At 48.4% G+C, this 72,089-nt stretch overlaps 3 pseudogenes; 2 read left to right on the plus strand and 1 right to left on the minus strand.

Moving 5' to 3' along the window:
- The first annotated feature begins 22,991 nt into the window (after nucleotides 1-22,991).
- LOC125519136 (myricetin 3-O-rhamnoside 1,2-glucosyltransferase UGT709G2-like) lies at nucleotides 22,992-45,766 on the plus strand (annotated as a pseudogene).
- Nucleotides 45,767-47,772: 2,006 nt separating this feature from the next.
- LOC125524069 (putative non-specific lipid-transfer protein 2 pseudogene) lies at nucleotides 47,773-50,304 on the minus strand (annotated as a pseudogene).
- A 5,109-nt stretch (nucleotides 50,305-55,413) lies between these two features.
- On the plus strand, nucleotides 55,414-56,901 carry LOC147960654 (uncharacterized; annotated as a pseudogene).
- The last annotated feature ends 15,188 nt before the right edge of the window (nucleotides 56,902-72,089 follow it).

A 72,089-nucleotide genomic window follows, 5' to 3' on the forward strand; every position in this document is an offset into this window, starting at 1 on the left:
AGTCCAATTTGTACTGGCCATGGGGGGGAGGCTAGCCTCCCTGGTGGCCCTCCTCTCCTTTCCACTAGGGCCCATGAAGGCCCATGAACTTCCCGGGGGGGTGTCCGGTAACCCCCAGTACTCCGAAACTTATCCGAAACAACCCAAACCATTCCGGCGTCCGAATGTCACCTTCTAATATATGAATCTTTATGTCTTGAACATTTCGAGACTCCTTGTCATGTCCGTGATATCATCCGGGACTCCAAAGAAACTTCGGTTCATCAAAACACGAAACTCATAATACAAATCATCATTGAACGTTAAGCGTGCGGAACCTACGGGTTCGAGAACTATGTAGACATGACCGAGACATATCTTCGGTCAATAACCAATAGCGGAACCTGGATGGTCATATTGGTTCCTAAATATTCTACGAAGAGCTTTATCGGTCAAACCGCATAACAACATACGTTGTTCCCTTTGTCATCGGTATCTTACTTGCCCGAGATTCGATCGTCGGTATCATCATACCTAGTTCAATCTCGTCACCGGCAAGTCTCTTCACTCGTTTCGTAATGCATCATCCCGTGGCTAACTCATTATACACATTGCTTGCAAGGCGCATAGTGATGTGCATTACCGAGAGGGCCCAGAGATACCTCTCCGATACACGGAGTAACAAATCCTAATCTCGATCTATGCCAACTCAACAAACACCATCGGAGACACCTGTAGAGGATCTTTATAATCACCCAGTTACGGACGTTTGATAGCACACAAGATTTTCCTCCGGTATTCGGGAGTTGCATAAACTCATAGTCTGAGGAACATGTATAAGTTATGAAGAAAGCAATAGCAGAAAAACTAAACGATCAGTATGCTAAGCTAACAGATGGGCCTTGTCCATCACATCATTCTCTAATGATGTGATCTAGTTCATCAAATGACAACACATGTCTATGGCTAGGATACTTAACCATCTTTGATTAACGAGCTAGTCAAGTAGAGGCATACTAGGGACACTCTGCTTGTCTATGTATCCACACATGTACTAAGTTTCCGGTTAATACAATTCTAGCATGAATAATAAATATTTATCATGATATAAGGAAATATAAATAACAACGTTATTATTGCCTCCAGGGAATATTTCCTTCAGTCTCCCACTTGCACTAGAGTCAATAATCTAGATTACATAGTTACGATTCTAACACCCATGGAGTCTTAGTGCTGATCATGTTTTTCTCGTGAGAGAGGCCTAGTCAACGGGCCTGCAACATTCAGATCCGTATGTATCTTGCAAATCTCTATGTCTCCCTCCTTGACTTGATCGCGGATGGAATAGAAGCGCCTCTTGATGTGCTTGGTTCTCTTGTGAAATCTAGATTCCTTTGCCAAGACAATTGCACCAGTATTGTCACAAAAGATTTTCATTGAACCCGATGCACTAGGTATTACACCTAGATCGGATATGAACTCCTTCATCCAGACTCCTTCATTTGCTGCTTCTGAAGCAACTATGTACTCCGCTTCACATGTAGATCCCGCCACGACGCTCTGCTTGGAACTGCACCAACTGACAGCTCCACCATTCAATATAAATATGTATCTGGTTTGTGATTTAGAGTCATCCAGATCAGTGTCAAAGCTTGCATCAACGTTACCGTTTACGACGAGCTCTTTGTCACCTCCATAAACGAGAAAAATATCCTTAGTCCTTTTCAAGTATTTCAGGATGTTCTTGACCGTTGTCCAGTGATCCACTCCTGGATTACTTTGGTACCTCCCTGCTAAACTAATAGCAAGGCACACATTAGGTTTGGTACACAGCATTGCATACATGATAGAACCTATGGCTAAGGCATAGGGAATGACTTTCATTTTCTCTCTATCTTCTACAGTGGTCGGGCATTGACTCTGACTCAACTTCACACCTTGTAACACAGGCAAGAACCCTTTCTTTGACTGATCCATTTTGAACTTCTTCAAAACTTTATCAAGGTATGTGCTTTGTGAAAGTCCAATTAAGCATCTTGATCTATCTCTATAGATCTTGATGCCCAATATATAAGCAGCTTCACCGAGGACTTTCATTGAAAAATTCTTATTCAAGTATCCTTTTATGCCATTCAGAAATTCAATATCATTTCCGATCAAAAATATGTCATCCACATATAATATCAGAAATGCTACAGAGCTCCCACTCACTTTCTTGTGAATACAGGCTTCTCCAAAAGTCTGTATAAAACCATATGCTTTGATCACACTATCAAAACATATATTCCAACTCCGAGAGGCTTGCACAAGTCCATAAATGGATCGCTCGAGCTTGCACACTTTGTTAGTACCTTTTGGATCGAAAAAACCTTCTGGTTGCATCATATACAACTCTTCTTTAAGATATCCATTAAGGAATGCAGTTTTGACATCCATTTGCCAAATTTCATAATCATAAAATGCAGCAATTGCTAACATGATTCAGACAAACTTAAGCATCGCTACGGGTGAGAAGGTCTCATCATAGTCAACTCCTTGAACTTGTCGAAAACCTTTCGCAACAAGTCGAGCTTTGTAGACAGTAACATTACTGTCAGCGTCGGTCTTCTTCTTGAAGATCCATTTATTCTCTATTGTTTGCAGATCAACGGGCAAGTCAACCAAAGTCCATACTTTGTTCCTATACATGGATCCCATCTCAGATTTCATGGCCTCAAGCCATTTTGTGGAATCTGGGCTCATCATCGCTTCCTCATAGTTCGTAGGCTCGTCATGGTCAAGTAACATGACCTCCGGAACATGATTACCATACCACTCTGGTGCGGATCTTACTCTGGTAGACCTACGAGTTTTGGTAGTAACTTGATCAGAAGTTTCATGATCATCATCATTAGCTTCCTCATTAGTTGGTGTAGGAATCACTGAAACTGATTTCTATGATGAACTACCTTCCAATAAGGGAGAAGGCACACTTACCTCATCAAGTTCTACTTTCCTCCCACTCACTTCTTTTGAGAGAAACTCCTTCTCTAGAAAGGATCCATTCTTAGCAACGAATATCTTGCCTTCGGATCTGTGATAGAAGGTGTACCCAACAGTCTCCTTTGGGTATCCTATGAAGACACATTTCTCTGATTTGGGTTCGATCTTATCAGGTTGAAGCTTTTTCACATAAGCATCGCAGCCGCACACTTTAAGAAATGACAAACTTGGGTTTCTTGCCAAACCACAGTTCATATGGTGTCATCTCAATGGATTTTGATGGTGCCCTATTTAAAATGAATGCAGCCATCTCTAAAGCATAACCCCAAAACGATAGCGGTAAATCAGTAAGAGGCATCATAGATCGAACCATATCTAATAAAGTGCGATTACGATGTTCAGACATACCATTACGTTGTGGTGTTCCAGGTGGCGTGAGTTGCGAAACTCTTCCACATTGTTTCAAATGAAGACCAAAATCATAACTCAAATATTCACCTCCGCGATCAGATCATAGAAACTTAATTTTCTTGTCATGATGATTTTCCACTTCACTCTAAAATTCTTTGACCTTTTCAAATGTTTCAGACTTATGTTTCATTAAGTAGATATACCCATATCTGCTCAAACCATCTGTGGAAGGTCAGAAAATAATGATATCTGCCGCGAGCATCAACACTCATCGGACCACATACATCAGTATCTATTATTTCCAGTAAGTCTGTTGCTCGCTCCATTGTTCCGGAGAACGGAGTCTTAGTCATCTTGTCCATGAGGCATGGTTCGCAAGCATCAAGTGATTCATAATCAAGTGATTCCAAAAGCCCATCAGCATGGAATTTCTTTATGCGCTTTACACCAATATGACAGTCAGGGGTTGCTGATCCCTCGGACACGTATGGGACATGGCGGACCGGGTCCCTTGTGGTTCGGCGGGGGGCGGAGATCGCGCAAAGAGTAGATCGAGGCGAAGCACACGAGGGAGACGATCGATTTACCCAGGTTCAGGCCGCACGGATGCGTAAAACCCTACTCCTGCTTTGTGGTTGTATTGGTTTCTTGCTCGGGAGCGACAAGTGCTACAGTACACTCGAGCAGCTGGTGAGACCGAGCGTGAGAATGGGCCTCCCCCTCCCCCGTTGTGCATGGGCCTCCTTTTATACGTCAAAGGGGTCACCGACAGGTGGCAACATGGATGAGGGTAAAAACGGAAAGGGGGTGGTAGTTGGCTCCACCGCCCCACTACAGTGGTATCATACCTAACCCTGACGGCAGGGGACAAGGGCCTTAAATGCTTGTCTGTGTTGTCTAGACGGCGTGGAAAGGGACCGCTAGGGACGCCACCGCCTGCCACGATGGAAATCTTGTCAGCGCCGTTCACCAACGTGTACCTCTAGCTGCACAGCCTTCCGCCACGTGCGCCTGGAAGGGCCCCAGAGCGACACATGGTGGATGCGCTGGAGCGCAGGCACAAGATGGGGGCAACCATGGCAAGAGCCTTGCCGCGGTTGTTGCCTTGTCGCACCCGGGAGCTTGTGGCTCACCGGGCCTTGATTAGCCTTCCCGGCAAGCTCCTCTTGCCGGGGTCTTGTCTCCTTCCCGGCAAGCTCCTCTTGCCGGGGTCTTGTTTCGTCGTGTCCGGGAGCTTGTCGCTCACCGGGTCTTGCCGGGACGCGTAGCGCGTCGCAGCAAGCTTCTTGAGATGCCTTGGTTGGTCTTCGCTTGCCGGGGCCTTGCGCCTTGGTTTGAGTACTTTGTTCTTGAATGGCTCCAAAGGAAACACGGAGGACCTTGGCGGTCACCCGGCAAGCCTTGCCGCGGGGTTCTGCGACTGCCTGTGCACAAGTTCGGGATACTAAGGTACCCCTACTTTAGTACACCGACAGGAGCCCCCGGGCCTGGGCCATACACGGTGCCGAGCGCTGTTGGGCCAGGCCCAAAACAGGGCATGGGCACACGCGGCCTAGGTTACGCCGTATCTTACTCCGCATCCACCGCGCCCTCCCCGAACGGCACGCGTCAAAAGCGGCGTCGTGCGTGACGTGGGCGGCGTGCGCGGAGCTAAGCCCTGCGCGCATGCGTCACATCGTGGTAAAGGGGACGGTTCGCCCCCCCCCTATAGACGGAGGGAGGCGCGGAGGCGTGGCTCATTTATTGGGCGGGGCCGATGCGCGGTTTTCGAGGCGTCCATTCCCCACGATCACGGGGTGGGGAGAGGTCGCCCCATCCGTCGCCTCGGTTCTGCACGCCCACCACGCGGCTCCCATGCGCTTGGGGTCGCGGACGGTGGAGGCGGGAAACTGGGCCGTTGCGGGTCGAGGCAGCGGGTCGGCCCCAGCTCCTTGCCCTTCCCGTGTCTTGATTCGCCGAGCGGGGCGGCCGGGCCCCCACCTCGCTACTTTATAACGAGCGGGAGGGGAGGACGGAAGCCCGCATTCTCTCATCTCCTCCTTCCTTCAGCTTCTGATCCCCTTTCTCTCATTCGCCATGGAGAAAGGGAACCCTGGTCCTTCATCGGTGGCGGCGAGGGTCGCCGCCAGACAGCGCATCCCTCCCTCTCCCGCGCCCGTGGTGGCAGAGCCAGCCATAAGGGGAAGAAGGAGGGGGCGAGGTCGCGGACGAGGTCGAGGACGAGGTCGAGGCGCTCGGGGAAGAGGTGGACGGGGCGGCGCGCCGGCTTCGCCTCCGCCGGCGGTCCACATTGGGGACAACCCTTGCGAGTTCTTCATCAGGCTGCGTCGGGCGCCTCGTCGTCGCCTCCGCCTCCCGGCTCCGTTTGCGAGCACGATGGAGTTGGACCCGCCCGAGACACTGAGACTGCACATGAGGGGCTACGGGATCAGCGGCACGCGAGTCCGCGTTGAATTCCCCGCCCCTAATGTGATGTATCTTTGTCGAGGGTGGAAAACATTCGCCCGCATCCACAGCTTGATGGAGGGGTTCACCCTCCATTTTAAGTTGATGGAGGGCGATCTCCTCTCCGTCAAGGTCTTCGAGTGCTTCGGCACTCGGACAAAGTGCTGCGTGGACAGCTCCTCCGATAGTGAAGGCTCCTCCTCGAGCAAGAGTGACGAGGAGGAGAGCGACAGCGACGATGAGGGTAGCGGGCGGCAGGATGACGGGCTTGACTAGGTGTCGGGCGCCGCTCCGTGCGGCACCGGCGACCCCATCATCCGTGTCGCCGGCTCCCTGAACTCCCCGGGGTCGTCTCCTTGGGCGGCTGGCGTAGGGAGGCTGCGGAAGAGGAAGAGGGCTGGCGGCAAGGCCGTCAGGTCGGAGTACGAGGGCGTGGTGCCCTCGACAGCGTGCTGACGTCCTGCCGCCTCGTCTTCGAGCCCTGCTTCCGGTGCCGCCATCACCGTCCAGCCTTCGGACGGCCCCCGGGATGTTCTCTTGGTGTCTTCTGGCGCCTGTAGCTCGCCTAGGCGCCTTTTTTGCCCTTTTCGCCTCCTTGACCTACCTCCTGAAGAGAGGGACAGGAAAGGGATTACGGGCATCTTATCTTTTTAATTTGTAAGCCTTCGGGCCTTAGCTGCATTTAAAACTTGTAATCCCCTCTTTCATGTTTTTCATCCTCTATGGACTGTACCTGAGTGGAATATTTTTTTAATCAAAAGGGGATGCTTGCCGGGTCATTTGTCTCGCGGGTAGAACCCACGTCAAGGAGCAAATCCTTGGTATCTTTCAGATAGACATTTCTTCTCCCGGCAACAGGCCCTGCCGTTTTCCCACGTCGCTCGACCTTTCTCACGCTTTTGACGGAGGCAGGGACGAGACGGGTGCGGCCCTCTCGTTTCATCCCTTTGCTGCCGCGACTACGACCAAACCCGGCCCCAGGAACGAGCCCCAGGGCCTAGAGTTAAGGGAGCATGGTAGTTTTCGGGAAGAAACGAGGTTTCGTATTCCCTAGTCCATAAGAGAATGCATGATGAGGGGTGAAAGACTTATCTGAGATTGCAGCCCCCGGCAACTCTGGCTTGCCGTGGGTGAATCTTGGCGCTTGCAGCCCCCGGCAACACTGGCTTGCCGGGGTCCAGATGCCGGTACGTCCTTCTTCTCCTTTTCGTCCTCAAGCGGTCCGGCCAGGATACGCGAGCCCTGCGAACCAAGGGAAGCGAAAGAAAGGCAAAGGGACGCACACCCGACCTCTAAGCTAGGGGTTAGCCGTTGTTAGGCACTATCAACCCTAACCAAGGACGAGACTCGACCTAGCATGCATGCTATAACCCCGGGGTGCCAGCGCTTCATTTACTTGTGCTCAGGGTCTGCGCCTGGCTTTGTACAAAGGATTACATGCAACAGCGGCAAGACTTGTACAAAAGGGTGGTTGCCGGACAGGGTCCGACAACCGCGCCTTACGGGTAAAACTTATGAAGATGCTCGATGTTCCAGGAGTTGCTCACCGGAATGCCATCTTCGGTCTCAAGGCAGACAGCGCCAGGCCTAGTGACTCGTTTCACCCGGTAAGGGCCTTCCCACTTCGGCGTCAACTTGTTGGAATTCTTGGCGGACTGAACGCGCCGAAGAACAAGGTCGCCTTCCTCGAGGCTTCTGGCTTTAACTTTGCGGCTATGGTAGCGGCGCAAAGCTTGCTGGTAGCGAGCAGCTCGTACAGCAGCCTGAAGACGATCTTCCTCAAGGAGCAGCGCGTCATCTTCACGCAGCCGCTCTTGCTCAAGCTCATCATAAGCGAGCACTCGAGGTGACCCGTATACGAGTTCCGTGGGGATAACTGCCTCCGCTCCATAGACTAGAGCGAAGGGTGTCTGGCCAGTGGCTCGATTTGGCGTTGTCCTGATCGACCAAAGAACCACCGGCAGCTCCTCGATCCAGTTGCGTCCGCACTTGTGCAGCCTGTCGAAGGTTCTAGTCTTGAGCCCGCGCAGCACTTCAGCATTCGCTCTCTCCGCTTGACCGTTGCTTCTCGGGTGAGCAACAGAAGCGAAGCAGATCTTTGCGCCAAGATCTTGGACGTACTGCATGAAGGCGCGGCTCGTAAATTGCGTGCCGTTGTCGGTAATTATCCTGTTAGGGACTCCGAAATGGCAAACAATCGACCTGAAGAACTTGACCGCGGACTGCGCCGTCACCTTCCTCACTGGTTCCACTTCCGGCCACTTTGTGAACTTGTCGATTGCAACGTACAAGTACTCAAAGCCCCCGACAGCTCAGGGGAAGGGGCCGAGGATATCGAGCCCCCAGACCAAAAATGGCCAGGATAAAGGGTTCGTCTGGAGAGCTTGAGCTGGCTGGTGTATCTGCTTGGAATGGAACTGGCACGCTTCACACTTGGTTACTTGTGCAGTTGCATCCTGGAGGGCTGTCGGCCAAAAGAACCCTTGCCAGAACGCTTTGCCGACAAGTGCTCTTGCGCCAATGTGGTGACCACATATGCCTCCATGTATCTCTGCCAACAGCTTTCGTCCATCTTCCCGGGGAATACACTTCAATTTCACACCGTTGAGTCTTCTTCTGTACAGTGTGCTGTCGACAAACTGGTACAGACTCGACTGCCGGGCTACTCTTTCCGCTTCTTCTGGCCCTTCGGGAAGTTCTCCTGTCTGAAGGAAACGGACGATCTGCTGCGCTCATGTTGGAGCCAGTGGCTCGACATCAAGGACTAAAGGCACATCTGCTGCTGCGGGAACGTCCGCTTCTACGGCAAGAGCCTGTGACTCTGCCGGAGCTTGACGCTCCCCGACAAGCTTGCCGGAGCAAAACTTGTCGGGAGTGTCTGCTTCAACAGAACAAACCCTGGGGTTTGCCGGAGTAGACTGCTCCTCAGCACTCTTGGTGTCGATCCTGGGGACCTTCTTGGCGGCGGCTTCGGGGAGCTCTGCCGGAAGATAGTCACCAGAAATCAACTTCCTCTTCTTACTCTGTCCAGTTGATGGAGTCACGGACGGTTGAGTCAGCTTGAGCACAAAAATCCCTGGTTCCACAGGTAACTTAAGTGCGGCGCACTTTGACAGGCCATCGGCAATGTCGTTCCCAGCTCTTGGAACATGCTCCATCTGCAGGCCGTCAAAGTGCTCTTCTAGCTTTCTCACTTCGTCGACGTAGGCTTCCATCAACGGACTCTGATAATATTTGTTCACTTGGCGGACGACAAGCTATGAGTCACCCCTGACAATTAACTTCTTAATCCCAAGGTCTGCCGTGATCCTGAGACCGGCAAGCAAGCCTTCATACTCTGCAGTATTGTTCGTTGCTTGCTCCCTGGGGAAGTGCATCTGGACTACGTACTTGAGGCGCTCTCCGGTGGGTGCGACAAGCAGCACGCCGGCACCGGCGCCTTGCAGCGAGAAGGCACCATCAAAGTACATCAGCCACTCTTTTCTTGCCTCCTTGACGGGGATGCTCCTTTCCGGAATTTCTTCATCTGGCGTTGGCGTCCATTCTGCTATGAATTCTGCCAATGCTCCACTTTGGATAATTGAAGTGCTTTCAAACTTGAGGCCAAAGCTTGACAGTTCCAGTGCCCACTCAACAACCCTGCCTGTCGCTTCTGGATTCTGCAGTATCCTCTTCAGCGGAAAGCGAGTGACAACAATAATTTCATGTGCTTGGAAGTAATGGCGCAGCTTTCTCGAGGCCATGAGAAGGCCGAAAAGCAATTTCTGCACACCAGAGTACCTCGACCTAGCCCCCTGCGGGAGGGAACTGACAAAGTAAACTGGGCGCTGCACCATTTTCTTCGGTACACCCTCATGCATCTGCGCAGGTCTATCGTTGTCGGGACCGGAGCTTGTCGGGGGAGCCCCCTGCTTGTCGCTGGATGCGCTTGCCGGGGTTGCTGGCTCATCATCTGCCTCCCTCTCCGCAACTAATGCAGCACTAACCACTTGATTGGTTGCCGCTATATACAGCAGCAACTTCTCTTGCGGCTTAGGTGCGACAAGTGTTGGAGTGGAGGACAGGTATCTCTTCAAGTCCTGCAGCGCAGCCTCCGCTTCCGGAGTCCATTGCATTGGACCTGCCTTTTTCAATATTTTGAAAAACGGCAGAGCGCGCTCAGCAGACCTAGAGATAAACCTGCTGAGAGCAGCCACGCAACCGGCAAGTCTTCGCACATCCTTGACGCGCTTCGGTGCTTCAATTTGCTCGATGGCCTTGATCTTGTCGGGATTGGCTTCAATTCCCCGCTGAGATACGAAAAACCCGAGAAGCTTGCCGGAAGGGACTCCAAACACGCACTTCTCAGGATTCAGCTTGAGGTTGATCTTGCGCAGATTTGCAAAAGTTTCATCTAAATCCTGAATCAGAGTCGCCCTGTCCTCGCTCTTGACTACTATATCATCCATATAGGCTTCCACATTTCTGTGTATTTGGGGCTCAAAAGCAACATGGACTACTCTTGCAAAAGTTGAACCAGCATTCTTTAAACCGAAAGGCATCCGTACGAAACAGTACATGCCACATGGAGTAATGAATGCGGTTTTCTCCTCATCTTCTTCTGCCATGAAGATCTGATGATATCCTGAGTACGCGTCAAGAAATGAAAGCAAATCACATCCGGCTATGGAGTCAACAATCTGGTCGATGCGCGGCAAGGGAAATGGGTCTTTGGGGCAAGCTTTATTAACGTCAGTGAAGTCAATACAAAGCCTCCATTTCCCGTTTGCCTTGCGCACGACTACAGGATTGGCCAACCACGTAGGATGGAGCACTCCTCTGACAAGGCCTGCTGCTTCCAACTTCTTGATTTCTTCTGCGATGAACTCTTGGCGCTCCACTGCCTGCTTCCTGACTCTCTGCTTGACGGGCCGCGCATGAGGGCAAACAGCAAGGTGGTGCTCAATTACTTTCCTGGGAACACCGGGGATGTCAGACGGTTGCCATGCAAACACGTCGACGTTCGCCCGCAGGAAAGCAACGAGCGCTTTCCTATTTGGGGTCAAGCGTGGCACTGATGGTGAAGGTACCATCAGTGCCGTCCTCCTTGGCGGACACCTTCTTGGTCTCTGGCGGAGCTGCCATTGCCTTTTTATACTTGCCGGTGGAGCTCGATGGTGCGCCCTCGACGGTAGCGCAGCACTTCGGAGAGGTGCGCTTGCCGGAGTGGGCACCAGAGCTCTTGCCGGCGGAGCTCGATGGTGCATCCTCGACGGCAGCGCAGCACTCGGGAGAGGTGCGCTTGCCGGAGTGGGCACCAGAGCTCTTGCCGGGCTTGGTCCTCTTGTTCTCCCCGGGAGCTTCAGCGGCATGTGTGTCACAGTCTGCTGCAGCTGTTGCTTCCCGGTAGATCTTGTCGGCGCAGATAAGGGCATCCTTCTTGTCTCCAGGAACAGAGATGACGCTTATCGGGCCTGGCATCTTGAGCAAGTTGTATGCATAATGAGAGGCTGCCATGAACTTGGCCAGCGCTGGACGGCCGAGTATGCCATTGTAGGGCAATGGGAGATCGGCAATGTCGAAAGTGACCCTCTCAGTTCTGAAGTTCATTTCGCTGCCGAATGTTACCGGCAACGCGACTTTCCCCTTTGGCTTGCTCCTTCCCGGGTTGATTCCTTGGAATGTGCCGGTCTCCTCGAGCTCGCTGTCGGGGATCTGGAGTTTCCGGAGCACAGCGGAGGAGATCAGGTTCAAGCCGGCCCCGCCATCCACTAACATCTTAGTGACTTTGAGGTTGCGTATTGTTGGCGAGACCAACAACGGCAAACACCCGACCGCAGTTGTGCGATTAGGGTGGTCCTCAATATCAAAGATGATAGGGGTATTGGACCATTTCAGAAGCTTGCACGCTTCGACAGGTGGTTCTGCCGCATTGACTTCGTGCGCCCACTGTTTAAGTTGGCGGTGTGAAATATGCAGAGAAGCACCGCCGTCAACGCACAAAACTTCCGTGGCTTTCTGGAACTCCTGCTCGCTGGCCTCCACACCATCCATGTCTTCGTCGCTGTCGTCGTCGTCGTCTTCATCCTTGTCACGGCTGCGGGGAGGTCTGTCCCCTTGCCGCTGCTTGTCCTTGCCGCGGCGTCCTCCCTGGCCCGCGTGCTCTTGCCGGCCTCCCCACCGCCTCCTTGGGCTCTCTCCTTGTCGCACCGCTCGTACTCAGCTTTTTGTTGCTGGACGAGCCGCTCGACTTGCTTGCAGCTCTGGAGGTCATGGCCCCTGGTGCGGTGGATCTTGCAGTACTGCTTTCCGGAGCCGTCCTGCCTGTCGGTGGCCGCCACAGCTTGGCAGTTGGTGCATGCGGCAACCTCCTTGCCGGAGCCACCAACTTTGGCTTGCTTGGCGCCACCTTCGCTGCCGGACTGCTCGACGACCAGTACCTCTTCGCCCTTCTTCTTCCTATTGCGCCTTCGGTTTTTCTTTGCCGGGGCAGCATCTTCGCTGTCAGATCCTCCTGCCCCAGTATTCTCTCCGGGGAGTTTCCTCCCTTCTTCAGCGCGTGCACACCGGTCGGCCAGGGCGTATAGCTCACTAACGTCTCTGATCCTGCTCATCGCCATCTCCTCCCGCATCCTACGATTACGCACGTTCTGATGGAACGCGCTGATAACCACGGCAGGGTGGATGTCTGGGATGTTGCGCTGCACGCGGCTGAATCTCTGGATATACTTGCGCAGGGGCTCTCCTTCCTTCTGAGCGAGCAGGTGGAGATCACTCTCTTGGCCATGGGGTTTGTAGCCGCCCGTAAAGGCGCCGACAAACTGGTGGCACAAGTCTGCCCAAGAGGATATGGAGTTGTCCGGCAAGTGCATGAGCCAGGACCTGACTTCGGGCTTGAGCACCAGCGGGAAGTAGTTGGCGAGGACCTTGTCATCTCGCCCCCCGGCAGCTTGCACTGCAATGGTGTAGATGCTGAGGAACTCTGACGGGTGCGACTTGCCGTCGTACTTCTCCGGTACATCTGGCTTGAAGTTCTTCTGGCTGGGCCACTGGACTTGCCGCAGCTCACGGGTAAACGCAGGGCAACCTACCGCGTACGGCAAGCTGCCTGGTTCCCTTGGCGCATGCATATCAACAGAAGGCCCAGCGCGCTGGTCGGATTGACGCCGCGCTTCTCTTCGGCGCTCGATGCGGGTACGAGCGTCTTCCTGTTGCCGTTCGTGGAGAACTTGGCGCTGATCGCGACGAGCTCGCGGATCTGACGACGCGGTGGAGCCGCTGTCGTGGTAGATCCGGCGAATCGGCGATCTTGGTCTTCGAGGCGGGGAGTGTACAGTGGTCGCACCCTCCCCGGCCTTACCTCCATCGGCTCGCGCCTGGCTGACTTGCCGCGGCTGCGATGTACTCGGCTGCCGCGGATTGTCGCCGTTGGCGAAGCCGATGAGACTCTGAATGGTGGCCCTCCAGTCGTCGATCTTGTCCGCCGCTGGAGGGTAATCTAGGAGCACTTGGGCCCGTGCCAACGCTTCTGCCGGAGTGGCGGGCGGCGGTGGCGAATGGTGCGAGGAACGGGATATGCCCGGACTTCTAACCACGTTAGAAGGAGCAGTATCCCGTCCAAGCGACCGTGCCGCGCTCGCGCCGGCATGCTGGCGTGCATGCCGGTCTTGTGCACTCCGGGATCCGCCGGCTTGATCTTGGTCCAGCAGACGTATGGTACAGTGGGTACCATGACGCTGCTGGTCCCGCGCCTCCTGGGACGGGCGCGGTGCGTGTACGGACGCCGAGGTCTTGGAGTGCGCCCGGTCGTTGTGGGAGCCGACCGCACCGCCGATGTGTAGCGCAGTCTTGTCCTTGGACCTGGTAGCACCATGAGCCCCCTCGTCGGCCGTTCTTCCGCCGGCGTCTACCCCACCTGCCATTCGCTCCGACAGCGGTGGGTTCGGCGCGGACAGAGCAGCCGCCTCCGAAGCCTTCTTATTCGGCGGCATGTCGATGAAGATGATGGAGATCTAGCTCATGCGAACGCCGGATCTGGTTCACACAGCCTCAACGCGCAGCTCCTACCTGGCGCGCCAAAGATGTCGGGGGTTGCTAATCCCTCGGACACCTATGGGACACGGCGGACCGGGTCCCTTGTGGTTCGGCGGGGGGCGGAGATCGCGCAAAGAGCAGATCGAGGCGAAGCACACGAGGGAGACGATCGATTTACCCAGGTTCGGGCCGCATGGATGCGTAAAACCCTACTCCTGCTTTGTGGTTGTATTGGTTTCTTGCTCGGGAGCGACGAGTGCTACAGTACACTCGAGTAGCTGGTGAGACCGAGCGTGAGAATGGGCCTCCCCCTCCCCTGTTGCGCATGGGCCTCCTTTTATACGTCAAAGGGGTCACCGACAGGTGGCAACATGGATGAGGGTAAAAATGGAAAAGGGGTGGTAGTTGGCTCCACCGCCCACTACAGTGGTATCATACCTAACCCTGACGGCAGGGGACAAGGGCCTTAAATGCCTGTCTGTGTCGTCTAGACGGCGTGGAAAGGGACCGCTAGGGACGCCACCGCCTGCCACGATGGAAATCTTGTCAGCGTCGTTCGCCAATGTGTACCTCTAGCTGCACAGCCTTCCGCCACGTGCGCCTGGAAGGGCCCCAGAGTGACACGTGGTGGATGCGCTGGAGCGCAGGCATAAGATGGGGGTCAACCGCGGCAAGCGCCTCGCCGCGGTTGTTGCCTTGTCGCGCCCGGGAGCTTGTGGCTCACCGGGCCTTGATTAGCCTTCCCGGCAAGCTCCTCTTGCCGGGGTCTTCTCTCCTTCCCGGCAAGCTCCTGTTGCCGGGGTCTTGTCTCCTTCCCAGAAAGCTCCTCTTGCCGGGGTCTTGTTTCCTTCCCGGCAAGCTCCTCTTGCCGGGGTCTTGTTTCGTCGTGTCCAGGAGCTTGTCGCTCACCGGGTCTTGCCGGGACGCGCAGCGCGTCGCAGCAAGCTTCTTGAGATGCCTTGGTTGGTCTTCCCGGCAAGCTCCTCTTGCCGGGGCCTTGTGCCTTGGTTTGAGTACTTTGTTCTTGAATGGCTCCAAAGGAAACACGGAGGACCTTGGCGCTCACCCGGCAAGCCTTGCCGCGGGGTTCTGCGACTGCCCGTGCACAAGTTCGGGATACTAAGGTACCCCTACTTTAGTACACCGACAATGACCTAAACGGCAATGACAAAAATAAGTTGCATTATCATTATTGAACTTATATCTTTTGGCTTCAATACTATGAATATGTGTATCACCACTATCGAGATTCAATAAAAATAGACCACTCATCAAGGGTGCATGATCATAAAAGATATAACTCTTATAAATAGAACATCCATTATTCTCCGATTTAAATGAATGACAGACTCGCATCAAACAAGATCCAGATATAATGTTCATGCTTAACGCTGGCATCAAATAACAATTATTCAGGTCTAATACTAATACCGAAGGTAGATGTAGAGGTAGCGTGCCGACGGCGATCACATCGACTTTGGAACCATTTCCCACGCGCATCGTCACCTCGTCCTTAGCCAATCTTCATTTAATCCGTAGCCCCTGTTTCGAGTTGCAAATATGAGCAACAGAACCAGTATCAACTACCCAGGCGCTACTGCGAGCATTAGTAAGGTACACATCAATAACATGTATATCAAATATACCTTTCACTTTTCCATCCTTCTTCTCCGCCAAATACTTGGGCAGTTCCGTTTCCAGTGATCAGTCCCATTGCAGTAGAAGCACTCAGTCTCAGGCTTAGGTCCAAACTTGGGTTTCTTCACTTGAGCAGCAACTGGCTTGTTGTTCTTCTTGAAGTTCCCCTTCTTCCCATTACCCTTTTTCTTGAAACTGGTGGTCTTGTTGACCATCAACACTTGATGCTCCTTCTTGATTTCTACCTCCGCAGCCTTTAGCATTCGAAGAGCTCAGGAATCGTCTTATCCATCCCTTGCATATTATAGTTCATCGCGAAGCTCTTGTAGCTTGGTGGCAGTGAATGAAGAACTCTGTCAATGACACTATAATCAGGAAGATTAACTCCCAGTTGATTCAAGTGGTTTTGGTACCTAGACATTCTGAGTATATGTTCACTGACAAAACTATTCTCCTCCATTTTGCAGCTATAGAATTTATTGTTGACTTCATATCTCTCAATCCGGGCATTTTCTTGAAATATTAAGTTCAACTCCTGGAACATCTCATATGCTCCATGACGTTGAACACGTAGTTGAAGTCCCGATTCTAAGTCGTAAAGCATGGCACACTGAACTATCGAGTACTCATTAGCTTTGCTCTGCCAGACGTTCATAACATTTGGTGTTGCTCCTGCAGCGGGCATTGCACCTGGCGGTGCTTCCAGGATGTAATTCTTCTGTGCAGCAATGAGGATAATCCTCAAGTTACGGACCCAGTCTGTGTAGTTGCTACCATCATCTTTCAACTTAGCTTTCTCTAGGAACACATTAAAATTCGAAGGAATAGTAGCATGGGTCATTTATCTACAACAACAGACATGCAAAATACTATCAGGTAATAATTTCATGATAAATTTAAGTTCAATTAATCATATTACTTAAGAACTCCCACTTAGATAGATATCTCTCTAGTCATCTAAATGAGACCCATATCAACTAAACCATGTCTGATCATCACGTAAGATGGAGAAGTTTTCAATGGTGAATATCACTATGTTAATCATATCTACTATATGATTCACGCTCGATCTTTCGGTCTTAGTGTTCCGAGGCCATATCTACATATGCTAGGCTCGTCAAGTTTAACTTGAGTATTCTGCTTGTGCAAAACTGGCTTGCACCCATTGTATGTGAACTAGAGCTTATCACACCCGATCATCACGTGGTGTCTCGGCACGACAAACTGTAGCAACGGTGCATACTTAGGGAGAACACTTGTACCTTGAAATTTAGTGAGAGATCATCTTATAATGCTACCGCCGTACTAAGCAAAATAAGATGCATAAAGGATAAACATCAAATGTAATCAAAATAAGTGATATGATATGGCCATCATCATCTTGTGCCTTTCATCTCTATCTCTAAAGCACTGTCATGATCACCATTGTCACCAGCTTGACACCTTGATCTCCATTATAGAATCATTGTCGTCTCGCCAACTATTGCTTCTACGACTATTGCTACCGCTTAGTGATAAAGTAAAGGAATTACATGGCGATTGCATTTCATACAAGAAAGCGACAACCATATGGCTCCTGCCAGTTGCTGATAACTTTTACAAAACATGACCATCTCATACAACAATTTATATATCGTCACGTATTGACCATATCACATCACAACATGCCCTGCAAAAACAAGTTAAACGTCCTCTACTTTGTTGTTGCAAGTTTTACGTGGCTGCTACGGGCTTCTAGCAAGAACCGTTCTTACCTACGCATCAAAACTACAATGATTGTTCGTCAAGTGTGCTGTTTTAACCTTCAACAAGGACCGGGCGTAGTCAAACTCGATTCAACTAAAGCTGGAGAAACAGACACCCACTAGCCACCTGTGTGCGAAGCACGTCGGTAGAACCACTCTCATGAACACGGTCATGTAATGTCGGTCTCGGCCGCTTCATCCAACAATACCGCCAAATCAAAGTAAGACATGCTGGTAAGCAGTATGACTATTATCGCCCACAACTCATTGTGTTCTACTCGTGCATATAACATCTACGCATAGACCTGGCTCGGATGCCACTGTTGGGGAGCATGGTATTTTAAAAAAATTCCTACAATCACACAGGATCTATCTAGGAGATGCATAGCAACGAGAGGGGAGAGTGTGTCTACATACCCTCGTAGAGCGAAAGCGGAAGCATTTAGTAACGTGGTTGATGTAGTCGAACGTCTTCGCGATCCAACCGATCCAAGTATCGAACATACGGCACCTCCGCGTTCAGCACGCGTTCAGCTTGATGACGTCCCTCAAGCTCTTGATCCAGTTGAGACCGAGGGAGAGTTTCGTCAGCACGACGGCGTGGTGATGGTGATGATGAAGTTATCGGTGCAGGGCTTCGCCTAAGCACTACGACGATATAACCGAGGTGTGTAACTTTGGAGGGGGGAGCGCACACGGCTAAGATAAACTTGTGTGTCCTTTGGGGTACCCCCCCCCTCCCATGTATATAAAGGGGGAGGAGGAGGAAGTTGTCCTAGAGGGGGCACGCGCCATGGGGAGTCCAACTAGGGTTCACAATCCTAGTTCAAGTCCCCTTCCATCCAAGATAGGGAGAAGGAGGGAAGGAGGAAGAGGGGACAAGGAAAGAGGGGGCACCGCCCCCTTGAAAGAAATATGCCCTAGAGGAAATCAAAAAGTTGTTATTTATATTTCCTTATATCATGATAAATTTTTATTATTCATGCTAGAATTGTATTAACTGGAAACTTAGTACATGTGTGAATACATAGACAAAACAGAGTGTCCCTAGTATGCCTCTACTTGACAAGCTCGTTAACCAAAGATGGTTAAGTTTCCTAACCATAGACATGTGTTGTCATTTGATGAACGGGATCACATCATTAGAGAATGATGTGATGGACAAGACCCATCTGTTAGCTTAGCATAAATGATCGTTTAGTTTTATTGCTATTGCTTTCATCATGAGCTATACATGTTCCTCTGACTATGAGATTATGCAACTCCCGAATACCGGAAGAACACCTTGTGTGCTATCAAACGTCACAACATAACTGGGTGATTATAAAGATGCTCTACAGGTGTCTCCGATGGTGTTTGTTGAGTTGGCATAGATCAAGATTAGGATTTGTCACTCCGATTATCGGAGAGGTATCTCTGGGCCCTCTCGGTAATAATGATCACTATAAGCCTTGCAAGCAATGTGACTAATGAGTTAGTTGCAGGATGATGCATTACGGAACGATTAAAGAGACTTGCCGGTAACGAGATTGAACTAGGTATTAAGATATCGACGATCGAATCTCGGGCAAGTAACATACCGATGACAAAGGGAACAACATATGTTGTTATGCGGTTTGACCGATAAAGATCTTCGTAGAATATGTAGGAACCAATATGAGCATCCATGTTCCGCTATTGGTTATTGACTAAAGATGAGTCTCGGTCATGTCTACATAGTTCTCGAACCCGTAGGGTCCGCACGCTTAACGTTTGGTGTGGTATTATGAGTTTATGTGTTTTGATGTACCGAAGGTAGTTCGGATTCCCCGATGTGATCACGGGCATGACGACGAGTCTTGAAATGGCCGAGACATAAAGATCGATATATTGGAAGCCTATGTTTGGACATCAAAATGGTTCCGGGTGAGTTCGGGCATTTACCGGAGTACCGGGGGGTTACCGGAACCCCCGGGGAGTATATGGGCCTTAGTGGAATAGAGGAGAGGAAGGGAAAGGTGGAGAGAGCCCCCCTAGCCAAATCCGAATTGGGTGGGGGGCCGGGCCCCCTTCCTTCTCTCCTATTCCAACTAGGGAAAGGGGGAATCCTACTCCCGGTGGGGGTAGGACTCCCCGTAGGGCGCGCCATAGAGAGGGCCGGCCCTCCCCTCCTCCACTCCTTTATATACGGGGGAGGGGGCACCCCATAGACACACAAGTTGATCTCTTAGCCATGTGCGGTGCCCCCCTCCACAGATTTCCACCTTGGTTATATCGTTGTAGTGCTTAGGCGAAGCCCTGCGTTGGTAACTTCATCATCACCGTCATCACGCCATCGTGTTGAAGAAGCTCTGCCCCGACACTCAGCTGGATCTAGAGTTCTTGGGACGTCACTGAGCCGAACGTGTGCAGATCGTGGAGGTGCCGTACCTTCGGTGCTAGAATCAGTCAGATCGTGAAGACATACGACTACATCAACCACGTTGTCATAGCGCTTCCGCTTTCGGTCTACAAGGGTACGTGGACAACACTCTTCCCCTCTCATTGCTATGCATCACCTACATGGATCTTGCGTGTGCGTAGGAATTTTTTTAAATTACTGTGTTCCCCAACACCCCTCCATAGTCCAATTCGGACTGGCCATGGGGGGGGCAGCCTCCCTTGTGGCCCTCTTCTCCTTTCCACTAGGGCCCATGAAGGCCCATGAACTTCTCGAGGGGGGTCCGGTAACCCTCGGTACTCCGAAACTTATCCGAAACGACCCGAACCATTCCGGTGTCTGAATGCAACCTTCCAATATATGAATCTTTATGTCTCGAACATTTCGAGACTCCTCGTCATGTCCGTGATCTCATCCGAGACTCCGAACAAACTTAGGTTCATCAAAACTCGAAACTCATAATACAAATCATCATTGAACATTAAGTGTGTGGACCCTACGGGATTGAGAACTATGTAGACATGACCGAGACATATCTCCGGTCAATAACCAATAGTGGAACCTGGATGGTCATATTGGTTCCTACATATTCTACGAAGATCTTTATCGGTCAAACCGCATAACAACATACGTTGTTCTCTTTGTCATCGGTATGTTACTTGCCCGAGATTTGATCATCGGTATCATCAAACATAGTTCAATCTCTTCACCGGCAAGTCTCTTTACTCGTTCCGTAATGTATCATCCCGTGGCTAATTCATTAGACACATTGCTTGCAAGGCTCATAGTGATGTGCATTACCGAGAGGTCCCAGAGATACCTCTCTGATACACGAAGTGACAAATCCTAATCTCGATCTATGCTAACTCAACAAACATCATCGGAGACACCTGTACAACATCTTTATAATCACCCAGTTACTTGTGACATTTTATAGCACACAAGATGTTCCTCCGGTATTCAAGAGTTGCATAATCTCATAGTCTGAGGAACATGTATAAGTTATGAAGAAGGCAATAGCAGAAAAACTAAATGATCAATATGTTAAGCTAACAGATGGGTCTTATCCATCACATCATTCTCTAATGATGTGATCCCATTCATCCAATGACAACACATGTCTATGGCTAGGAAACTTAACCATCTTTGATTAACGAGCTAGTCAAGTAGAGGCATACTAGGGACACTCTGTTTGTCTATGTATCCACACATGTACTAAGTTTCCAGTTAATACAATTCTAGCATGAATAATAAACATCTATCATGATATAAGGAAATATAAATAAGAACTTTATTATTGCCTCTAGGGCATATTTCCTTCACATAGTTCACCATGCAAGGCAACTACAGATGAAAACATTGACCAACTGCAGTTGGTTGGGCATGGCAACTGTAGTTGTTAAAACATGGCATATGTAGATGTTCACTCATGGAAACTGTAGTTGTTCACACATGGCAACCACATTTGTTCAGTCATGGCAACCACATTTGTTCAATCATGGCAACTGCAGTTGTTCAATCATGGCAACTGCGTGCAATCACGTATGCAACTATGAGTCATACGTTTAATTTGACACACGCTGTTGTCCACGTATGGCAAATACAACTAACCAGGCTTGGCAGGTGCACTTTCCATCATTTATTTGATTTCTATCAGCTACAAACGTCAATGTCATCTTTTCTTTTCATTTCTCATCACACCACTTAAACACTAATGTCATCTAGTTTCCTTTTCTGATACACTGTCCGCAAGATCATTTCATACGTCTCACATGCGTATGACATTGATTGCAGGTATCCGGTTGCCACGTGCTGCATGATGGTCCTGTGTTTTTTCAAAATACACGTAAGTCTTGCCATACTTGCAAGTTTTTTTGGGCACATCAACATGCTATTTTTCCGTTACCTTGATTTTCTACTTGAAGTTGGTCTCATGTATATCTATCACCGATAGCCACCTATGCTGCAACTTGCCACGGTATCCCTGCCTGTTTGGTTGTGTCATAAGAACCTGCGAACAATGTCATTGTAGTACATAAGTAGAATGCTATTTTCAAGTCCACAAACATGTCAACTGTCCTTTTTTGATCATGCACCATACCTATGCTCGCGTACTGCTCTAGTAGTGGCAGTAATGGTTCTGCCAAAATGAGTTGATCATACTCTATTACATCCCAAGGGGGCGCTTGAGGCCTTCCGGAAAACCAAGGATCAGTCACGTCTTCATGATTCATTTTTCTGCTTCTCCCACTGTGTTTTCAATCACTGCATGAATAAGAACGCATTATTATTTGAACTCCATTTTGTTGTCTCCACATAAAAGGAAACACGGCAATCTTATCACATTTCTGGCATAAACAACTATTACAGCATGGCAAGTAGGAAACATCGTAGCCGTGCATTTTGTTGTTCATAGGGCATGCATATTCAGTCTCATTCTACAATCTGGATGGTAACTACCATGTTTGAACTGGCGGCAACCGACAACATAACATGATGGCAGATAACAACATAACATGGTGGCAACTAACAAAATAGCTAGGTGGCAACTAGTTTTTTCCTCCATTTGTACCCTCCAACTTACTCTGTTATGCCCTGCTTCCCAATTGTTTTCAATATTTTCCACTATTGTTCTTTTTCGCCTGACTCTTAGTTGATCCTAAACATACTTTTCGAGCACCTACTCGCAGCAACGGCAACCTAAAAGCTTAGATTAGATCTAGGATAGAACATGGCAACTTTGTGTTCATTGGAAGGCAGAGGAGAATAAACAATGAACGACCGGAATTCATGTGAGTTGTAGATCCATGCCACACAAATCTAGTACGTCTGTGGTGTGTTTTTCCATGACACTGCAGATCCAGTCGCCATCTACGTGGGAAATCTAGAAGTAAAATTATTGGGGCGGGGGGAGGGGGAGAAGATAGGAGAACGACTAGATGACCTTTTCTGTGAGCTCCTTGCTGTGTTTTCCGTCGATGGGGAGGAGGGTGGGGGGGCGCTAGCGATCTGATCTGGTTGCCATGGAAACTAGAGAAGAAAGACGATGGAGGTAGGGGAAGGTTTACTGATCCGGAGGTTGGAGACGACGAACGGTGTCTACTGTGGTTCGCAGGAGGAGTGGGATGATGGTGAGAGAGGATGTGTGGGCCGCGGGGTTGCTCGCGCGGACGTGTGGGCGATCGCACCGCACACGGGATGTGCGGGCTGTGGCTGGGTGCGCCCGGACGTCCTCGTGCGGGCGGGACTGTGTCGATGCCACACGGGACGTGCGACACATACCCTCTAAATGCCACACATGTGGTGGATATCGGCGTCCTAAATCTGAGAGTTGGACGATCTGCTAATTTGTCGTAGTAATGGACACCGAGGTGCACGTTCTCGTGTTCCCTTGGCCACGACAGGGACACATCAACCCCATGCTCCATTTCGCCACCGCCCTCGTCGATGCCGGCGTCCAAGTCACCTTCCTCCACACAGAGCACAACCTGCGCCGTCTTGGCCAGGTGCCTCCGCCAGTCCTACGCTTGCTTTCCCTCCCCGACGGACTTCCTGATGACCACCCCCGCAGCTTCTTGTAGCTCATGGAATCCATGTGTGATACTGGCAGCGCCGTGTATGTGCCCTGATCTTGTTGCTTCTTTCTGTCGCCAATGCACCGGTGACATGTGTTGTCGCTGATGGCAACATGCCTTTCGCCATCAACATCGCTGACGACCTCGGCATCCCGGCGCTCGCCTTCACCGGGAACAACCCGTGCAGCTACCTGGCGCTCCTGTCTATGATGAAGCTCATCGAGCTCGGCGAGACCGCCTTCCCCGTTGATGACCTAGTGTGTGGCGTTCCGGGGATGGAGGGTATCCTCCCGCGATGATCTTCCTAGCTTGTGGGCTCCACTGCGTTGATCAAGGGCATGGAGACCCCATGGTGCTCAAGCTTGCCGAGGTCACTGCCCGTACCTGCAAGGCACGCGCGCTCATTATCAACACCGCCGCATCCATGGAGAGGCAAGCGCTCGCCCACATCGCATCGCGCACAAGCGACGTCTTTGCCGTAGGTCCACTGCATGCTAGGTCGAGGTTCACCGCAAGCGCGAGCCTAGGGCGGGAGGACGACGGGTGCATGTCCTGGCTGGACGGCCATGAGGATCGGTCCATCGTGTACGTGAGCCTGGGGAGCATCGCCGTGATCACGCACCAGCAGTTCACCGAGTTCCTCTCCGGCCTAGCAGCCACGGGGTACGCCTTCCTCTGGGTGCTCCGGCCAGGCATGGTCCAGATGACCAGCTCCGCGCTCCTCCGAGAAGCCGTCGGGGCAGCAAAAGGAGGCAAGGGGTGCGTCGTCGAGTGGGCTCCTCAGCGGGACGTGTTGCGTCACCGGGTAGTGTGCTGCTTCCTAACAGACGCCGGATGGAACTCGACGCTGGAGGGCGCTCCGTCGAGGGCGTGATGGCCCTTCTTCCTCCACCAGCAGATCAACAGCCGCTTAGTGGGCGCCGTGTGGAGGACGGGGCTGGACATGAAGGACGACTGTCATAGAGGAGTCGTGGAGAGGACGATGACACTACCAGAATAACCTTATATGCCTACGGCCTTATCTATGTCGACGGCTGCCGTAGGCATAGATGGAGCTATGCCGACGGCCTAGCGAATGCCAGGCCGTCGGCATAGCTCCATCTATGCCTACGGCAGCCGTAGGCATAGTAAGGCTGTCGGCATACACCGATCTATGCCTACGGCAGTCGTAGGCATAGTAAGGATGTCGGCATACACCGATCTATGCCGACGGCAGCCGTAGGCATAGTTAGGCCGTCGGCATACATCGATCTATGCCTACGATAGCCGTAGGCATAGTTAGGCCGTCGGCATAGAGGTGTCCCTAGTGGCCCGAGGACAGACGGCGGGCTGACGCCGTCAAATCTATGCCGACGGCCCTGACGGCGGCCGTCGGCATAAATATCATATGTTTTCTTTACTAGGAGCCGCCACGTGGCAAAGCTATGCCGACGGCAAAGCCGTAGGCATAGTTTTCCATCTATGCCTACGGCAAGGCCGTAGGCATAGCCCAGCCACGTGGCACCTCCTGGTAGCCCCGAGAACTATGCCTACGGCATGGCCATAGGCATAGATATCATCTGTTTTTTTAATTTTTTTTTTAATTTTTTAAGTTATATTTGAATAATTAAAATATAACTTATCTAGACTTAAACATACACAAATTATACATCGACTTGGGTAGAATTTTCCATAGTTTATGAATATCCAGTTTTCTTTTGTTTTTGAGTATGTTAGAAATGTGACCTCATGTACTTTTGCATATAGGTCCTTATACTTTGTTAAAAGCATAAGTAATTGATACTTGGATCGATTTTGACAAATTTTATATGGTTTTTTATCACAATATTGAAAGGATTCTGTTGCTATACTATGTTTCAAATTTGAACAAACTTAAATCATGTTTGCTTCAAATTTATAGAAAACACCCTTTTGTTTTGAATTTTTTGTATATTTGTTATTCCTTGGCCAATCGAGACAAATTTTATATCTACATCCATCAGATTGTTTCAAGGATTGTGGTGGCAGGCGCAAACACCCGGCAGCCAGCTCCAGAGTGTGACCCCTTCATGGATGGCAATGCCGTCGGCACTTGGAGGTGGAAAACGGCCACGCTGGGTCGACACGGAGGGAATCTTATGGTGGGTCTGCCCCAAACCTTGTTCTCAAGTGTTCCTATGGGCTGACTTATCACAACCAGGTGAAAACGTCTATTGTTCAAATCCCGTCTGGTGAAAGTCAAAGGCGTAGATCTCCGGATCAACTGTTCTAGGGTTAGGCCGGTCGGGGCCTTCGGGGGGTGGCAATGCCACCAGAGCATCGCGTCGGGTCCTCATACATGTCTTAAGGTGTGGTGTCATGTATTAAGAGGCAATACGCGGCTCCGGTGTGAGGCCCCCCAGGGACATCAATGAAATCGAAGTAATCCCTCTGCGGTTTTGGCGTAGCATGAAATTTTTCTGAACACTCAGAGTGTGATCAATTCATGAAATTTTTACACAGTGCAGACACATGTGATATAATAGGCGTGGCAATTTCTTATAGTTTTTAAAGATGCAAGAGTGTGTGAAAAAATCCCCCACTACAGATTGTTCTTCGTGTGTCTACGAGTGTGGCCAGGGGCCTTCAGGGGCTAGCTATGCCACCAAATCTTGCGTTGTGTCCTCTTACATGTCTGGAAGTATGGTGTCAGGTGCAAACACCCGTCATGCGACTCCGGAGTGTGACCCCCTTCACGAGGGGGGTCCAATGGTGGGATGGGCCCAGACCTTGTTCTGAAATGTTCCTATGGGCTAACCTATCACAACCAGGTGGAAAAGTTCGTTGGTTAGGAAACATAACCATCATTGATTCAACGAGCTAGTCAAGTAGAGGCAAACAAGTGACACTCTGTTTGTCTATGTATTCACACATGTACTAAGTTTCCGGTTAATACAATTCTAGCATGAATAATAAACATTTATCATGATATAAGGAAATAAATAATAACTTTATTATTGCCTCTAGGGCATATTTCCTTCACAACACACTTCCTTCACAAAACCGGACACGTTCTCTCTCGATAACCAGATACTACCTTGGAGATGGTGCAGTTTACAAGCAACCTCCGGTCAGGCTTTGGCGAAATACGTTAAAACTTTCACCGCCCCCTACAAGGGCCATATGATGACACCGTGCCAGGTCCCGAGGATTTCAGGCATCGTATGACTTTTGGTTGATTTTAACGGCTGGATCTAGCATGCCGCCGAGGTACATTCACCTATCGGTGGTGGGGCATGCCCCTCCTTCAGTTGCACTAGGCCTACACATACCACAAAGATATCATATATGTTTTGAAAAACCACTTTTGGACATCATTTCAGGTGGTCGTCGTGCAGATCTGCAATTCCCGCATTGAAACCCTATGGATGCAGTAAATGTCTCAAATATTGCAGGCGGGCCCGGAAAATGCCATGTACTGACACGTGTCATGCAATGGCCCCCTTTGAGAGGACGAGAAGTTTCGGGGTCAACGAAGCAACGGGCAACACACTTCCTTCACAAATTGGACACGTTCTCTCTCGATAGTCGGATACTACATCGGAGATGGTGCAGTTTACAAGCGAGCTCCGGTCAGGCTTCTAAGAAACGCGCTAAAAATTTCATCCCACCCTACAAGGTCCATATGACGACACCGTGCCAGGTCCCGAGGATTTCCAGCATCGTATGACTTTTGGTCAATTTTAACGGCTGGATCCAGCATGCCGCCGAGGTACATCCCCCCCCTCCGTTCCCCCGGTGGTGGGGCCTGTCCCTCCTTTGGTGTCGTCGTTCGATGGTGAGGGACGTCGCACGTGTCGTCATCGATGGTGACGGGGAAAGCCGAAGAGATGTTCTGTGCGACTGTCCGTAGGTCCCCGTCCAGACTCATAGTTGTCATAACGAACGCACCATTCCCTAATGCATTCCCTTCCCACCTCACCAGCCCATCTCCTCCTCGCCGCTCTCCTCTCCCCTCACGGATCGTCGACGGTCGGTGCAAGAGAGTAGAAAAAATTAGAAGAAAAAAAAAGGGAAAACACAATTGTATGAGCTTCCTTTCTATTGGTGGAAACGTTTGTGCCCCGGATCGATGACGTGGCGCATATCCAACCATCTATCCATCTAGCTGTCCACCCCACAACCATCCATCCATCCATCTAGAGAAAAGGAGAAAAAAGAAAAAGAGAAAGAGCCCACCCAACCCCTACCTCGCTCTCTCCCCACAAACCTCTCTGTCTCTCGCGACTCCTCTCTCCCCCACGAGTCTCTCTCCCTCGCCGACGCCACCACCCACGCCGACCAGTTCCGGCGAGCTCCGGCGGCGCGCAGCACACCCCGAGCTCCCCTAGGTCTGCTCCACCTCCCCCTCCGTCCAGAATCCGCGCTCCCGCCCTCCACCGTCCCCGTGGCTAGCTAGGGTTTCGGCCGCCACCCCTAACATCGCCGGGATCAGCCACATCCGGCGACGGCGAGGCCAGAGCTCGACGGATCCGTTACCGGCATGCCGCAGGTACGGCCTTCCCCACTTTCCTCGCCTGGATCCACCCTCCCCACCTCACCTTCTCCTTTCCTTCCCTTGCTGCAGGTCACCTTGGCACGGTCTGGATGACGACTACTGCATGAGGGCACCGTCCTTCCTACTCGAGGAAGCGGAGGACGAGGGGCGCACCTAGCTGTCGGCCCTATCCTTCTTGAGGAGGCAGGGGCTGCCTAGCTCAAGCACGACCATGACGACCCACGTCGGCAGGTAGCACCTCCATCTCCTTCGCCTCCTTCCTCTGCTCACTACTACTGCTGCTAAGTAGAGGAATATGTGATGCAAATCCTCTTGTGTGAAGGAATTCTAGAGGGATTTGTATGAACAAGTCCTTTATTTATTTATTTGTCTAGTTAGTACCAAACAGAGAGAGAAGATGAGTTTAGAATCCTGGTTCTTTAGTTAGATAGTACCAATAGGGATTGGTTATTTTTCTGCTACAACTCGAATGGACATGAGGAGTGAGGTGTGAGTAGAAGGTGATGAAAGTCGACGCAACACTGATCCAAACCCACTCCTTGCCGACGCAACCTAGCTGTGGTTCTCTTAAGTCACAAAGCTAGATATATCCTTCAACGGTAGCTAGTTTGATCTATCCTGATGGACAAGCTAACATACATAGCAATAGTTGCTTTTTTATCATTCCCCCACTGGCCAAAGCACAACGTACACACATAGAGAGAGGAAATATCTAGTTAGCTTTTTTTAGTTTGTCCTCTAATTAGCAGAAACTACTCATTCTTACTCCCCGCAAGGGGCTGGCAGTATCACCCTTGATCTATATTTTTTGGGTGGTTAGTCAAAGAGCACGTGATTAATAGATTATAGGAAATGCAGGTTACTTTGTTGTTTCCCCAAGATCTATTCTGATGAACATGCATATGCATCACACTAATCTGCTTCATCATAATTATTGAATCCAAGCATGTAAGTCGCCGTAGCATTTGTCCAACAAATTGTATTTGATTCATTGTTCTAATAGATGGATGTTATTTCTCTTTCATTTTTCAGATATATCACTCGAGCTTTCCGGCATGCTCGGTAACTGTTTATACAATGCAAAACCTGCAAAATTGGAAGTATAGTAACACATATTTTGTTGCCAGTACAATACATGAGTATTGAATCTCTGTGGGCTTCTTTTCCTTTGTTTATCAGGGTTACTAATGCTCACCTCATGCCTCTCTGCTTGGTGGCACAGTGCCCTGTTTTTAGTGAACTCACTATATTCCAGGTATGTACCTTTGGATCTTCCAAAAACAATCAACATTTTATCTGCGCTATTTTCTTTCACATTTACCATTTTGTTCATATCTGTAGATCTATTTATATATATTCTTTTTTTGTTTCTGCCAACCCACATATGCATCAATTTGAATGAACTTAAATTTGATCCTTTGTTTGGTATTACCTACATATAAATTGATTATCCATCTCTTCTTTGATGCACAGGTAGGTACCGCTGATATACTTGAGCCTTGATCTTAATTTTTCTTCATTGGTAATACTATCATCTCTCAAGAAGTCCTTTATAGATATATGTAGTACAATGGGTCATTATTTATTTGTTGTCCTGATGTCGAGATCTGTTTTCTTTATTATAACAAGTTGCAAAATTAGTAGTGGGAAGTAAACTTTTGTTAACTTGTTGGCTGAACCAATGGAACTACTGTTATATTTGATTTGTTGCTCAACTAGTGTTGCAATGATGGAACCGATGATTATGCATGATGCATCCATCCATTCTATCGGAGAGGCTGTGTTTTTTTTCTTCTTGTGCTAAGATTGATAGCATCACATATCCTATTATTTTGTTTCTCCAGTAGAGCCTTGTGAGTTGATGTGTCTGCCACCGTCCTCGAATGGTTGTGCAATAATAATGGTCCTAGCTAATTACTAGTATGTGTTGTTGCTAAAACAACTTGCTCCTTGTTTGATTTCGAGGATGATGTTGCTACTAAAGTAGCAACAACCACGCTTTGGTTCCCCAAAATTCATATGGCACTTGCATCTCTACATACACACACATATGAATATGCACCTCGGTTTGGTTCAGTTTGCATGTTTACATTTGCTTTAACTTTGACTGAAACTATCTTGGTGACACTTGCATCAATGGTGTGTTCTGCCCTTGTAGATGTCCTTGGAGAAGATGGCCATTGGAGTGTAGGGGAGGAACAACCTTGTCTTGCTCGAGGAGGAGGAGGACCACCCAATCTCGACGACGGCACGGCAACAGGTAGCACTCGCCTCCCTCCCAAGGTGAAGGTCTGATCCGCCTGTTTAGATGGTCTCCTCTTGTCTTATGCATGTGAGGGGAGAAGAAAGCCATTGGACTGAATTATATTTGCATGTGAGGGGAGAGATCCTTTTGGTAGATGTTGGGGATATTACTACTGGACGTAAACCGGCCAGGGGTAGCCGGATTAACCTTATGAAGATTAGAAGCCCATGAAGACGTAAGAATGATGGCGCTTTATGAAGGCCCAAGGCCCAGAGGCGAGTTAAGGCCTGTAGATGTAAACCGACCTTGTTATGTAACTTGCATTGTAAGATAGGAAGGATAGAGACCGGACCGGACAAGTTTATGATCCGGCTTCGGGACTCTGTAAACCGGCGGGCGTCAACCTATGTATATCAAGGGACGACCCGATAGCGGTTTAGGGACAACAGACAACAACTCGAGAGCCAGAAAAGCGGATTCGCTCCCTGGCCTTCGAAACCCCAGCAATACCAATCACAACTAGACGTAGGCTTTTACCTTCATCGAAGGGGCCGAACTAGTATAACTCCTCGTGTCCCCTTGTCCGGTTTAACCCCTTTAAGCTAACCCGTTGCGATGGCTCCATGACTAAGTTCTTTCACAAGGACATCTGTTGTGACAAACCCACGACAGTTGGCGCCCACCGTGGGGCTATCGCACGATGGTTTTGAGTTCTTGAAGGGCAGCTTTGATGGACTCAAGGGATACGCTGTGTGCCGGATGATGAAGAGTCGTCACGGCAAGCTCTACATCGACAACGCAGGATGGGGTCCCGAGGTCGGTTCAATCGAATATGGGTACCGGGTCCCCTTTGGTGGGATTCATGTCTTCATCGACAAGTTTGGCGAACCGGCCATTGAGCCGGACATCTGCACCGACATCATCGAGATGGCTCAGCGTGCGAGCCCTTCGCCGGTTCGACCTGTGGCAAGGCATGTCTTCGTAGGCGTCATCCATGGGGTGGAATACGAGGACGGACCGGCGTCCAATGGAGAAACCATTGTCTGCTCCAACGACGAGTCTTCTGGAGAGACCGAATCGCTCTATCAGTTGCAGGATGTCCGGATTAGCGGAGGATCCAAGGGCAACAGTATTCCGGACTCCCCTGATCTGCCAAACCGGGCCGCTATCTTCATGGCCGGTACACAGTCGGCGCCTCATTCGTCAGCTGGCACAACAATACTCTCTGGTTCAACAATGGCCACGCCGGCAGGGGCAGGAAGCTCTGCGCCGCCTCCGGCTCAAGTCCTGTCTGACTTGTTCGACACTTTGGCAACATTGATGGCCGCAGAGGTGGATGCAGCAGTCTGGTATCAGCACAACGCGGAGATTGCAAAGGTGAAGGATCAGATAGCTCAGGCTAAAGAGGACCTAGCGGCAGAGAACGCTAGGATGGCTATAGAACGGGCCGAGTTGGAAGCTCAGGCCTATCGGATTAGGCTGGATCAGAACGCTTCCGAAGAAGTCATGAGAAGAAGGTACCGATCGCATCTCCCGTCGGGTTACGAGCCATGAAATCTCTTCAATACGCCAGGAGCAGGAACTAGTAACCAGCCAATATTAAATCGGACGGAGGTACCAGGAACATGAGCATCGGTTCAACCGCGCATGATGGACCCGCCTCGTCAAAACAACAGTGTGCCACAGTATGTACCAACACCTCCCGGGCATTACTCCAACCCGTTGGACAACATTGTGGCCGCCGCTTCACGCTTGGCAGCCCTCCCAACCGATGGTGAATCACCAGTTGCGACTGAGGCACGTCGGGCCAGAGATCTCCTTCAAACAGCGCTAAAGCAGCAGCAGGCATATTCGCACAGTCGTGAGAGGATTCATTCCACTCCCCGTCCAAGCTGGAGCTATAACAGACATGTTGAGGATGAACTGGCCGTGTCAAGCAGTGCACGTCGCCGTAATTCGCCGCGAGGACACAACCCGGCAGGGGGAGGTGCTAATGCATAGGATTTAGTGGATCATGGTCGCGCGCGTCGAGAGGCCGAGTTAGCAGCTCGGCATGGAGCTCGTCAACATACTCCGGTTCACCCTACCGCTTCTATAGAGCCAGGTGTGGTATTCAGTTCCTTAGGGGTGCCGTGTCTCACCCCCGCTTTGAGTAATGTGAGATTGCCCAAGGACTTCAAGGGACCTCGTAAGGTACCAAATTACACCGCCGATTTACAACCAGAGGCGTGGGTTGAAAGCTACGAGATGGCAATGGAGATGTTTGATGTGGATGAGGCAGTGTGTGCTAAATACTTCACCATGATGTTGGAAGGAACAGCTCGTACTTGGTTGAAGAGCTTACCAACTAACTCTGTCGGATCATGAGCCGAATTGAAGCACTGGTTTATCCAGAACTTCAAAGATACTTGTAAGCAGCCCATGTCAATCGTGGATTTGGCCACTTGTGTCCAAGAGGAGGGGGAGTCCACAACCCATTGGTTCAAGCGGGTCTCAGCGATTTTGCATTCATCGGATCGTATCAATGCAGATACCGCAGTGCTAATGTTGGAGGGCAATTGCCGTTTTCTGCCGCTCAAACAGAAGTTAGGAAGGCTCAAACGTCACTGCAATGATATGTCAACGCTTATGGCCGCTTTGGTTAAGTACGCCGATTCAGATAATACCAAAGACCCTGACTCAAAGGAGGACAAACCGGGGAAAGGGAAAAAGAACGGCAACACGAAGGGTCAGCAGCATAATCCGGCAGGCCATGGGAACAGTGGTAAGCGCAAAGCCGACAACAACTTGGACTTTGTCGCTAACACCAATGCTCAGGAGCATAGCCAGCGCCGTAAGGGCAAGCAGCCCTAGAGGGGCGGAGGTTCAGGCCCCAATTTGGAGCGCCTGTTAAATCAACCCTGTCCAAATCATGGATCAAAGGAGAAGCCAGCGTCACATCTTTGGAAGGATTGTTATATCATGCGAGATTTCAAGAACTCCAATATGTTCCAGTACGATAATGGCCCGCCCGGCGGTTCAGGAGGTGGTTTCCATGGGCCGGGTTACGGAGGTGGCAGTTCTGGTTCAGGATTTCAGGGCAATCAAACCGGACACATCAATCAAGGGCACCAAGGCAACCAGGGTGGTTACAACCATCAGGGGAACCAGCAGTAGCAGCAGTCGGGTTACTAGAGCAATCCTAAGCAGCTAAATAGTGGGCAATATCATGTCTTCACCACCAGCTTGTGTAAGCGTGATCAGAAGCTTCACAAGAGGGCAGTAAACTCTGTTGAACCGGCGGTGCCTCAGTATTTGCGCTGGTTTGAGCAACCCATTTTGTGGAGTAGAGAGGATCACCCACCCCGGGTAGACAATCCGGGTCACTTGGCCTTAGTGGTGGCCCCTCAAGTTGGGGGATACAAGTTCACTAAGGTGCTCATGGACGGGGGAAGTAGTATCAGCATTCTATATTATGATACATTCCGCCGTATGGGGTTGATAGATAAGAATCTTAAACCGTCAAATACCGTTTTTCATGGTGTGGTGCCTGGCAAGTCTGCATATCCAGTGGGCAAGATAGCCTTAGAGGTGGCTTTTGGAGATGATTATGATTCAAGGTCAGAAACATTGACTTTTGAGGTGGTGAAAATCAAAAGTCCGTACCACGCTTTGTTTGGGCGGCCGGCTTATGCTAAATTCATGGCGAGGCCGTGTTATGTTTATCTACAGCTTAAAATGTCAGGTCATAAGGGGACTATCATAGTACACGGGAGCAGAAATATCGCTTTGGAGTGTGAGGAAGGTGATGCGGCTTATGCTGAGTGGGTTTGTGCCACGGGGAGTTGAAGTTCTATAAGGAGCAAGTTGATCCGGCAGATATGACCTCTTTGAAAAGCCAACTACGGAACATGATCCGGTGTTGAAATTCAAATCGGCCACAGAGACTAAGATGATTGATTTTGTTCCTGGCGATTCATCCAAGCAGTTCAGCATCAGTGCTAACCTGGATCCCAAATAGGAAAGCGCGCTCATCGAGTTCATCCGTAAGAACCGGGACATCTTTGTATGGAAACCTTCTGGCGTGATAGGTGTACCGAGGGAACTCGCTGAGCACACACTTAACATTTACCCTAAGTTTAAACCGGTCCGGCAGTTTCTTCGCCGCTTCAATGAAGAAAGGCGCAAGGCTATTGGTGAGGAGGTAGCTCGGTTGTTGGCTGCAGGGTTTATCGTGAAAGTCTTTCACCCAGAGTGCTTGGCTAATCCGGTGCTGGTTCTTAAGAAAAACGGTACTTGGCGTATGTGTGTGGATTACACAGATTTGAACAAGGCTTGCCCTGCAGACCCCTTTGCCCTCCCTCGTATCGATCAAATCATTGATGCTACGGCAGGTTGTGACCATTTGTGTTTTCTGGATGCTTATTCTGGTTATCATCAGATCAAAATGGCAGTTAAGGACCAGGAGACGACAGCTTTCATAACTCCCTTTGGAGCCTTCTGTTATGTCTCCATGCCCTTTGGACTCAAGAGCGCCCAGGCGACTTATCAGCGTTGTGTTCAGAATTGCCTTCATAAGCAGATTGGGCGCAATGTTGATGCATATGTGGATGATATTGTGATAAAGTCCAGGAAGGAGGAAACATTGATAGATGATTTGAGAGAAACTTTTGACAACCTCCGGGTTTACAAGATGATGCTCAATCTGGGGAAGTGTGTCTTTGGTGTCCCGGCGGGCAAGCTCTTGGGTTTTCTGGTGTCAAACAGAGGCATTGAGGCCAATCCGGAAAAAATTTCAGCAATTACATCTTTGGCTAAACCGGCGTGTATCAACGACGTTCAACGTTTGGCCGGCCGGATTACGGCTTTGAGCCGGTTTATCAGTCGTCTTGGGGAGAAGGCTATCCCTTTATATCAAATGCTCAAGAAAACAGATAATTTCGTCTGGAGTGAGGCAGCCGATAAAGCATTTGAGATCTGAAGAGGCAGTTAGCTGAACCACATGTGCTTGCAGCATCGATCGATAAGGAGTCGTTATTGCTATATATGCTGCTAATGCCCGAGCTGTTAGCGTGGCTATTGTGGTGGAGCGCAAGGAAGCTGGCAAGAAATATCCGGTTCAACGACCGGTTTATTATATCAGTGAGGTGCTCATTGAGTCAAAGCAGAGGTATCCACATTGGCAGAAGCTGGTGTATGGAGTGTTTATGGCAAGCCGGAAGCTTAAACACTATTTTCAGGGTCATCCTATCACAGTGGTAAGTTCGGCCCCTCTAGGAGATATCATTCAAAACAGAGAAGCAACGGGCTGGATTGCCAAATGGGCTATTGAGCTTGGACCTCACGGGCTCAAATACATACCTCGCACAGCGATCAAATCCCAAGCACTCGTGGACTTCATCAATGATTGGACGGAGTTGCAGGCACCAGAGGAAAAACCAGATAACACGTACTGGACTATTCACTTTGATGGATCCAGACAGTTGGAGGGCTCGGGGCTGGAGTCATACTAACTTCCCCATGAGGTGACACGTTTTGTTATGTCCTCCATTTAATGTTCCCTTGTACTAACAATGCAGCTGAATATGAGGCCTTACTCCATGGTCTTCAGATGGCTAAAGAGATGAACTTAAGCCGAGTTAAGTGCTTTGGGGATTCAAATTTGGTAGCCCAAAAGGTGTTTGGCACTTGGGATTCTAAAGACCCACTCATGGCTGCATATCGACGAGAGGTGGACACAGTGGCTGGTCACTTCAAGGGTTATCAGGTGGACCATATAGACCGGCGAAAAAATGAAGCGGCGGACGCTTTAAGCCACCTTGGTTCTCAGCGTAAACTGGTCCCACCAAATATCTTTCTTGACGTGCTGCATAATCCGTTGGTCAAAGTACCAACAGAGGAGGACTTGGCTATTCCTGACCCGGAGACTCAATTTGTGGCAGCTTTGCATGTCATACCTGATTGGACAATCACATACCTAGATTACATGAACCGGGGCGAGTTACCAGAGGATGAAACTTCGGCCCGGCAGATAATTCGGCGTTCCAAATCAATGACCATACTCAACAGAGAGTTACATCGTTAGAGCGTATCAGGGGCGATTCAGCATTGTGTTTCTCCTCAAGAGGGTTGTGAAATTTTGCGAGAAATCCATGAAGGGGATTGCGGTCACCATGTTGGTTCAAAGTCTTCGGTGGCTAAAGCTTTTCGCCACGGTTTCTATTGGTTAACAACTCATGCTGATGCTGAGGATTTAGTCAAACGATGTGACGGTTGTCAAAAATTTGCATGCCGTGCTCATATTCCGGCTCAGGAGCTGAGGATGATTCCAATAACATGGACGTTTGTGACTTGGGGGCTTGATATGGTTGGACCCTTTAAGCGCTCCAAGGACAAAAAGACCCACTTATTAGTGGCAGTTGATAAATTCACCAAATGGGTGGAAGCAGAACCAGTCAGTAAGTGTGATGCGGCCACGGCGGTTCAATTAATCAAAAAGGTGATATTCCGGTTTGGCTTTCCACACAGTATTATAACTGATAATGGTACTAATCTGTCAAAGGGAGAGATGGAGGAATTTTGCCAACATGAGCACATCCGGCTTGATATAGCATCGGTGGCTCACCCCCAATCTAATGGTCAAGCGAAGAGGGCAAATCAAGAAATTTTGAGAGGTATTAAACCCCGGCTTATGGTTCCTTTGAAGAGGACACCGGGTTGTTGGGTGGAGGAATTACCTTCTGTGTTATGGAGCATCAACACCACACCTAACAGATCGACGGGTTACACACCTTTCTTCATGGTTTATGGAGCGGAGGCGGTTCTTCCTAGTGACATCCGTCACGACTTGCCCCGGGTGGCAGCTTATGTTGAAGCGGATAATGAGACAACACGTCAGGATTCTCTGGACCTGTTAGATGAGGAGCGTGATCTTGCAGCAGCACATTCGGCGATTTATCAACAGGATCTCCGACGTTATCACAGCCGCCGGGTTAAGACCAGAACGTTTCAAGAGGGCGATTTGGTGCTCCGACTCATCCAGGATCAAACTGATATGCACAAATTATCCCCACCTTCGGAAGGACCTTTTGTGGTCAGCAAGAATCTGCACAACGGGTCATACTACCTCATTGATGTTCAAGAGCACAAAGACTCACGTAAATCGGAGGAGGAGACCAAGCGGCCGTGGAACATAGCTCTTCTTCGGCCTTACTATACTTGAGCCATAGGCTCTTCATATGTACATATTTATGACGATGTATATATTATATAATAAACCGGAGCCTCCATTAAAGCAGGGTCTCTGTTCTTTTTACATCATGTGTGTGCTTGCAAAAGTTTCTACTGACAAAGCGGAGTTTTTTTGTTAAAATGGTCTCTGCAACCGCACGGATATAAAGAAAATCACTGGGGGCTTGGTCATATCTGAACCATAGCTACACCTCTTGATCGGTTTGAAACCACAAAGGGATATCACTAGGGGGCTTGGTTGTTATCACACCATAGCTGCACCTCTTGATAGGTGTTAAGCCAAAAAGGAAATTATGTGGGGCAAAAGAGAGTATTGCACAAAGCACAAACTCAAACATAGGCACCCACTGAGCACAGATCACAAAGTTACTTGGGGGCTCTTTGTGCAAAAGCAACAAAGAGTTTGGAAGGACCCTTGTAATTGGCTATCAAGCCATGGCTTGGAAGCCTGGTGTATTCACCTAAAACCCCAGGTTAACCTACCTTCATCAAGTAAGCCACTCCTATCCAGGTAATCCTGGTATGACCCGCCGAATGTTTGACAAGTCAATCTTATATAGACCCTGAACTTGTCAAAGTTAAAATGACGATTGGTTAATTGGAGGCCCATCTTAAAAGGCTTTGTTAAATGGTTTAACTCAGAGGCCTGGCAGCCCATGAAAAGCCTCGATTTGGAGCCTGGCAGCTCGTAAAAAGCCTTGCATATTTATTTTTTGAATCCTATTTGCTAAGTTTTTTTACTTTATTGAGGGTCATAATAAACCGGTGTCTCTGGCCCGGCTTGACTTTCAACTACACGTTGTCAGTACATGATCAGTTACAAGCCGGCGTTCCTTGCCCCGGTCTAGTTTGGCTAAATCGCCAGTGCTATAAAGAAAACCCGGTGATCATTATATCCCAGTACGGTTTATTATCATAATCCGGCAAAATAAGGACGAAGTTATCAACACACCGATTGGTGATTGACACCTTTACCATACAAGCTGTTGGTCAACCAACAAGGTATGTTGCACATATTACTTTTTATACAAAAACTTTGATCATTCATCTAAGAATTGCATATTTGTTGAGCATCATAACCCGTCTAGTGGTAAACCGCTAGGATACTTTCAAATTCTTGTATCGAGGAACACATCTCATCATGGGCAATGCATAAATAGATCCCAAAAAGTGGAACAAATTTTCACGAAGTGTCACAAAACATGCTTGATGGCATGACAGATAAAAGAGTTTTTTCTATCCTATTACAAGCAGCTTCCAAGCGGCCACAAGTGCATAATTGTTTTTTGGCATTGGCATACAAATATCTGGTAAACCGGCTGCCGGTTTAAGACGCTTCGTCTGGATGGTTTGACGGTTGAGGATCAGTTGGTGCGATCACTTCTTCTTCAACCCTCCCCGGACGCTGGAAATCAACCGCCGACCAATCGACTCCAGTTAATGCTTGAAACACGGCCTCTTCATGGATAAGGCTAGAGGGGTTAATATCACGATCAAAGGTATGCTTACGGATTGGAGGCACAAGTTCTTCGACTTCATGGATTTCGGAGGCTGTCTCTTCCCTTCAGTGTCATAAGCCGGCTGGAAATGAGACAAGTCTGTGTCCTCTGCCAATTTGCTAGCTATTGGCCGCATTTCTTTGGTCAGCCTTTGGAGGTCCTCATTGTCGAAGTTTGAACCGTCCTCCTTTACACCTGGGTATCCTTTAATGATGTCCTCCGCTTCAAGGTCTGGAATCCATGCCTTGGCTCAGATTAGTGCGGTTAATGCGCTTGCTCTTGCAACTGCCTTCTTCAGTTCGATAATCCGGGCTGGTAACAAGGCCAGCTTCTCAAGAGTTTCCTTTAGCAATGATGGTGCTGGTTTATTGTAAGCCGCAGTGCAAATAGCCCACTGGGACCCAGAGTACAACTGTTCAATCAAAGTATACGCCACTTTAAGCTTCATCCGCATATCTGTGCCCAGATGAGCAATACGAGTGCCTGTGACGGTTTAAAATCAGTGTTCTGATCAATGATAAGATTCAATGAATTGGATAAACTACACAAGGAGATACTTACCAAAGACAGCGGAAGTCATGGCGTTGATTTGCCGTTTCAAACCAGCTAGTTCATCTACAACTGGTTTCAGGGCTGCTTCGGCATCCTCAGTTTTTTTGGTTAAACCGGCTTTCTCGGTTTCCCAGTTAGCACGATCTTTGTTAAAAGACTCTTTCAGCTTTTCCATCGCTGACTGGGCTTTGGTCAACTCCTCTTTAGCTTTCGTAGCTTCTGCTTGTTGGGACTTCACATTCTCTTGCAAATCAGCGGTCCGGGCATCTCTATTGCTTAGTTCGGCCTACAACAATGAAGAAATGTCAAACAACAGGATATATATTTTCTAAAGTACAAAGCGTATAACATATGCACTTCGTACTTGGGGGGCAATGCATATTTGCTCTGATTCACTACATCTTTTATAAAGTCTCCAGAACAATGCAAGCATTATCCTTGACACTTGGGGGCTAATGTATATCTGTTCAAAATGGACGCATGGATTAAAACCCGGATTACCTTGCAAAGCTAAACCGGCCTTTGGGGGTTACACTGAGGAAAGCTATATCATTACATTGGTAACGTATCGGCCTTGGTTTTCACTAAGGACCTAACATTTTGAGGGTCAGTGGGAGGGACTTAAAGTATTACAAAGACCCGGTTCATGTTTAGCATCATAAAACGGCCCTTGGGGGCTACTTGGGCTGGCATATCAACTTTGGAATCAAGAAATAAAGGGAGATAAAAATACCTCATAGCGTTCCTTCATCAAATTCACTAAACCGGCTTCATAGTCACGGTTTGAGTGCAGACGGTTTAAGAAACCGGAGTGAAGCTCTTCAGCGTTGAGATGGGCATAACTTGATAAGTCAGTACTCCATTTGCCCTTTTCCCTAGCAGCACGCTCTTCTTTGGCACTATGTTGGGCCAAGACTACGGGATGGCCAGGAGAGCTGTGGCCCATACCAGTAACGATAACATCATCTCCTTGGCCTTCAGTGGTTTTTGCGGGTGATGACGGAGTTTCAGTATCTCTCATCGGACTAGCCCAGTTTGGAGCTGCCGGTTCAGTGTCAGGCATGGCAGGGTCAACTTCTGGTGGTTCATCAGTATTCCGATCTTGAAGGGGCAGTTCATCAGAGGCGGCTTCAGGATGAGGACCCTCCGGTTCACGAGTTTGGTCCAGTTCACCTCTCTGCTCTTCTTCAAAAATTGCCTGGTCTTCTGATGGATTGTTGACCCGAGATTTCTTGATGGGTCTGGCTTTGGCTCTGCAAATAAATTAAAAGAGGGTTAGCATCTTATTCAAGATTTGTAACGCATTGGAAGAAGGAGTTTGAAAACTTACCCAGCCACAGTTTTTAGAGGAGGGAGTTGGGTTGTTGTTGACTCGCCAGAGGATGAGGGAGGTGTCACCTAATAATTTGAATCGGACGGATTAAGAGGTTGTCTGAAATAACCTTCCTTGGGATAAGAATGGTCAGAAGTGGAAGAGACATCAGACCGGCGCTTCCGAGCCGGGGTATCAGGTAAACCGGCCGAAGTGACCTGTTGGCCACTATGCCGGGTTGTCCGACGAGCTTCATGCTGCTGTGTCTTCAAAATAAATGCTGGGTCCAAGTAAGCAAGAGGATGAGAAAAGCTTACTTTTCGGACTGCTTGACGGGTTTTTTGTGTTGGCATAGAGTCTGAACCGGAGGAAAGGGTAATTAACTCTACATCATCAGCTTGGCTGCCTTATATGTCCTCCTGATAAAGATCATTGTTAATGAGGTGCATGAAAAGGGAGCCAAGTGAGTCAAGTTCTACCTCAACTTCCGGATCATCAGCATCGTCATCAAGTTCCATGTTGATCCGGTCAGCCGTTTTCCGCTTTGGGGTCTGCTTGACGACTTTGGTTTTGGGACGAGATGGTTTGACCGCTTTATCCCCGGTTGTCTTTATTGCTTTATCTACGGATTTCCTTTTCCAGAAGGGATCATCACCCTATTCATACATAAACAGAAGAAGGATTACAAGTTGAACAAGTTAAAGATATCAAAGATGAAAAGGAAGTATAGTGCTTATAGCAGGCGGTTTGTTCTTGGTATAGAAGGGGTTTAAGCCGGTTTGACTACAGACTGATTCCGATTCATTCAAAATTTTCTTTACGCTTTTAGTGACCTCTTCATCGGTTACCTGAATGTTGATATGGCGTTGAGGGTGTTAAACATCACCGGTGTACTCACACATTAAACCGGGGCGCCGGCTTAGCGGCAAGATGCTCCAAGATATCCAACAGCGCATGAAATCAATGCCTGTTAAACCGTTGGCCATAAAAGCCCGGAGTTTGGCGAGTTGAGGGGCATACTTGGCCCGTTCTACAGAACTTAAGCGTTGCGGCATTGGATGGGTGTTGGAAAGCCGGTGATCACGATAGCCTAGAAGGGGATTTTCATCTTCAGGAGAAGTATCTCTGCAGTAAAACCAAGTCTGGTTCCATTCCTTAGGATGGCTATGCAGTTTGGCATGAGGGAATTCAACTTCCTTCCGCTTTTGAATAGAAACACCACCAAGTTCAGTGTTGGGACCATTTACAAATTTTGTGCATCGGTTCAGATGAAAGAAGTCCCAGAAGAGTTCAGCAATCGGTTCTTCTTGTAAATACACTTCACAGAAGACCTGGAAGTTGCATAGATTGGACACCGAGTTGGGTCCGATATCTTGAGGATGGAGTTGGAAACTGGCAACCACATCTCGGTAGAAATTTGACCCTGGCGGTTTGAAACCACGGCCTATGTGGTTGACAAAGACCACAACCTCGCCCTGCCTTGGGGTTGGAGGATTTTCTGTTCCTGGAACTCGCCATCGAATTTCAGTTTTCTTAGGCAAGGTGCCAATGTTGACCATCCCATTCAACTGTTCCTCGGTGACCCGGGAACGAGCCCAATTGCAAGCGGCAAACTGTTTGGCCATTGTGAAACAAAAAGATGGAAAAGAAATGCCGGTTTACAAATCATTCACGGTGGTATACAAGATGCAATGGAATAAAGATATACAGGTATGTGAAATTGCATAAACCGGAGACAAATACAATAGTAAATGGCAAGGTCATATCAAGGGCATACATGTGTTGTTAAACCAGACTATTACAATCAACATAAAGAAGGTTTGCCGATTTACTAGGGGACTAATGGTATGAGATAGATTGTTTTTACAAAGATAAACCGCCTACGTAGTACAGAGGATACAGATCTAAGGCGAAAATGGCTAAGTAAGGAAAAACAAGTTTCACAGGATCACATGGGAATTTTGGATCTACCGAAGACAGAAAGGCAAAAATATTTTGACCTAAAAAGGGTAGGACCCGAAACAGTTTATGAAGGACTAGATCAGTTTTTGCGCATAAGGGTTTGTGGTGGTAACAGAAGATTAGCCACGGCAAGGGATACGTCAGGAGTGAAGTGTCCATCTATAGACTAAGGAGGAACAGGGAAGAACAACACCGAAGCATTGATGAACTTCAGAGAACTGCGAAGAATAGGGAAACCCTAATGAATCTAAGGAAGGAGGAAAGGACTTACTGCGGCCGCGGAAGCAACAGAGGTGTGCTGCGGAACTCTGGTACGAACAGGTTGATGCAGCGGCCAATGGTGAGGCAGAGGCGAGGCTTGACGATGGCGGTGGCGCTTAGGTGCGGAGGTGTCGCGAGGAGGAAGAAGAAGCGAACGAGATGAGGGGAAAATGATAAGGACCAGTGGCCCTATTTATAAGGTGAAGCGATAAGGCGACAAGTGCGGGAATCGAGGAGCTCAAAAGCGGATAGTTAATAATGGTGTCGCTTCGATGACTGGATATGCATTAATGAAGGTAATCTTCAGCTTCAACGGATAGATGACGTTAGGGCGGTTTATCATGATCCTGAAGTATGACATCACGGCGGTTTATAGGATCAAGGTGAAGATGCAAGGGAGGAATTTTTTCTAAGTATTGAAGATTGACATGAACAAGTTCAAACCAATCTGGGGCCTAATGTTGGGGATATTACTACTGGACGTAAACCGGCCAGGGGTAGCTGGATTAACCTTATGAAGATTAGAAGCCCATGAAGACGTAAGAATGATGGCGCTTTATGAAGGCCCAAGGCCCAGAGGCGAGTTAAGGCCTGTAGATGTAAACCGACCTTGTTATGTAACTTGCATTATAAGATAGGAAGGATAGAGACCGAACCGGACACGTTTATGATCCGGCTTCGGGACTCTGTAAACCGGCGGGCGTCAACCTATGTATATAAAGGGACAACCCGACAGCGGTTTAGGGACAACAGACAACAACTCGAGAGCCAGACAAAGCGGATTCACTCCCTGGCCTTCGAAACCCAGCACTACCAATCACAACTAGACGTAGGCTTTTACCTTCATCGAAGGGGCCGAACTAGTATAACTCCCCGTGTCCCCTTGTCCGGTTTAACCCCTTTAAGCTAACCCGTTGCGATGGCTCCACGACTAAGTCCTTTCACAAGGACATCTGCCGTGACAAACCCACGACAGTAGATGCAGAGTATAGATTCACAAAATTCACCACATGATGGTACTACCTCTATCCAAATTCTGGATACCACTTGCATCTTTTGTATATACAGTTGAAAAAGCATGACGGTTTGCTTCAGTTTGTATGTTTCCAAAATTTTTTTACTTTGACTGAAACTATCTATCTTGGTGGCACTTGCATCTCCTGTACATACATACATATGAATCAGCACCACACTTCTCTTCAGTTTGTATGTGTCAATTTTTTTGGTTGAACTTTGACTGAAACCAACTGGATGGCACCTCAATCTGTACATACACATGAATCAACACCACCTTGGTTTAGTTTTGTATATGTCCATCTGTTTTTACTTTGACTAAAACCAACTCTAGACACTTGCATCTTCTGTATATACATATGAATCAGCACCACACTTCTCTTCAGTTTGTATGTGTCAATTGTTTTGGTTGAACTTTGACTGAAACCAACTGGATGGCACCTCAATCTGTACATGCACATGAATCAACACCACCTTCGTTTAGTTTTGTATGTGTCCATTTGTTTTTACTTTGACTAAAACCAACTCGATGACACTTGCATCTTCTATATATACTCCCTCCGTTCCAAATTACTCGTCGTAGTTTTACTTCAAATTTGAACTAAAACCACGACGAGTAATTCGGAACGGAGGGAGTACATATGAATCAGCACCACGCTCTGGTTCAGTTTATATGTATCGATTTTTTGGTTTTACTTTGACTGAAATTTTTTATTAGTAAGTATCATCAGTCACAATCAGAGACCAATTTCTTTCTCTTTGGAGCTTGCCTTGAACAACTCATTCTTGATAGATACAACCGAAACTGGAGCATCTCTGTGATGTATGTATTACTCCCTCCGTCCCGAAATGTAAGACATTTTTTGACACTATCATAGTATCAAAAAACGTCTTACATTCTGGGACGGAGGGAGTAGTAGCATTGTTTGGTTCAAGCACCAACATGACAAGTTATCTTCATCAAAGGCAATAATTTTCTGCCTTTTTAGTTGGATGCCCCTATTCTAGGCGGGTTTCTTTTGGTAAATTCAGTGTATAGATTACATATTCATCCTCATATGTAGGATCTTCGGTTGGTTATACTAATTGTATGCCACTCATCCTCATATGTAGGATCTTTGGTTTGTTATACTGATTGCATGCCACCTCCATCGTTGCTGCCTTGTCTCCCCCACCACCGCCCCTCGGCCTCCTCTAATGTTGTTGTGCAGTCTTAGAATTGTAACGTTATGTACATAAAAAATATTCTATGGTCTGTGTTTGCAAATTCATGGTTGTTGAATCATGTCTGTATAAGCATTCGTAAATAGCTAGGATTTTTGGCTAATCTTTTTTTTTGGTTCTGGTGAGCAGGTATGCTGACGGCAATGCCGTAGGCATAGATGGCTATCGTGATACCAGGAGCCGCCGTGTGGTGTGTATGCCTACGGCAAAGCTGTCGGCATAGTTTTGCATCTATGCCTACGGCTAAGCCGTCGGCATAGCCCTGCACCAGGAGCTACCCGAGAGCGCCACGTGGCAGGGCTATGCCGACGGCTTAGCCGTAGGCATGGGCAGCACTTGACGGCGGCACCGGCAGTCACTGTTAGGCATAGAGCGTTGGCCGTCGGCATAGATGTACGGACGCCGTCGGCATAGGCATCTATGCCGACGGGCTCTGGGGTATGCCAACGCATATGTTGCCGACGGCCCTATGCCGACGGGGGTCGTCGGCGTAGGCTTATGCCGACGGGAATCAGGGCTATGCCGACGGCTTGGGACGTCGGCATAGGGGCTCAGTGTGGTAGTGTGAGGGAGGTCATGGAGTCTGACGAGATCAAGGGGTGGCTCAAGCCTTGGCGCATCAGCTGAGGCTGTATGTGATGGAGTTAGGGACGTCGTCGTCCGAGCTGGAGCGGCTAGCTTGTCCGTTTCATCAGCGAGCTTAGCATCAGTTCCTATCTGAAGCCCAAAATCATTGAAAACTAGCGAGCTTAGCTTCAGCCAAATTTCGTATCAATTCACCAGACAGGTGGACGTGTAAGATAATCGGACTGTTAGAGCATCTCAAAACAGCCGCGCTATACAAGTGTCGCGCCGCAAATTTATGCTTTTTAGCGCGCGCGCAATCACTAACCCAGCTGAAGCGGACGCGCAATAAGCGCACGCGGCATAAAGGGTTTAGCGCGCGGTCCGAACCGCCATCGCGCGCCATTTATTTGGTGCGCCCGCTTCCGCGCGCCACACACTCGAGCGCTTGCGCAGCACTCTCTCCGCCATGCCACTTTCGCCCCGCCCACGCCGCCGCTGCAAATTGACCCAATGGACGCCCGCGCCGGCACCCCCCTCACCCCTTCCTACACCCACAACCCCTCGAATGCCGCCGCCGCAAACCCTAGCGCAGGGAGCTTTGGCTTCGCCTCCGTCGATGCTCCTCCAAGCACCGGTATCGCGCGCGGCCTTTTCATGCTGCCACGGATGACCCCGGTGGCGGGTGGCATCGCGCCGGCGCCCGCCGTGAAGCCACGTGCCCCCTCTCAAAGCTCCCATGTGCGGCGCGGGCGAAGAAGGGAAAGGTATCCGCGAAGAAGAACAAGGCAGCAGACGACTCCTCTAAGCCGTCGAGGAAGAAGCTTGCAGGGCGAGCGACGGATGCGGTGGCTACCGAAGCGCCGGCGAGCTCACTTGTTGAGCCAGCGGCCGACGCGCACAAGGTGTTCGATGAAATGTCCCCAAGGTATAAAATTTCGCTAACTTTTTTTTTTGTTGTTGTTGTTGTTGTTTTGTTGTTGTTGTTGTTGTTGTTGTTGTTGTTGTTGTTGTTGTTTGAATGCATACATATGGATAGCTTATTTGCTTCGTTGTATATACTTTGTAGTTTCAACGATGAGGCATATATGTCAACTATGGGTGTTGGCTCCAACAATTCTCATTGGTCCCAAACCAATACATGCATTTCGATGAGCATGAGTTCGAGGTGGACGAGGATGGTGAGGGCATCGTCAACGCGCCGAAAGAAAGAGGCGGCAACTACACCAATGATGAAGACATCTTGCTATGCAATACTTGTTTGCAAGTGTCGAGGGATCCCTCCGTTGGAGGTGATCAAAGTAGAGATGCATATTGGAACCGGATGAAGGAGCACTTTGACACAACAACTATGGAATTGACCGCTCGGGCCGATCTCTTCACTCCCGATGGTCGACAATCAACCAAGATTGCCAAAGGTCGGCGGCCACCCTCAAGGCAGTGCGGCGGGCGACAATGAAGAGGAGGAGGAAGAATCGTCTTCGGATGAGGATGGTGAATCGAAGGAAGATGAGGATGAATACAAGGACGAGGTTTAATTGTTGATGGGCCATTCGTTCGTGTGAACTTTTGTGTCATGAACTTGGTTCGGATTTTGAACTTGGTTGGATGATGTTGTGGGCATGAACTTTTATGTCATGAACTTGTTTGGGTGATTTAAAATTATGCCATGTCTTTGTTTTAACATTTGAAATATCATCTCGCCTCCAAAATGCAACATATGACAAATATCGGCTGTTCGCACGCTGCTTTTCAGCGCGCCTATTGGAGCTACCCGCGCGCGCTACTTTTTAGCGCGCCTGCTGGAGCTACTCACACGCGCTAAACTTTGCAGCAGCCACTGAAGCAAACGCTCCGCGTCGCGCTAAAACAGACAATTGGCACACTGCAAACGGTTTTTTAGTATGCCGTGTGCTGGGCGGCTGTTAGAGATGCTCTTAAATGATACCTCCAATTTCTTGTGCAGACTGATGATGTTTTCTCTTGGGGTAACATTATGATGAACTAACCAATTCGAAGGATGGAACTAATGTTGGGGAAAAACTTTATTCATAGGCGGTAGTAAAACATGAGAACGCAAGCAAAGCGACGTTTATTTAGACAGATGTCCACAACGCAACCGTACATGCACGTACTCTCTTCGTTCTAAATTAGTTGATTTGAATTTGTCTAAATACGGTTGTATCTATATTTATTTAGTGTCTAGATACATTTGTGTTAAGATAAATATGAGTCAAGTAATTTGGGATGGAGGGAGTAGGTGCCAGCTCGATGGCGTCGTGGACCGTATAATTAACCACACATTACATTACGTAGACCGCCGCCCACCGGTGCCCGACATCGTGCACAATGCCGTTCACATGGGGCGGAGCCGATACATATAGCGAGTGCGGCGACGAGGGCGATCAGCACTTGGGCCTGGGGAGGCCGCAGGCGGCAACGACGCTCTGCGCCCTAGGGCTGTTGACGTAGCCGCGGTAGGACGGGTCGCGCGTGTACTGGCATAGGCACGCCCGCTGGGCGCGCAGCCGCGCGCAGCACCCCGGCGTCACCGCCCCGCCCAGCATGATGGCGCCCACGCACGGGCTCAGCGCGCTCGCGTCGCACCCCGCCACCGCCGCCGTCGTGTCCGCGGCGAGCAGGCTGCACAGGACGAGCGCCAGCACGCACACCGCCGCCTTGCTGTTGCCCATGGTAGCTTGCTTTGCTTGCCCGGTGTTGGTGATCAAAGTGTTGGAGCAGAGCCCAATATTTTCCGGTGTTGCATCTAGCCCATTATCACAAAGCCACTGTAGGATTGCACCATAATAGTATTGCAAAAACAACGCCCACGTCACTCCTGCGACCGCTCGGGCGAAACGCCAGCCCGCCGTCGCTACCGCCCCCTCCCCATGCCTTCTTTCCCCTCGCCGCCGCCGGAAGACGCCGGCGGCGGCAGGGAGCTCCTTCGCGCACCCGCACGTTCTATGGTTGGGGAGGCTCCACCCTCCCGATCTGATCTGCTCCACTCCGGCGACCGGCGTCTCCCCTGTCGCGATTTGGCGGCCCCTGAGGATCTGGCAGCCCCCTGGCGCGGTCCAGTGGTGGTGGCCTTGGGTGCTCGCCTCCGCCCTTCGGTTCCTGTCGGGTCGGCGCGGCGGGCGGCAGCGAGGGTTGCGCTTGCTCCTGGTGTGCGCCTTCTAGATGCGGACGGCGGCCACCTACGCTGTGCTGCGGTGTGGATCTGGGAGGTTGCTGGTTTTGGTCGGGCGGCTGGATGCAGGCTGCCATTGGTGGTTGGTGGTGAGAAAGAGTTTGTGGTGGCTCTGGTGGACAGTCGGCGCAGCGGCTTCGAGGGAGGTGTGTGGGCTAGCGGAGGCATGGTGCGTGGGGGTGTGGTGTTGGGCCGTGCTTCGGGCGGAAGCTTGCCAGCCAACGGCGGCAGCGGCCGCGGGCGTCATGCACTTTCTTGAAGGCGTCGTCGTGGAGTTCACCTCCTGCACACTCTCGTATTCAGTTCTTCGGGGTGAAAGCCTATGGCCTAGTCGAGTCGGGCGATGGCGTCGGCATCGTCCCTTCCCTCTTTGGGCCATCCTCTGGAAGACCTTTCGACCTCGTTCGTGCTCTCCATGTGCTACACGCTCACAACGTTGTGGTTGGCTGGTGCCCAACCGGGAATGTGGTGGTGTGGCGTCTAGTTTGGCAACGATAATGATGGCCAGCGGTGCAGGGTCGCGACATGGCTTCGGTTGTCGGTTCTTCCCCGATGTGCTCGACGCGTCTCTTCTACGTCTCTCCACGCCGTCGCGTAGTCGAAGCTGCCCTGGAGGCTAGGTGATGACAATGACAAGTGGCTGGTGGTCTTCGAGGAGGTGTTGATTGGTGCCAACTCTGTCCATTTCTCCAGCTTTTTGGTGGTCTTCTCAGTCGGAGATGTCTGGTGCCTACATTGACGGTCGACTGTTTGGCATGGGCCGACATGGGTTCCGATGTTTGTGGCGATGAGGGTTTCATTGGCGGATGTCGATGGTGAAGTCGGGAGTCGCTGGCTCGTGGAGGAGTGATGACGATGACACTTGGTGACTGTTGACACCAGATTTTGGCACGGCCAAGAACTTAATTAAGATGGCCTCAAAAGGAGAAGTGTTCAAAGAGAGAAAGTTCCGTATTGTCAAAAGGAGAAACTTTGATATTTGGGCCATAGCCACGCGGTCTCATCTCTAAGGCCGAAGTTGTGTTTGAAGTATTCGGATTTTGCATTCAGAATACTATTCGGCTGATTACGCCGCCAAGATGGCCTCATATGAGAAAAGTTTCTACACGGATTGTCTTCGCCTCGTTGAAAAGATTGATTTTGATATAAAAATTGTCTAAATCGGAGTTCGTATGCGAAAATTAAAGGCAAAACAGTGTGCTACAAAATTTTAACCCGGAAGTTCCGGGCAAAACTTTCGGGGAGATTCCGAGCTAAACAGAAAGTTCACACGCGCTTCACCCCGAAAGCTGGAATTTAACATTATTTGCAGATTTGCGGGCCAGAATTAAATCTCAAGATGACCTCGGATGAAAAAGTGATCAACTGAAGAGTTTTTCTCCACTGCAAGATATACAACTTTGCTTTTTGGACCATCGCGATCCGAGGCCATGTGCGACCTGCAGGAGCTGTACAAGAGGGCTACTTGATGTAATTTTAGCCCAGAAGTTCCGGCCCTTGTATTCCGAATTAGGTTAACTTTTGATTTTTTGGACGGGATTTGAGACCTTTTCTTATACCGAAAGTCCAGCTGCCTCATATATGAAGGAAATATGCCCTAGAGGCAATAATAAAGTTATTATTTATTTACTTATATCATGATAAACGTTTATTATTCATGCTAGAATTGTATTAACCGGAAATATAATACATGTGTGAATACATAAACAAACAGAGTGTCACTAGTATGCCTCTACTTAACTAGATCGTTAATCAAAGATGGTTATGTTTCCTAACCATGAACAAAAGAGTTGTTATTTGATTAACGAGATCACATCATTAGTTGAATGATCTGATTGACATGACCCATTCCATTAGCTTAGCACCCGATCGTTTAGTATGTTGCTATTGCTTTCTTCATGACTTATACATGTTCCTATGACTATGAGATTATGCAACTCCCGTTTGTCGGAGGAACACTTTGTGTGCTACCAAACGTCACAACGTAAATGGGTGATTATAAAGGAGCTCTACAGGTGTCTCCAAAGGTAGATGTTGGGTTGGCGTATTTCGAGATTAGGATTTGTCACTCTGATTGTCGGAGAGGTATCTCTGGGCCCTCTCGGTAATACACATCACATAAGCCTTGCAAGCATTGCAGCCAATGAGTTAGTTGCGAGATGATGTATTACGGAACGAGTAAAGAGACTTGCCGGTAACGAGATTTAACTAGGTATTGGATACCAACGATCGAATCTCGGGCAAGTAACATACCGATGACAAAGGGAACAACGTATGTTGTTATGCGGTCTGACCGATAAAGATCTTCGTAGAATATGTAGGAGCCAATATGGGCATCCAGGTCCCGCTATTGGTTATTGACCGGAGATGTGTCTCGGTCATGTCTACATTGTTCTCGAACCATAGGGTCCGCACGCTTAACGTTACGATGACAGTTATATTATGAGTTTATGAGTTTTGATGTACCGAAGGAGTTCGGAGTCCCGGATGAGATCGGGGACATGACGAGGAGTCTCGAAATGGTCGAGACGTAAATATCGATATATTGGACGACTATATTCGGACATCGGAAAGGTTCCGAGTGATTCGGGTATTTTTCGGAGTACCGGGTAGTTACGGGAGAAGCAATGGGCCTTGATGGGCTTTAGTGGGAAGAGGAGAAGGGGCCAAGGGGCTGCTGCGCCCCCCCTCCCCTCTGGTCCGAATTGGACTAGGGAAAAGGGGGCCGGCCACCTTTCCTTCTCCTCCACTTCCTTCTCCCTTCCTCCCCTCTTGGTGGACTCCTACTAGGACTTGGAGTCTTAGTAGGACTCCACATCCTGGCCGCACCAAGCCTTGGCCGGCCTCCTCCTTCTCCATCCTTTATATACAAGGGCAGGGGGCACCCCATAGACACACAAGTTGATCCACGTGATCGTTCCTTAGCCGTGTGTGGTGCCCCCCTCCACCATATTCCACCTCGGTCATATCGTTGCAGTGTTTAGGCGAAGCCCTGCGTCGGTAGAACATCAAGATCATCACCACGCCGTCGTGCTGACGGAACTCCTGCCCGAAGCTTTGCTGGATCGGAGCCCGGGGATCGTCATCGAGATGTACGTGTGCCAAGAACTCGGAGGTGTCGGAGTAACGGTACTTGGATCGGTCGGATCGGGAAGACGTACGACTACTTCCTCTGCGTTGCGTCAACGCTTCCGCTGTCGATCTACAAAGGGTACGTAGATCACACTCTCTCCTCTCGTTGCTGTGCATCACCATGATCTTGCGTGTGTGTAGGAAATTTTTTGAAATTACTACGAAACCCAACAATATATATGTAAGGGGTGACGGCCGATTGAATAACAACACACAATCAAACAATCAATCTACTTTTTACCCCAGTTTTACATCTCTCCCTTGATCTTTCTCTCTCATTCTTCGTTCGTTCTTCATTGAAGGGAAGCGATCCTCGAGGCTCTAGGGGCGGGCGAACCGACCTAGGGCAGCCCATAGCCGCCGTGCGTCCGGACGGGGTCCCTCCCGGGCGCGTGGGGTTTCGGGTCTACAAAAGCACCCACCGGACTAGTTGCGTACCGCACTTCTGGACGAGTCTCCTTCGACGTGAGCTGCGGTGCATTACCCCCGGCGTCCAGGGTACACGGTCTGTGTTCGTGTGCGAACACACTTTTTGGCGACTCCGCTGGGGAAGAAAGATCAAGAATCATCATCAACCATGTCGGATCTCCCCAAGCCCTCAGAAGTTAGCGCCGATAACATCATTAAGCCTGGTCTTGATGAACTATCGAATGAACATCGCCAAGCCTACGAAGCGCGCAGGAAGCAGCGTGAAGAGGCTTTTGAGGCGCTCAAGAAGAAGCGCAAGGAGGAGGATTTGGAGGCGTTTCTTTCAAGTTTCAAGAAGGACCGTCAAGGCAACATCACTCCGGTTGGAAACGTCAATTTCCCTCCTCTCATTGACGAACAAGATGAAATCACGGTGAGTAAAGTTTTTTCTCCAGAGCAAGTGGCTGTGATTGAAAGTCTTGTTAGTAAGGGTAATGTGATGACGTACAATTCTTTTGTGGCAAATACCAATGCTAAGAAAAATATGCCTCCGTCATCTAGTGGTACTGTTGGTATACCTGAAAACCCTAGCCCAACTTTACCTATTTCATCGACACCTCCTATGCAACAACAATATACTATGTCGTTGAATTTTTACCCTAGTCAAACCAACCAACTTGTGGTTGCACCTACATATCCTAATCCTATTATGAGTGTGCCCAATTCGGCGTCAACGTCGAATCACTTTGTCACACCACCCATAGGCGCAAGCATGTTTGGTCTTCCGCCGAATTATGGTTCGGCGCCCATCCCACAAGTTGCACCACTAGCTAGTACTCAGGTTGCTCCTATGTTATTGCCACAAACATCTTCGTCTATCTCGGATCCAATTTTAGCCAAATTAAGGGAGGATTTGCATAAGATGTTTCTAGAAACTTTCGGAAATGAGCCGAAAGTAAAGAGTCGTGTATACCAAAAGCCTTATCCTGAACACTTCGATGCAATTTCTTACCCTCAAGGTTATAAGGTTCCTGATTTTTTTAAATTTAGTGGTGAGGGTACAAAAACAACTTGGGAGCATGTGAGTCAGTATCTAGCACAGTTGGGTGAAGCAGGTTCCATAGAAGAGTTGAAAGTACGTTTATTTCCCTTGTCTTTAACTAGCACCGCATTTTCATGGTTTGCTGCTTGACCACATGGTTCAATTCTCTTATGGTCACAATTAGAGCAAAAGTTTCATGATCACTTTTATAGCGGCGATAATGAGCTGAAGTTGTCACATCTTACATCGGTTAGGCAAAAACATGATGAATCAGTCACCGATTATGTCAAGAGATTTAGAGATATAAAAAACCGTGTTATAGCTTAGCGATAACTAAGAGAGACTTGGCGGATCTTGTTCTTAATGGTTTGAAAACTCACATTAAAGAGAGGTTAGAAAGTTATGAGTTTTTAAGCATTAATCAAGTCTTACAAAAGGCTTTGGCCCAAGAGAGTCGAAGTAAAGAGGTCCATAGGTCTACAACCGATATTCCTAGAATGCATATGGTTGAACACAGTGATGATAATTCGGATGATGAGGTTGATGTCTATACTACTGAATTTGTTTGGTCCTCAAAGGGAAAACCCTATATGTGCAATGCTCTTAAGCCGATTCGCAAGAATCATGATGAGGAGATGAGGTTTACTTTTGATATATCAAAGTGTGATAAAATATTTGATGATCTCTTGCAAGACAAGGTGATTAGAATATCATACACCATACCGCCGTTTGAGGAGCTAAAATGACGTGCTTATTGCAAGTACCATAATTCATTTTCTCATGCTACTAATGATTGCAATGTTTTTTGACGACAGATACAATCGGCTTTTAATGACGGATGATTGAATTTTGCTGAGATGCAAATTGATAAACAACCCTTCCTGATAAACACCATGGACTTGGAGGGAAAGAATGGCGCTCTCCTCCTCCACCCACCTCTCTTCCTCGGGCGACCATGGCGCCCACCCATAATCCAATCCCATCCAACCAACAAAACCCCAAAGCCATCCAATGGATCCATTCAATTATCCACACTCCATCGCCCATCAACTAGATTTCACTTTTGGTCACCGTTTTAGATGCAAGGTTCGTGATCTTTTCAAATCTTCGGTCCATCCTGTCTCCCTAGATCTGGGTTTTCAAATGGTGGTCTCGTTCGCCTGATCTTCATTTCGTTTGAATGAGGATAACATTGGAATTGCAATCTCATCATGCATAGTGGGTGCCCATGACTCACTGGACGTATTGCATATTCATGGCAAAGTATATCGTTTCTCGGTTTGTTCCAAAGCAATTGGTTTCTTCCTTGTGTGCAAGAAGTTCTTCATATGTGATGCATTCAAGTGCTATTTTCACCTTTGGAGTGGAGGGGGACCTAACTGGTGATATGAAGAAAGATCTTGGTATTATGAACAAGATGTGAAATGGATCGCCATCTCGCGCAAGAAAGGTACACAACGCCAACCCACGATCCCTATTAATAATGTCTTTAATAGGATTGCATCCAATCTGCAAACCCCTAGAGGTACCAACAATGATCTTATCACGACCAATGTGTTGACGGGTGCTAATTCACTCCCTATTGGTAATGTTTCAAACGTCGATCATGATCAGAATTCTCACAACGTTCCTGCATGGCCACGCCAATCCACCATGCATAGCGGATCGGTGGTTATTGGACATCCTGTCACCGTGGCCCACCCTAGTGCTTCTACCGGCCCAGATAACCATCCCCCTACACGGCCCATCATTTTGGAAGCGGGAGAGTCCGGGGATCAATCGTTATCTGATATGTAGATTCGTTTCTGTTCCCGATGCCTTGGTGTTGATCATTATCGCCCTGCCTGCAAAAACAGAGTCAGATGCAGAGTCTGTTACAGATATAATCACATTGCGAGATTTTGCCTCAACAAACGCAACAAAGGCCGGGTATATAGGGTGAAAACTCAGGAGTCATGAGCTCATAACCCACCTCCCCCTGTTCCTCCATCGACCACCTCGCCTCAGCTTGCCGCCACCCCAATCCTGCCATCTGAGCCAGCCTGCGCCGCCATGGCATGCTACCCATGCAACCCATACCCACACCTTCCACCAGGCACGACCATCGTTCCACCAGGCCCTCTCCGTGAACAGCGTGGCTATGTGGTCGTCAGCGGTGAGCTCCCGATGGTTTGTGATGAATGTGCCATTGCCACTCTTGAGCCTGGTATCGCATCGGAGGAATTTCATGGAGCCAATGCCATGATCATCAACTTCTTGGAGAACATAGGATGGAGGATCAACTATTCTTCCAGATGCGGTATGGGATCTGTTCTAATCCAGTTTACCACAGCATGCTCTCGTGATACTGCAGTTAGCCATAGCCCTTTTCAGATCGGTGACACTGTGCTTAGAATTACTAGGCAGGATCGTGGCATTAACTATAGAAGCATCACTTTCACTCATTGTCGTTGTCAAAAACCAACGGATCTCGGGTAGGGGGTCCTGAACTGTGCGTCTAAGGTGGATGGTAACAGGAGGCGGGGGACACGATGTTTACCCAGGTTCGGGCCCTCTCGATGGAGGTAATACCCTACTTCCTACTTGATTGATCTTGATGATATGAGTATTACAAGAGTTGATCTACCACGAGATCGTAGAGGCTAAACCCTAGAAGCTAGCCTATGGTATGATTGTATGTTGTCCTATGGACTAAACCCTTCGGTTTTATATAGACACCTGAGGGGGCTAGGATTACACAGAGTCGGTTACAAGGGAGGAGATCTACATATCCGTATTGCGAAACTTGCCTTCCACGCCAAAGAGAGTCCCATCCGGACACGGGGCGAAGTCTTCAATCTTGTATCTTGATAGTCCAACAGTCCGGCCAAAGGATATAGTCCGGCTGTCCGGAGACCCCCTAATCCAGGACTCCCTGACTCATGATATCTGGATGCTCCGTTAGAGTGCTGGGATGTCCATGTTATAAGTAGAACATTTGCTCCCTATGGCCGTTTTCTTATCTGGAACAAGGACCCTTGAGACAAAACCAGGATCATAGTGAAGGTCAGAGTCATGAATGCTGACACACTCCCTCTCAGTATTGTTGTGCTTCGCAATCTGGATGATGTGGGCTATGGTGAATCATGGACATGCCCTGCTTATATTCTCTCTAGAGTACGCATTGGGCAGCAGGGAGGTGACGAAGATCCTCTCCCCCCTAATGGAGGACATCCACATCCTCTGCCCAATGTGCATGCAGGTTTCTGGCACGATGAGGTTCTTGGCAACATCCCTGTTGAACAAGTTGTGATTAACCCACATAATGAGGGCCTTGGTGCTCTATATGAAGATGTGCATATTGGTGTAGACCAAAACATTAACAACAATGCTATTGTGGAGGCGAATGGACATCCTAATGCTCAGTCTGATGCTGCACCTACTGTAATGCATGGTACACCTCAGGTGGAAGGTACTGATGACAACAACACAGATTCTGCTACACACAACATTCCAGTGTCACCCAATGCTACTATAGCCGAACACCATGAGACAGACTGATTCATACCAATTGAAAGTCTTGTTTTCTCTCCAAACAACAACAACATGAACTACAATGAGCAGGTGACAGCGCGGCAAGTTGTTTCTGCTCCAGGTCAGGAAGGTACTTCAAATGAGATCTATGAAGATATATTTGCTCTATAGGGTCTGATTGGTAGCTTGGTTAGAAATTGTGATGCCCGGATAATTAAGCTATAGTAATCCCATGCTAATGATGCCACGTCACCGCAATTACTGTTGTTAACCTCGCGTTAATCGAAAACACCATTCGATATAAAATTTGAATTAATGTCGGCAATAATAAAAGTTTTCAAAAACTAAAACTAAAATGTTGGGGAGGTGCTAAATATTGCATATGTATTTATGTGATAGAAATCACCTTTTTATAAAATGCCTAGATACATTAAAAGCTTTTAAAACAGTAAAGCAAATAAATAAATAAAAAGAGGGCCTAAACTAAAGAAAAATCAAAAAAAGAAGACAAAAGGCCCCCCTTCCCACTGGGCCTCATGGGCCAGTCGGCCCAACTGACCAGGCCGGCCCAGCCGGGCCCCTCTCACTCCCCTCACTCCGTTAACCGCCACTACCCATCGAACCCAAGCCCCTGTCGCCCCACTCCCCCCCCCACGTTCACCTCCCCCCTCCGCCCCGATCCATATCGGATCGGGGAAACGGCCGCGCCTCGGCGCTCGATGCTGCCGCCGCATGGATCGACGCCCTCGCCGGGGCGCCCCTGTTCGTCCCCTCCTCCCGCACGCCCGCGGCCGATGCAAGCCGCCAGCCGGCTCCCGGACTCCCCCTCGCCCATCCTCTCCCTCGCGCAACGCCCTCCTGAGGCCGCGGCCTCGCGTCGTCGTCGATCTGACGCCGTCGTCTGTCGTCACCGCCACCGCGTCGCCGTCCCCGTCCTCCTCCCCAATGGCTACAATGAGCCTCGCCGCCCCCTGTTCCCCTGCAACGAAAGTGAGCGCACCCGCCCCTCCTCGCTGTCTCCCATGCACGCTCACGCCCGCCGCCGTCTGCGTCGCGCTCCGGCCACGCCCCCCTGAGCCCTGCCCGTGCCGCCCATGCCTTGGCCGTGTCCGTGCCCCCTGCCCTTCTCTGCTTGTGGCCATTGCCTCCTCTGCGTCCTAGCCCACCGAGGTGGCTCTCGTCCGCCGCCATCCCCGCAGCCCGCACGCCTCGCTCCCCGCGACCTCGCCCGCACCCGCACCCGCGCCCGCTGCCGCTGAAGCGCCACGCTCAGTGCGCCGGCCACCCCTTCCCTCTGCTCCGCTCGACCCCTGGCCTCCCGCATCCATCCCCGCTCTGGCTTGCCGTTGCTCCACCACGCCATCGCCTCCAGCGCCCGACCGCACGCATCGTGCGCTCCGGCATCCGACGCCCAGCGCCCGAACCCCAGTGCCCATTCGCCCGTAACCGCATGCCCACTGGCCCCTGTGCCACTGACCGTGGGGCCCCACGCCCACTGTTAAAATAAATAAACTAAATATAATAATTAAAATAATTAGTTGATTAATTAACTAAATGAATTAATTATTCTAATTAATCTTGTTAACTACCTAATTAATCTAACTAAAACTGTTTGTTAACTAGGCAGTCAATGGCAGGTGGGTCCGTCACCTTTGTCTCAATGACAGGTGGGTCCCACTGGTCAGGTTTGACTCTGGTCGGCTGGGTTTGACCCGTTGACGTCATGGTGATGTCATGCTGACATTACCTTTCACTGTTCTGGATAATGTTTGCTTTAATTAATTAAATAAATTTCAGAAATACATAAAACTTTGATAAATCATAGAAAATAAACCGTAACTCGGATAAAAAACTTTGTATTTGAAAGTTGCTCAGAACGACGAGACGAATCCGGATACGCAGCCCGTTTGTCCGCCACGCATCCCTGGCATAGCGAACACGCAAATTTCCCCCTCCAATTCATCTGTCCGAAAACGCGAAACCCCGGGGATATTTTCCCGGATGTTTCCCCCCTTTGTTGGTACCAGCTCATACCGCGTTAGGGCACCCCTAGCACCGCGTATTGTCCTGTTATGCCTTGTGATGCTTTGGTTGCACTGTTATTTATTGTGTTCCCCTCCGTTACTTCTTTCCGGTAGACCCCAAGACCGCTGCCGGTACCCCTGTTGTCGACTACGGTGTTGACGACCCTTCTTGCCAGAGCAACCAGGCAAGCAAACCCCCCTTGAGCATTCCGATATCGCCCATTTCTTTCCTTCTCATGCTTGCATTAGAACTGCTACTGCTTGCTGTATGATCCTACTCTGATGCATAGCCTGTTGTTGTTACCTGCTTTCATACCTTACCTGCTTGTCCTAAACTGCTTAGTATAGGTTGGTTAGTGATCCATCAGTGACCCCCACCTTGTCCTAGTTGCCCTGCTTTATGTTCGATGACTCGATCAACGTGATCGACGTCCAGGCCCCGACACCGCACATTCCCCCTAGTTGAACGACTCTGCAGAGTTACCATCAAGTGCCAAGGGTGGAACCTCATACATCACTCCTGATGAGACCTCTGTAGTGTAGCTAATCGGTCGTGGTCATTGAGGGTGATTTCCTCCTTAACCACTTCCGATACGGCTCTGTCGTGCATCCCCTCAACTGTGAACCTCGAGGGTGGATCCTCTTACGTTCACCTTGATGATAACATCGAGTGGAATTCACCGGGGGTGATTCCTCGGGTTTTCCCCTTGGTGTTAGACACACAGTTACTATGGTTACTATGACTTTACACTGAACCATGTTACTAAAGACGGGTTGACCTAGAAGGTACCCGCGCGAGCTTAATAGCGAGAGATGTGGAGTCGGGTTGACCTCGAAGGTGCCCGCGAGATAACTACGAGGCATGGCCGGGCATTCTTAGCCCTTGCCGCAAGTACTCGAGACGGGGCAACGGGGTCACATCTTTCGTGAGTCTCTGCTTGTTACCGCGTGCTCCTAATCCACTATGATTTGGATATTTGATCCGAGGGGCCTCTGGCCTGATAGCACTAACCATCACATGGGCATAGTATGGGCGTTCTGCGTCGTATACATCAGCCGAAGCTTAATAGACGTCAGCAACTGAGCGGCGCGCGCCGGGTTGGACTGCGTAAGCTCCTGCCTTGTTGAAGGAGGTAGCTAGATCTGCTCACCGGTCGCGTTCGCAACGTGCAGGAGTTCTCGGGGAGATGGCCCATGACCCCTGGGGGCATAGGTTTAGTCCGGCGTGCTGACCTCTCTATTAAGCCTAGGTCGGGTTGCGGCGTATTGTTTGGCCGAGGCCGGGCATGACCTAGGAAAGTGTGTTCGGCCGGAGTTAATCGAGCATGGTGGGTATGTTGGTGCACCCCTGCAGGGAAGAAAACATCTATCGATAGCCTGTCTTTGTTGGAAATATGCCCTAGAGGCAATAATAAATAAGTTATTATTATATTTCCTTGTTCATGATAATCGTTTATTATCCATGCTATAATTGTATTGATAGGAAACTCAGATACATGTGTGGATACATAGACAACACCATGTCCCTAGTAAACCTCTAGTTGACTAGCTCGTTGATCAATAGATGGTTACGGTTTCCTAACCATGGACATTGGATGTCGTTGATAACGGGATCACATCATTAGGATAATGATGTGATGGACAAGACCCAATCCTAAGCATAGCACTAGATCGTGTAGTTCGTATGCTAAAGCTTTTCCAATGTCAAGTATCATTTCCTTAGACCATGAGATTGTGCAACTCCCGGATACCGTAGGAATACTTTGGGTGTGCCAAACGTCACAATGTAACTGGGTGGCTATAAAGGTACACTACAGGTATCTCCGAAAGTATCTATTGGGTTGGCATGAATCGAGACTGGGATTTGTCACTCCGTGTGACGGAGAGGTATCTCTGGGCCCACTCGGTAGGACATCATCATAATGTGCACAATGTGATCAAGGAGTTGATCACGGGATGATGTGTTACGGAACGAGTAAAGAGACTTGCCGGTAACGAGATTGAATAAGGTATCGGGATACCGACGATCGAATCTCGGGCAAGTATCGTACCGATAGACAAAGGGAATTGTATACGGGATTGATTAAGTCCTTGACATCGTGGTTCATCCAATGAGATCATCATGGAACATGTGGGAGCCAACATGGGTATCCAGATCCCGCTGTTGGTTATTGACCGGAGAACGTCTCGGTCATGTCTGCATGGTTCCCGAACCCGTAGGGTCTACACACTTAAGGTTCGATGACGCTAGGGTTATAAAGGAAATTTGTATGTGGTTACCGAATGTTGTTCGGAGTCCCGGATGAGATCCCGGACGTCACGAGGAGTTCCGGAATGGTCCGGAGGTAAAGATTTATATATGGGAAGTCCTGTTTTGGTCACCGGAAGAGTTTCGGGGTTTATCGGTAACGTACCGGGACCACCGGGAGGGTCCCGGGGGTCCACCAAGTGGGGCCACCAACCCCGGAAGGTTGCATGGGCCAAGGGTGGTGAGGTACCAGCCCCTAAGTGGGCTGGTGCGCCTCCCACAAGTCCCAAGGGCAGCTAGGAGGGAAAAAGGAGGAAACCCTAGGCTTAGATGGGCCTTAAGGCCCACCCTAGGGGCGTCACCCCTTCTCCCCCTCTTGGCCGCCACCCTTGTTCCCCATCTAGGGCTGCCGCCCCCCCTAGGGGTGGGAACCCTAGAGGGGGCGCATCACCTCCCCTTCCCCTATATATATGAGGCCTAGGGGCTGCCCATAACACGCGATTCAATCTCTCCTGTTAGTGCAGCCCTGCCTCTCTCTTCCTCCTCTTCTGTGGTGCTTGGCGAAGCCCTGCAGGATAGCCATGCTCCTCCATCATCACCACGCCATTGTGCTGCTGCTGTATGGAGTCTTCCTCAACCTCTCCCTCTCTCCTTGCTGGATCAAGGCATGGGAGACGTCATCGGGCTGTACGTGTGTTGTACGCGGAGGTGACGTCCGTGGCACTAGGATCATCGGTGATTTGAATCACGACGAGTACGACTCCATCAACCCCGTTCTCTTGAACGCTTCCGCTTAGCGATCTACAAGGGTATGTGGATGCAACTCTCCTTCCCCTCGTTGCTGGTCTCTCCATAGATAGATCTTGGTGACACGTAGGAAAATTTTGAATTTCTGCTACGTTCCCCACAGTGGCATCATGAGCTAGGTCTATTGCGTAGATTCTATGCACGAGTAGAACACAAAGTAGTTGTGGGCGTTGATTTTGTTCAATATGCTTGCCGTTACTAGTCCAATCTTGATTCGGCGGCATTGTGGGATGAAGCGGCCCGGACCAACCTTACACGTACGCTTACGTGAGACCGGTTCCACCGACTGACATGCACTAGTTGCATAAGGTGGCTGGCGGATGTCTGTCTCTCCCACTTTAGTCGGATCAGATTCGGTGAAAAGGGTCCTTATGAAGGGTAAATAGCAATTGGCATATCATGTTGTGGTTTTTGCGTAGGTAAGAAACGTTCTTGCAAGAAACCCATAGCAGCCACGTAAAACATGCAAACAACAATTAGAGGACGTCTAACTTGTTTTTGCAGGGTATGCTATGTGATGTGATATGGCCAATGGATGTGATGAATGATATATGTGATGTATGAGATGATCATGTTCTTGTAATAGGAATCACGACTTGCATGTCGATGAGTATGACAACCGGCAGGAGCCATAGGAGTTGTCTTAATTTATTTATGACCTGCGTGTCAACATAAACGTCATGTAATTACTTTACTTTATTGCTAACCTTAGCTGTAGTAGTAGAAGTAATAGATGACGAGACAACTTCAAGAAGACACGATGATGGAGATCATGATGATGGAGATCATGGTGTCATGCCAGTGACGATGATGATCATGGAGCCCCAAAGATGGAGATCAAAAGGAGCAATATGATATTGGCCATATCATGTCACTATTTGATTGCATGTGATGTTTATCATGTTTATGCATCTTGTTTGCTTAGAACAACGGTAGTAAATAAGATGATCCCTCGTTAAAATTTCAAGAAAGTGTTCCCCCTAACTGTGCACCGTTGCGACAGTTCGTGTTTCGAAGCACCACGTGATGATCGGGTGTTAGATTCTTACGTTCACATACAACGGGTGTAAGACAGATTTACACACGCAAAACACTTAGGTTGACTTGACGAGCCTAGCATGTACAGACATGGCCTCGGAACACAGAAGACCGAAAGGTCGAGCATGAGTCGTATAGAAGATACGATCAACATGAAGATGTTCACCGATGTTGACTAGCCCGTCTCACGTGATGATCGAACACGGCCTAGTTGACTCGGATCATGTAATCACTTAGATGACTAGAGGGATGTCTATCTGAGTGGGAGTTCATAAGATGAACTTAATTATCCTGAACATAGTCAAAAGGATTTTGCAAATTATGTCGTAGCTCACGCTTTAGTTCTACTGTTTAGATATGTTCCTAGAGAAAAATTAGTTGAAAGTTGAAAGTAGCAATTATGCGGACTAGGTCCGTAAATGGAGGATTGTCCTCATTGCTTCTTAGAAGGCTTATGTCCTTAATGCACCGCTCAGTGTGCTGAACCTCGAACGTTGTCTGTGGATGTTGTGAACATCTGACATACACATTTTGATAACTACGTGATAGTTCAGTTAAACGGTTTAGAGTTGAGGCACCGAAGACGTTTTTGAAACGTCGCGAAACATAAGAGATGTTTTGAGGGCTGAAATTGGGATTTCAGGCTCGTGCCCACGTCAAGAGGTATAAGACCTCCGACAATTTTCTTAGCCTACAAACTAAGGAGAAAAGCTCAATTGTTGAGCTTGTGCTCAGATTGTCTGAGTACAATAATCATTTGAATCGAGTGGGAGTTGATCTTCCAGATGAGATAGTGATGTTTTTCCGAAGTCATTACCACCAAGCTGCTAGAGCTTCATGATGAACTATAATACATCAGGGACATATATGATGATCCTTGAGATATTCGTGATGTTTGACACCACAAAAGTAGAAATCAAGAAGGAGCATCAATTGTTGATGGTTGGTGAAACCACTAGTTTCAAGATGGGCAAGGGCAAGAAGGGATACTTCATGAAACGGCAAATCAGCTGCTGCTCTAGTGAAGAAACCCAAGGTTGAACCCAAACCCGAGACTAAGTGCTTCTGTAATAAGGGGAACAGCCACTGGAGCAGAATTACCCTAGATACTTGGTAGATGAGAAGGCTGGCAAGGTCGATAGAAGTATATTGGATATACATTGTGTTGATGTGTACTTTACTAGTACTCCTAGTAGCACCAGGGTATTAGATACCGGTTCGGTTGCTAAGTGTTAGTAACTCGAAATAAAAGCTACGGAATAAACGGAGACTAGCTAAAGGTGAGCTGACGATATGTGTTGGAAGTGTTTCCAATGTTGATATGATCAAGCATCGCACGCTCCCTCTACCATCGAGATTGATGTTAAACCTAAATAATTGTTATTTGGTGTTTGCGTTGAGCATAGACATGATTGGATTATGTCTATCGCAATACGGTTATTCATTTAAGGAGAATAATGGTTACTCTGTTTATTTGAACAATACCTTCAATGGTCTTACACCTAAAATGAATGGTTTATTGAATCTCGATCGTAGTGATACACATGTTCATGCCAAAAGATAGTAATGATAGTACCACCTACTTGTGGCACTGCCACGTAAGTCATATCGGTATAAAACGCATGAAGAAGCTCCATGTTGATGGATCTTTGGGCTCACTCGTTTTTTGAAAAGTTTGAGACATGCGAACCATGTCTATTGGTGTATATGCATGAAGAAACTCCATGCAAATGGACCGTTTGAACTCACTTGATTTTGAATCACTTAAGACATGCAAATCATACCACATGGGCAAGATGACTGAAAGCCTCGGTTTCAGTAAAATGGAACTAGAAAGCAACTTGTTGGAAGTAATACATTTTTGATGTGTGCAGTCCAATGAGTGCTGAGGCGTGTAGTGGATATCGTTATGGTCTTACTTCACAGATGATTTGAGTAGATGTTGAGTACATTTACTTGATAAAATCACGAGTCTGAATTATTGAAAGGTTCAAGTAATTTCAGGGTGAAGTTGAAAGATCATCGTGACAAGAGGATAAAATATCTATGATATGATCATAGAGATGAATATCTGAATTACGAGTTTGGCACAGAATTAAGACATTGTGGAAATTGTTTCACAACTAATACAGCCTGGAACACCATAGTGTGATGGTGTGTCCGAACATCATAACTGCACCCTATTGGATATGATGCATACCATGATGTCTCTTATCGAATTACCACGATAGTTTATGGGTTAGGCATTAGAGACAACCACATTCACTTTAAAAGGGGCACCACGTAATTCTGATGAGATGACACCGTATGAACTATGGTTTAGAGAAACCTAAGCTGTCATTTCTTAAAAGTTTGAGGTTGCGACGCTTATGTGGAAAAGTTTCAGGCTGATAAGCTCGAACCCAAAGCGGATAAATGCATCTTCATAGGACACCCAAAACAGTTGGGTATACCTCCTGTCTCAGATTCGAAAGCAATAAGGGATTGTTTCTAGAATCGGGTCCTTTCTCGAGGAAAAGTTTCTCTCGAAAGAATTGAGTGGGAGGATGGTGGAGACTTGGTGAGGTTATTGAACCGTCACTTCAACTAGTGTATAGCAGGGCACAAAGAGTTGTTCCTGTGGCACCTACACCAATTGAAGTGGAAGCTTATGATATTGATCATGAGATTTCAGATCAAGTCACTCCCAGACCTCGTAGGATGACAAGGATGCGTACTACTTCAGAGTGGTATGTAATCCTGTCTTGGAAGTAATGTTGCTAGACAACAATGAACCTACGAGCTATGGAGAAGCGATGGTGGGCCCGGATTCCAATGAATGGCTCGAGGCCATAAAATCCGAGGTAGGATCCATGTATGAAAACAAAGTGTAGACTTTGGAAGAACTACTTGATGGTCGTAAGGCTGTTGAGTACAGATGGATTTTAAAAGGAAGACGGACAATGATGGCAAGTGTCACCATTAAGAAAGCTCGACTTGTCGTTAAGATGTTTTCCGACAAGTTCAAGGAGTTGACTACGGTGAGACTTTCTCACTCGTAGCGATGCTAAGAGTCTGTTGGAATTATATTAGCAATTACTGCATCATATATGAAATCTTGCAGATAGGATGTCAAAAACATTGTTTCCTCGATGATTTTCTTGAGGAAAGGTTGTATGTGATACAACCGAAAGTTTTGTCAATCCTGAAAGATGCTAATAAGTATGCAAAGCTCCAGCAATCCTTCTGAGGACTGGAGTAAGCATCTCGGAGTTGGAATGTATGCTTTGATGAGATGATCAAAGATTTTGGGTGTATACAAAGTTTATGAGAAACTTGTATTTCCAAAGAAGTGAGTGGGAGCACTATAGAATTTCTGATGAGTATATGTTGTTGACATTTTAAGGATCAGAAATGATGTAGAATTTCTGGAATGCATATAGGGTTATTTGGAAAGTGTTTTTCAATGGAAAGCCTGGATTAAGCTACTTGAACATTGAGCATCAAGATCTATAAGGATAGATCAAAACGCTTAATGGTACTTTCAAATGAGCACATACCTTGACATGATCTTGAAGGTGTTCAAGATGGATCAGTCAAAGAAGGAGTTCTTGCCTGAGTTGTAAGGTATGAAGTTAAGACTTAAAGCTCGACCACGGCAGAATAGAGAGAAAGGACGAAGGTCATCCCCTATGCTTAAGACATAGGCTCTACAGTATGCTATGCTGTGTACCGCACCTGAAGTGTGCCTTGCCATGAGTCAGTCAAGGGGTACAAGAGTGATCCAAGAATGGATCACAAGACAGCGGTCAAAGTTATCCTTGGTAACTAGTGGAGTAAGGAATTTTCTCGATTATGGAGGTGGTAAAAGAGTTCGTCGTAAAGGGTTACGTCGATGCAAGCTTAACACCTATCCGGATAGCTCTAAGTAGAGATACCGGATACGTATAATGGAGCAACAATTTAGAATAGCTCCAAGTAGAACAGTTATTTGGAATAGCTCCAAATAGAGCGTGGTAGCTACATCTAGGAGATGACATAGAGATTTCTAAAGCACACACGGATCTGAAAGGTTCAGACCCGTTGACTAAAACCTCTCTCACAAGCAACATGATCAAACCCAGAACTCATTGAGTGCTAATCACATAGTGATGTGAACTAGATTATTGACTCTAGTAAACTCTTGGGTGTTAGTCACATGGGGATGTGACCTTGAGTGTTAATCACATGGCGATGTGAACTAGATTATTGACTCTAGTGCAAGTGGGAGACTGTTGGAAATATGCCCTAGAGGCAATAATAAATAAGTTATTATTATATTTCTTTGTTCATGATAATCGTTTATTATCCATGCTATAATTGTATTGATAGGAAACTCAGATACATGTGTGGATACATAGACAACACCATGTCCCTAGTGAACCTCTAGTTGACTAGCTCGTTGATCAATAGATGGTTACGGTTTCCTAACCATGGACATTGGATGTCGTTGATAACGGGATCACATCATTAGGAGAATGATGTGATGGACAAGACCCAATCCTAAGCATAGCACTAGATCGTGTAGTTTGTATGCTAAAGCTTTTCCAATGTCAAGTATCATTTCCTTAGACCATGAGATTGTGCAACTCCCGGATACCGTAGGAATACTTTGGGTGTGCCAAACGTCACAACGTAACTGGGTGGCTATAAAGGTACACTACAGGTATCTCCGAAAGTATCTGTTGGGTTGGCATGAATCGAGACTGGGATTTGTCACTCCGTGTGACGGAGAGGTATCTCTGGGCCCACTCGGTAGGACATCATCATAATGTGCACAATGTGATCAAGGAGTTGATCACGGGATGATGTGTTACGGAACGAGTAAAGAGACTTGCCGGTAACGAGATTGAACAAGGTATCGGGATACCGACGATCGAATCTCGGGCAAGTATCGTACCGATAGACAAAGGGAATTGTATACGGGATTGATTAAGTCCTTGACATCGTGGTTCATCTGATGAGATCATCGTGGAACATGTGGGAGCCAACATGGGTATCCAGATCCCGCTGTTGGTTATTGACCGGAGAACGTCTCGGTCATGTCTGCATGGTTCCCGAACCCGTAGGGTCTACACACTTAAGGTTCGATGACGCTAGGGTTATAAAGGAAGTTTGTATGTGGTTACCGAATGTTGTTCGGAGTCCCGGATGAGATTCTGGACGTCACAAGGAGTTCCGGAATGGTCCGGAGGTAAAGATTTATATATGGGAAGTCATGTTTTGGTCACCGGAAGAGTTTCGGGGTTTATCGGTAACGTACCGGGACCATCGGGAGGGTCCCGGGGGTCCACCAAGTGGGGCCACCAACCCCGGAAGGTTGCATGGGCCAAGGGTGCTGAGGGACCAGCCCCTAAGTGGGCTAGTGCGCCTCCCACAAGGCCCAAGGGCAGCTAGGAGGGAAAAAGGAGGAAACCCTAGGCTTAGATGGGCCTTAAGGCCCACCCTAGGGGCGCCACCCCTTCTCCCCCTCTTGGCCGCCACCCTTGTTCCCCATCTAGGGCTGCCGCCCCCCTAGGGGTGGGAACCCTAGAGGGGGCGCAGCACCTCCCCTTCCCCTATATATATGAGGCCTAGGGGCTGCCCATAACACGCGATTCAATCTCTCCTGTTAGTGCAGCCCTGCCTCTCTCTTCCTCCTCTTCTGTGGTGCTTGGCGAAGCCCTGCAGGATAGCCATGCTCCTCCATCATCACCACGCCGTCGTGCTGCTGCTGGATGGAGTCTTCCTCAACCTCTCCCTCTCTCCTTGCTGGATCAAGGCATGGGGGATGTCATCGGGCTGTACGTGTGTTGTACGCGGAGGTGCCGTCCGTTCGGCACTAGGATCATCGGTGATTTGAATCACGACGAGTACGACTCCATCAACCCCGTTCTCTTGAACGCTTCCGCTTAGCGATCTACAAGGGTATGTGGATGCAACTCTCCTTCCCCTCGTTGCTGGTCTCTCCATAGATAGATCTTGGTGACACGTAGGAAAATTTTGAATTTCTGCTACGTTCCCCAACAGTCTTACGGTAACGGACACTTGGAGTTGTATCCCGATCGATACAACTAGAACTGGATACTTGAGATGAGAAATGGTTATGAGACATGATTATGATGAATGGATAGTATGGCTCTGGGATTGCTTTCTCGCAGGGAGTCGAGAAAGGATCTCTGGCCGAGGTTGATAACACTTCTACTACTTTACTTTATGCTACTCTACTCCCTCCTGTTGCTGCAAGATGGTGGTTTCCAGGAGATGCTAGTCTTCGATAGGCTAGGCTTTCCCCTTCCCTTCTGGCATTCTACAGTTTAGTCCACAGATACAACCCATTTCCTTTGATACAGATGCATACTTAGTTTAGATCTGATGTAAGTCTTGCGAGTACTTTGGATGAGTACTCACGGTTGCTTTGCTACTTCTTTTTCCCACATACCCGATTGTTGTGACCAGATGACAGATCCTAGGAGCTAGACGACGCCACTGATGACTACTACTACCCGGAGGATACCTACTACTACGTGAAGACCGCAGACGACTAGGAGTAGTTAGGAGGCTCCCAGGCAGGAGGCCCTGCCTTTTCGATCGTTGTTGCTTTTGTGCTAGCCTTCTTAAGGCAAACTTATCTAACTTATGTCTGTACTCAGATATTGTTGCTTCCGCTGACTCTTGTGTATTCGAGCTTATGTATTTGAGCCCTCGAGGCCCCTGGCTTGTAATATAAAGCTTGTATTATTTTAATTTGTGTCTAGAGTTGTGTTGTGATATCTTCCCGTGAGTCCTTGATCTTGATCGTACACATTTGCGTGTATGATTAGTGTACGGCCAAATCGGGGGCGTCACACAAATGCCCAGGATATTATCCCTAAATTGGGTGATGCTAAAATCATCAATGCCAAATGCAACATTGTATATGTTGAAGGCACAAATGGAACCAACAAGAGATGCTATTTGCAGATACAAACTGTCCATGAGGCCCCACAGAACACCAGCTCTGCAAGTATTGTTGAAATTTTTGAAGAGGAGTATGCTGTCACCAGCAAGAAACACAACATGGCCAACAAGAGAAAGAAAAACACCATTGTTGATGAAGCTTTCTGCAGAAGAAGTGATCGTTTGGCCAAAATCAACATGGGTTTCAAGGACAAAAAATCTGCTTCTACTGCCATCCACAAAATTGAAAGCAACAATTATAACTCTGAAGGTGAGACCTCAACTGCTCTGCAGCACAAGGATAGAGTTGCCATCAATCTGGGGCCTAAGTTTGACTCTATAGTGATAGACAAACATGCCCCTCCTCCTCCAATCCCAATGCAAACCCTACAGGCCATTGGTGCCGGGCCCTGCAAGATGCCACACACGGAGGTGTCTGCTAGCGCTCTGAACTACGACAGTTTAGATGAATAAAACCCCTGTATTGCAGATGTTGCTGGATGACCACCTTAATTGTCATCTTGTTATCTTTACTTTCAGTTTGAGTTATGTTGTGTTTCCCTTATTTTGGTATGTGTGCCTATGTGCACCTTGGAACACCTTGGTCTGTAATAATGGTCCTTTTGAGTTTTTAGATGCAAACTTTGGACACTCAGTTATTTTGCAAATGCCATTAATGCAGTTACTTTGCTATACTCTCAATGTTCATATTACACTCACTACTGCAAAATCACATGATTACATTTCCCAAGGTTTTATTTATCCTTGCCTCATATTATGCTACTACATATATGAGATCAGAAACACCAACTCATTTGATAAGGAATAAGTTGGAATATTCTATGTTGGAATGTGAGAGGTATCAACTCTCAAGAAAGATGGGATGACATCACATTAAAAATAGAGGAGAGTGCTTGTAGTATCATTGCACTGCAGGAAACAAAAAGAGAGGAGTTTGACATATCATACATCAAAAAATTATGTCCTAGAAGGTTCAACAAATTTCTGCATGTACCATCAAATGGCAGTTCTGGTGGTATTATCACAATATGGAATGGCAATTATTTCACAGGTAAACTAATGTCACAAAGCTTCTTTCAGATAACTGTGGAATTCACATCCACCATGGATAACTCTAAATGGCAGCTATCCAATATCTATGGACCAAACTCAGTTGATGGCAAGAATGAATTCACAAAGTGGCTTACCAACCTGCATAGGAGCTCTTCTAAGTATTGGATGTTCCTTGGAGACTTCAATTTTATTAGAGGACCTGAGAATAGGAACAAGGCTGGTGGAGATCATAATAATATGATGATTTTCAACAATATAATTATCAACCATGATCTTGTGGAGATCCCATTAAAAGGGAGAGCTTTCACTTGGAGTAACATGCAGGACTCACCTCTATTGGAAAAACTGGATTGGATTTTCACCAGCTCTGAATGGACTTCTGATCATCCAAACACTTTGGCTTTTCCATTGGCTAAAATTTCATCTGATCATGTACCTATTAAGGTGCAAATTGACAACAAAATCCCAAAAGGTCAACTTTTCAGGTTTGAGGAATTTTGGACAGAATTTGAGGGGTTTATTGAAACTGTGGAAAATCATTGGCAGAACAGCACTTTCTTCACAGACTCTGCAAAAAATATTGTGGCTAAATTCAAATCTATCAGAAAAGGTCTCAAAGTATGGAGCAGAAAACTTTCTCAGCTAAACAAAACAATAGAGTATTGTCGCTTTTATGTAAAACTTCTTGATGGTGTGGAAGATCAGAGATATCTTACCAGGGTTGAATATAATTTCAGAAAGGCTTTGATCAAACACACTAATAAACTCCTAGAAGCAAAAAGAAAATATTGGAGAATCAGAGCCAATATCATATGGGCCAATCTTGGAGATGAAAACACCAATTTTTTTCATGCTATTGCCACACAGGTGTTCAGGAATAACTACATATACTTTATCAAGTCATCTGATAACATTGAAGTCCATGAACATGAACAGAAAGCTACAATTCTATGGAAATCTTTTAAAGATAGAATTGGTAAGACAGAGGACAATGTTCAGCTTTTTGATATTGAAAATCTGGCTCTACAAGAGGTTGATGACAGCGTAACAAATCTTTTCACAATAGAGGAAATTGACAATGTCATCAA

Source organism: Triticum urartu, chromosome 7A (assembly GCF_056163025.1).
Source record: "Triticum urartu cultivar PI428250 chromosome 7A, HENAU_Tu73, whole genome shotgun sequence".
Classification (NCBI taxonomy): Eukaryota; Viridiplantae; Streptophyta; class Magnoliopsida; order Poales; family Poaceae; genus Triticum; species Triticum urartu.